This window comes from Rhinatrema bivittatum, chromosome 6 (genome assembly GCF_901001135.1).
Source record: "Rhinatrema bivittatum chromosome 6, aRhiBiv1.1, whole genome shotgun sequence".
Classification (NCBI taxonomy): Eukaryota; Metazoa; Chordata; class Amphibia; order Gymnophiona; family Rhinatrematidae; genus Rhinatrema; species Rhinatrema bivittatum.
In genome coordinates this window covers 117,550,069-117,622,157 of record NC_042620.1, presented here as the reverse complement: position 1 = coordinate 117,622,157, position 72,089 = coordinate 117,550,069, and positions in this window count along the sequence as shown.

The window sequence follows — 72,089 nt, the reverse complement described above, 5'->3', positions numbered from 1 at the left end:
ATCTATGGCTAGGGCCTCAATGGTAATGATTTGAACATGGCATGCGTAGCTATAAGTGACAGGCCTCAGTGATTAGAGTTAGAAAATGGCATGCCATAGGTGGAAGTGTCAGGCCTCATTGGTAATGTTTGGAACATTGCATGTTGTAGATGTAAGTGACAGGCCTCAGTGGTTAGGGTTTGAACATGGCATGCCATAGCTGTGACAGGCCTCATTAGCAAGGGTTGCAACATGGCATGCGTTAGCTGCTGTAAGTGACAGACCTAATTGGTAATGGTTAGAACATAGCATGTTGTAGCTGTAAGTGAGAGGCCTCCTTGGAAATGGTTGGAACATGACATACCATATCTGTAAATGACAGGCCTCATTGGTATTGCTTGGAACATGAAATGCCATAGCTTTAAGTGACTTGCCTCAGTGTTAATGTTTGGATCATGACATGCCATAGCTGTAAATGACAAGCCTCATTGTTAATTGTTGGAACATGGCATGCTGTAGCTGTAAATGACAGGCCTCATTGGCAAGAGTTGGTACATGGCATGCCTTAGCTACTGTAAATGAAAGGCCTCATTGGCAAGGATTGGAACATGGCATGCCTTAAATGCTGCAAGTGACAGGTCTCATTGGTAATGGTTGGAATATAGCATGCCATAATAGTATGTGACAGGCCTCATTGGTAATGGTTGGAAGATGGCATGCTGTAGTTTTTAAATGACAGGCCTCATTGGTAAAGTTTGGAACATGGCATGCTGTAGCTGTAAGCGACAGGCCTCAGTGTTAATGTTTGGATCATGGCATGCCATAGCTGTAAATGACAGGCCTTATTGGCAAGTATTAGAACATGGTATGCTGCAGCTGTAAGAAACAGGCCTCAGTGTTAATAGTAAGAAGATGGCATACCTTAGCTGTAAGTGACAGGCCTCAGTGTTAATGTTTGGAACATGGCATGCTATAGCTGAAAATACAGGCCTCATTGGCAAGGGTTGGAACATGGCATGCCTTAGCTGCTATAAATGACAAATCTCATTGGTAATGGTTGAAACATGGCATGCCATAGCTATAAGTTTCAGGCCTCAGTGGTTACATTTGGAGGAAGCCAGGATGATAAAGGATAAGTTATTCTTAAGTGTTGGTTTTTAGTACAAGTGTCAGAGGATCTCAATGGAGTCATGCCCCTGTGGTGTTTGTCAAACACTATGCTGAAGCCTGATTCCTCTGATCTCCCCTGCCTGCTTCGCCTCAACAACTTTTTTAGGGTGAAGCAGGCAGGGAAAGTCAGTGGAGTCATGCCTCAGTTGTGGCATCTGGGGAAAGGGGCAGAGGAGCTCAGCAGAGTCATACCTCGGATATTGATTTTTTAACAGGAGGTAGAGGAACTCAGCAAAGTCATGCCTCTGATGAAGCATTTCATAACAGGAGGCAGAGGAGCTCAGCAGAGTCATGACCTTTAGGTAGTGTTTGTTAACAGGAGGCAGAGGAACTCAGCTGAGTCATGCCTCAGAAGTGGATGCTGGGGAGAACGAGGCAGAGGAACCCAGTGGAGTCATACCTCAGAGGTGGATGCTGGAGAAAAGGAGGCAGAGGAACCCAGTGGAATCATGTCTTGGAGATGGATGTTGGGGAAAAAGAAGCAGAGGAACTCAGTGGAGTCATGCTTCGGAGGTGGGAAGGCATACCAAGGATAGTGTGATGTCTAAGGTTGCTGCTGGATGTGACCCCTGTGCTATTGGTGTAGGGGTACTTTAGTGTAAGGCTGCTTCAGGATCTGCTGCTAGATTCCTGTATTGTTCATGTTGGGGTATGGAAGTCCTGTCAGACTCCTATAGTGTCATGTCCCAGTGTTTTTCTTGGGAACATGTCAGGAGGAAGAAAGCTGAGTCAGACCCAATTTGTGGATGGCAACAAGTCAGGAGGCAGCAGGGTGTGACAGGCCCCAGTTTGGTGGATGGGGACACATCTTCATGCAGATGGAGAGAGTCAGTGCATGTTGGCCCCTGTGATGATTTTGTTGACACATCAGGAGTCAGCATTGTTGTGTTATGGCCCTTGGATTGGCTTTTCAGACCACGGAGGCAGCAGCAGTGTAGTCTACCCCAACTGGCTGTGTTGGGGACACAGCAGGACTCAAGAATTGTAGGGGGTGTGCATTCGGTCCCTACGTCTTGGCAATCCGCAACGGATGTGGCCATATTCATTGTATTTGTGGGGAAGCGAAATGTATCGCGATTCCCCACGAATACATGAATCTTCGCCGAATTATTCGGCAGCCTAAAGAAACTAATTTAAACAAACCCCCCACCCTCCTGACCCCCCCCCCCAAGACTTAGTAAAACTCCCTGGTGGTCCAGTGGGGGGTCCGGGAGCCATCCCCTGCACTCACACCCACGGTACCGGTTTCAAAATGGCCCCGATAGCCTTTTACCTACTATGTCACAGGGGCTACCGGTGCCATTGGTCAGCCCCTGTCACATGGCCATCGGCGCCAACTTGTGCTCCTACAATGTGACAGGGGCTGACCAATGGCACCGGTAGCCCCTGTGACATAGTGAGGGCAAAGGCGATTGGCACCATTTTGAGTACTGGCATCCGACGGCCGGAGTGCAGGAGGTTGCTCCCGGATCCCTGCTGGACTTTTGGCAATTTATTTTCATTGTGGGCTGTCAATTCTTAGCTGGGAAATGCTGCTGCCAGCCTGCCAAAGGAGCCAAAGTCTTGGAAAGAGCTTGAGGAACCCTTTTCAAAGACTAGAGTCCTCTGTCTTGCAGAAGGGGCCCCCTGACTACTACTACTACTACTACTACTACTACTACTACTACTACTACCATCCCAGTTGCTTCCCTCGGATGATGTCCTTTGCACAATAGTTACAATGCGCAAAGCGTAGGTCCTCCCTCATTTGAAAATGGCTCCAGATCACAGATTTCTTTTCTGATCTGGATGACGCTGCTTGCAGTGAAGTGACAGTGAAGTGAGGATGGTCACAAATGGAGCCTGAGGAACTGCAGCAGGGGATTCGCTCATCCTCTGTTCCTGCATAGTCAGTGTGGCCTGCTCTCCCTCACTATCATGTCCTCCTGCCTCTCTCTCCTCTGTCAGTGAAGTGGAAGCTACCTCAGTACTGACTAAACCTCCTAATATAGGGTTTTCAGCTAATGCTTCTCACATCTCTACTTAAGGAAATCCCTTGAAGAGAGATTCATCATGCTCTGAATCAGAAGAGGATGATAAAAGTGATCTTAAAGTCTCTGCTGCACTAAGGGTTTGCGGTGCTGGTTTCAGTTTCACCACTTGTACTTGTACTTCTATAGGCACTGGGGGTTGTACTCTGCTGCTACGGTACTGTTGATATAGAAGACTTTAGTAATACAAAATTCTAAGACAACAGCAAAGCTTGATGAATCCTCCACGAATGAGAACTAGAATCCAACTGCAAGCTGAAACGCTCAGGGATTACAATACATTTTTAAGATGGCACCAGCCATCCATTGCTCCTACCATGTGACAGGGGCCGGCCAATGGCACCAATAGCCCCTGTCACATGGTAAGGGCAAAGGGCCATCTGTCCCATTTTGTTTACTGGCAGCTGATGGCCCGAGAGTGGGAGATCACTCCCGGGACCCCCGCTGGACCACCAGGTACTTTAGGAAAGTTTTTGGGGTGTTGGGAGGGTGGGGGATTCTAAATAATTAGATTTAATGGGTCGGAGTGGGGGGTTTTTTTTCGGCTCGGGACAGCCGAAAAAAAAAAGCGGTCAGGACCGCGGGAAACAAAGATTTCCCGCGGTTCTATGAACCCAATACCGGAAACGATTTCGGAACCAATTCACATCTCTACTGTTGATACAGAAGACTTTAGTAATACAAAATTCTAAGACAACAGCAAAGCTTGATATATCCTCCACGAATGAGAGATAGAATCCAACTGCAAGCTGAAACACTCAGGGATTACAATACAAAGGATGAAAAGTTCAGTAATTTGCTGATTTAGAAAAATACTTCCCTCTGATATGCTCCCTTGCTTTGTCAATCTGGTTTCCTTCCATATACATGCCAACCCCCTTATATTTCTTAACATCCCAGGGTACAAAACGTCTGTGCAAAAAAAGGTTTAACGTTTTTTCACAGATGATTGTTAGACCGTTTTTTGCACAGAAGTTTTGTACCCCGGGATATTAAGAAATGTAAGGGGGTTGGCATGTATATGGTTGGTTATGCTAGAGGTTAACACCCATAGTGGAGAATTATAGTATAGTCTGGTTTCCTTGACAGCAGATCCCAGTTCTCCTCTGACCTCACACATGAGTCATAGGCATGAGGGCTGGTAGTGATGGAAACTCCCACATGATCTGCCCAGCCTCTATTGTTTTAATGCAGCCAATGCTTTTTAATGGGGAAACATAAAAGAATGAAGCGAATGACATATGTTTCATTCGTGGGACTTGCTCATATGTTTTCAGGGGCAAACGAATCAAATGAATATGGTATATCCTTTGTAGGCAGGCCATTCATTTTAAACACATGCACATTCCTATTCTAGTAAGGGAGGATTATTATATTGTAATTGTAATTCAGTTTATTCATGCTTTCTGAGGACAAAGCACACAGCCAACATGCGTTACAGTAAGCCTAATACCATATGAGTTCAGTCTCTTTTTTTACCTTTTTGCAGAGTTTTCTGGTGGGTATGATGGCAGAGAATTATAATATACATCTTGTTATAAGTGATATTATTACCTCAGAAGACTGTACCTTGAATGTCCTTTTTCATGTAAAATCTGTTATTGTAAATGCATCATTTTTAAATTTGTATTGAGAAGGCTGGGGGTGGGAGGAGAATAAGACTATAAGGTTTGCCTAGGGTGCCTGTGTGTGACTGGGTATACATATAGGTATTTGTATACAGTCTATGCACATCTTCCCAAGATGGTGCAGTGCTAAGAAGTAAACCAGAAAACTGTCCTGGATAGGGAGTGATTTATAAGTAGACACGTTCTATGATTGGCAGTTGGGAAATATCCTTAACAGTGTAGACAGAGATAACTGAGCAGAATGGATGGGCAGATTGGTCTTTTTCTGCTGTCATGTTACGATGAAGCATTATGCTGAAAGCCTTCTGCTTTAAGAAAACCTCCATCCTAGAATTGCTTTTTCCCCTCAAGATTGGTTAGATGATATTATAAATGTTTTTGGAGGTTAACTGTTGCATTGGAAATGTGCCATGCTATTTGTGCATTCAATAGGGTGATGACCTGCACTGGAGGAAAAAATATCATTGGGTTCAATTTTTAAGAGTACATCACATACTTGTGTAATTGAGTGATATTCATACTTACCTTGGGTATTTGTGCAGTTAGTTATTTAATAAGCATGAAAATGTTTAATTCTAATTGGTATCTGTATAAATCAAAATTGAAAGTTTAGTAAAATGTAGCTCTGATAACTACAGAATACAGGCATTTGTTTTGCTGATTTTAGAGACTAGAGATCCTTCTTTTTTTATTTAATATTTTTATAGACCGACATTCGTTGGAAACATCATATCAGTTTACACTGAACGAGAATGAGGCATAACAACAGCTTTACAGGGAACTGCGATTAAACCATATACTAGATTGTAAGAGCAATACTAGGTAACATTGCATAGGAATATTTAAGGTAATGGAGTAACAATAATATTAGTTGATAACAATAATATTATGAACATTGTCTAGGTTCTAAGGTAACGAGGTAACAAAGGCTTTAAATTTACAGAATTTACATATTATTATATATTATATGAAGTTTCATTGAAGATGTTGAGGATTTTAATAATTTACGAAATGAATATTTTTTAATTAACTTAATTAGGAATTAACTTAATTAGGATTCTTTTCTGATGTATTCCCTTTTCTGTTCTCCTGCATGTAAATAATTTCAAACACAGAAAAAAAACTTTCCATTCTTGGATACTTACCCTATTCAACAATGCAAATAGCAATTCTGCGCTGGGGAGGAATTCTGCGCAAATTCTGCAATCCGCAGTAGCGCAGAATTTCCCCAGGACTAAGTTATCAGATAATAGGTCAGTTTGTCAAGGATGAGCGTGACAGCCTTCCAGGAAACTAATGTAAAAGCTATGATTTCAAGCAGTGAAGATATGAGCAATTGATTTGTTGTTTTTGTTGATTTTGTTTCTGGATTATATGAATGTTTTATCGTATGCCATCTTGAGCAATGGATTATGTGCTTGTTACAAATTTTTTTAATAAATAAATAAAAACCATAGGATTCTTCCCTTTCTTGTTCCTTCTGACTTTTAATGGTCTAAATGCATGAATGACTGTGATTGTAAGAGACGGTAATACAATTCTATAGTCCAAAACATTTAAGAATTTTGCCATCAGCAAGGAGCTAAGGGTGTTCTTTATTTCTTCATATAATGAGTGTTGCTGCTTTGGAAGAGTTACAGGAGTAAATGAGCCTCTCAGAGAAAAAAAAACCCCTCCACATTCCTCTGAGCAGATCTGTCCCCTTTCACTTCATCTGCAAAATGTGAAGAATAAACATAAATTGTACTTGCAAAATGACAACAGGTGACGAGTGCCATTTAAATATTTTGTATCTAAAACTCATAAAACAAAGCTATCATTTCAATATTAGTCTATCCTCTCCATTATTCAACTTATTTCTTTTTGTAATTTATTTATAATTTTTGGCCCATCTTTCCAAATAATGTTCAAGGAAGCTTAAAGTATTAATATTTTACAATCTAAGAGGCTCATTCACTAAGTCGTGGTATTTCTCCCAGAAGGGAAAATACAGCTGGAGTCACAAAGCTTCGTTCAATGACTGCCGTTTTCTGATCCCAGTGGTATTATTCCCCATTGGAAAATACTGCGAGGAAAATGACCATAGTGGTGAATGCCTGGAACGAACGCACAATGGCGGCCCTGGGACTGTGGGACTGCCATGACTTAGAGGCCGATTGCCCTGAGTAAACCCCCACCTCAAAAATAATCAAAAAACTCGAGTTTGCATAGACCACTATCCCCTACCACCACTCCCCTCCACCTTTGGAGGTGGCCATTGTTCAAAAATAAAAAAAAATAAAAAGTTTAAAAGTTGGCACCAGGCCATGCCTCTAACCTCTAATCCCTCCCCTTCAATAAAAAAAATCTGGCCCTTGGAGGCCAGGAACCCTATTCCCTTAATCTTCTTCTTACTCATATAGGAGTCCCTGGTGGTCCAGTAGGGCCCAAAGTCCCCCCAGGCTCCGGGTCCAGTGGCCACCATTTTTCTAAATGACGCTAGCTGGTCCTTTACCCCTGTCATGCGATAGAGGGAAAGGATTGGCTATGTCACTATGGGATTTGACCCCTGTTTTGCCTTGTGCTCAGCCCATTGCTTTAACCATTAGGTTACTCTTTCTCTCTAGGCAATGCCTTCTATCCATGCTTTTCCAATGCACATAGATTCAATTGGATAAATGCACTTATTTATTGTATTTAAAATGTCGCTATATTTTTCAGCTGCATGACTCATCTTGTCTATCTGTACTAGTAGCTGTGTTATTATCTGTCTTTTCTCAAAGACTCTCCTGGATTGTAGAGCTCAGTAGATCAACAGCAACAGCCATCAGCAGGGTTCTTAATGTGTCCTTGGCAACCTGATGATTGATATATGGGTGATGGTCTTCCATATGAACTGGAGAAGAAAACAAAATATTTGATTTTGCATGATTACCCAATCAATTACTTTATAAATATCTAGTTGTTGTCTTAGTTTATCCTTTAAGTCAGGGTTTCTCAGCTCAGACCTTGGGACACGCACAGTTATTCAATTTGATTGCTATTTCATTCTGTAAAATATATTAACATTTAAACTTTTGAATGCTTCTCCTTCTTAGTTATTCCCACTATTATGAATCAAAGTGTTTGAGTGTAAGTGTCTTGATCTTTACCTGAACTCCAGGCAAGTCTCATTTTAAGCAACAACAAGCTTGAAAAACTAAAAAGTGAATTTAAGGACCCAACTTTCTAGAAAATGTAACCATAATAAAATGCATAATCCAATAAGATATAATACAAGAGCAAAAGAAAAGAAAAAGCAATGATCCATCAAATTGGCAAATCAATATTTTGAAGAATCTGGCCAGCACTTGTGCTTAAAGCAGGGGTTTTCAACCAAGTCTTTGAGATACACCTAGCTAGTCAGGTTTTCAGGATATCCACAATGATTATGCATGAAATAGATTTGCATACAATGGAGGCAGGACATGCAAATCTATGTCATGCATATTCATTATGGATATCCTGAAAATCTTTCTGACTTCCTTAAGAAAAACCTTTCTCTGCTGGGTTTCCATGAATTTCCATGCAAGTGGTAGGAGGACTGAGTGTACAGCCATATCAAACCAGTACCCATATATTTTGGCTTCCATACCTTGCTGCAGTGTTACCAGATGCCAGTTTTGCTGCAGCTGCCCAGTTTGCTCCTCATACCTTGTCTCTCTTCTGGTTGGCTTCTTGTCACTTTTGTTACTCAGCCTGCTCCTCCTGCCCTATCTCGCATCTGGTTATGATGGAGTATTTTGTCTCCGAAAAGAAAAACATGAAAAAATAAAAGAAAAACCACCTTTTCTCCTGACCCTTTCTGAATGCCTTGAGTTCTTGGAGCTTCTGCTGCCTAGGCTACTTCTCATGTCCTCCCTTTCTTTTGGTTCAATGCCTTATCATGGTAAGGTCACTCCTTTTGCTGCCTCACTCAGTACTTTGCATCTTGGAATGCTGTTTCTGCTCCTCTTGCTATCTTATTCCTCACTATCTTCTCACTGCCTCATTCTGTGCTGGGAGCATTTGTGCCACTCATCTTACTGCCTTACCCCTAACTCAGTTTCTTGGTCTGTTATTGACACTGAGCTTCCTACCTTCACTCTGTTCTGTGGGTTGTTTATACTATTATTTGTGCTGTTTTCCTAAGGTAAAGCCTCTAAATGGGTTTGTTCTGTGCACAAACAACACAGATTCAAAAAAGAAACTCTAACAAATATTCAGATGATAAATAGAAGGAACCCAAAATATAAATATAAATGTAAATGATAGTGGTCAGCAGAAGTATCTATAGTGAAAGGTGTCAGTAAGCCTGACAGTGTGTCCTGCCAAGTTAAAGGCTCAGGATCACCCGGACTGTTCAATCATCCACCTTCAATGTGAATTTTTTAAAGGATTTTTTTAAAGAACATGTAAGATCAATTACAGCAGTCATAAGTGTAGAGAAAAACCCAACATGGCCAGTGTTTCACTAACTATAGATTTTTCAGGGGTACAATATTATTTGTAATCGAAATAATGTGACTATTGTCATGAACTGTTATCTAAAATATATAGAAAAGACAATAGTCGGTCATGATGAATAGCAAATAAAATGCAATAAAAGAATACTTATCTGCATGCCAGAAAAATACAGTGTAAAGTGGGACACAACAACTCTGTAAAGGTGTCTCATCAGACCACTGAAGGAAGACAAGAAATGTATTTTTAAACGTCAAAAGTGATGTCAAAAAGGAATCCATCTGAAAAAATGAAATTAAGAAAGGATGACAATGGTGTGATTAAGCCCGCACACAGATGAGCCAGAAACACACTCGGATCCAAGTCAGTATTCAGTTAGCTTGGAGAAACAGACTGTAGACAATGAATCCATTTTTGTTCTAATCATAAAAGTTCCCGATTGTGATTACCAGCACGCCAATCACACAGTATTGTAGTTCATCAAACTGATGGTGCATCTCATCACAATGAGCAACAAGAAGGGGCATTTAAAAGGTAGAGTTGCCAACTGTCCAGTTTTGGACTGGACAGCAAGGTTTTCAGGCATTCTGTTCAGTGTCTAGTCAGACGTAGCGACATAAGAACATAAGAACATGCCATACTGGGTCAGACCAAGGGTCCATCAAGCCCAGCATCCTGTTTCCAACAATGGCCAATCCATGTCATAAGAACCTGGCAAGTACTCAAAAACTAAGTTGAACCCATGCTACTGTTGCTAGAAATAGCAGTGGCTATTTTCTAAGTCAACTTAATTAATAGCAGGTAATGGACTTCTCCTCCAAGAACTTATCCAATCTTTTTTTAAACCCAGCTACACTAACTGCACTAACCACATCCCATGGCAACAAATTCCAGAGTTTAATTGTGCATTGAATGAAAAAGATCTCCGATTAGTTTTAAATATGCCACATGCTAACTTCATGGAGTGCCCCCTAGACCTTCTATTATCCGAAAGAGTAAATAACTGATTCACATTTACCCATTCTAGATCTCTCATGATTTTAAACACCTCTATCATATCCCCCCTCAGCCGTCTCTTCTCCAAGCTGAAAAGTCCTAACCTCTTTAGTCTTTCCTTATAGGGGAGCTGTTCCATCCCCTTTATCATTTTGGTCGCCCTTCTCTGTATCTTCTCCATCGCACTTATATCTTTTTTGAGATGCGGTGACCAAAATTGTACACAGTATTCAAGGTGCGGTCTCACCATGGAGCGATACAGAGGCATTATGACATTTTTCGTTTTATTGACCATTCCCTCTAATAATTCCCAACATTCTGTTTGCTTTTTTGACTGCCACAGCTCACTGAACTGGCGATTTCAATGTGTTACCCACTATGACGCCTAGATCTCTTTCTTGAGTGGTAGCTCCTAATATGGAACCTAACATTGTGTAACAATAGCATGGGTTATTTTTCCCTATATGCATCACCTTGCACTTGTCGACATTAAATTTCATCTGCCATTTGGATGCCCAATTTTCCAGTTTGACAAGGTTTTCCTGCAATTTATCACAATCTGCTTGTGATTTAACTACTCTGAATAATTTTGTATCATCGTATTCCTTTCCAGAACATTTACAAATATATTGAAAAGCATGGGTCCCAGTACAGTTCCCCGAGGCACTCCACTGCCCACTCCCTTCCACTGAGAAAATTGACCATTTAATCCTATTCTCTGTTTCCTGTCTTTTAGCCAGTTTGTAATTCATGAAAGGACATCGTGTTATGCTTCGACTCCTGAAGAAGGGAGGAGTTAGCAATCTGTTATGCTTTGACTCCTGTGGAGGGAGGAGTTAGCAAACTGTTATGATCTACTCCTCAAGAAGGGAATAGTTAGCAATCTGTAATGAATCTGCTCCTGTGGAAGGAGGAGTTAGCAATCTGATATGTTTAGCTCCTGTAGAGGGAGTAGTAAACAATCTGTTAGGGTTTAGACTGCGGAGTAGCAATCTGTTATGAATCTGTTGCTGGAGACTCCTGATGGAGTAGCAATCTGTTTCCGGCGGAGTGCTTGGAGAGTGCACTCAGCTGTAGAGGAATGTAGATATGTGGATCCTTGGACCAATGGCTGATGACTGCGCCCCCAGGAGGATATCCTGAGAGGGACCACCGACTAGGCTTGAGTACAGACATAGATAATTCTTTTATTAGACAGGTTAGTAGAACCACCAGAGGTGGCAGTAGTGAACTGATATGCCTGGCAGGGCTGAAGTCTCTCAGGTACTGGAACAGCGATCCCAGGGTTGCTGAGCTGTAGAGAAACTATAGATAGTGAGTAGACAGGGTATGCTGTGTTCATAGCCAGAACTAGATGACAAAACTCACATAAGGTCTTTAGGAAGCTCAGTAGCTGGAAAGGGTTAGGCCCTCGAGGAGCGAGTATCTGGTTCCAGGGAAAGCTCTGAGAGAGCGATGGTAACTCACAAATGTCTGTATCTGCGATAGCTTCCAGGCAGTAGAGAATCTTCAGAGTGTTCAGGAACATGGGCCCTTGAGGAGTGAGTACCGGTTCCTATCTGCAATCTGAAATAAAGAAAAGAGAGCGAGGCCCCGAGGAGCGGGTACCCCTGGTAAGTCCAAGGAGGCAGAATAGCTTGGGAGTAAAGCCGAAGCAATCCCCCTTTGCTAACTCAATTCGTTAGCGAATACCGAGACCTTTTATATTGGAAGTGGATGACGTCATCTCAGGGGACGCCTCCGAGGTTCACGCCCTTGCTGGTACATCAATCGGAGCGCGCGCCCTACGTCATCAGGAACATGGTGGATCTGTAGCATTGAGCCGGTCCGGGGTCACCAGAGGGAGACGGCGAGAAGACACCACGGCAGCTAACTGTCATTCAGACCCGGAGGGAGTCGTCACAGAGGTAAAGAGGGCGGAGTGAGGGCATTGAGCAGCGACGGACGCAACACATCGCCACCTATCCCATGATTTTTTACTTTTCCTAGAAGCTTCTCATGAGGAACTTTGTCAAATGCCTTCTGAAAATCCAAATACATGACATCTACCAGTTCACTTTTATCTACATGTTTATTAACTCCTTCAAAAAAGTGAAGCAGATTTGTGAGGCAAGACTTGCCTTGGGTAAAGCCATGCTGACTTTCAGGGGCGGATTGTGGGAAAATAGTGGCCCGGGGGATTTTTCTCCATACTGGCCCATGGGTACCCCATTACACATACAATTTGGTGAGTCACCAAATACAGAATAAAGGGACCATAAAATATACACAGAAATGCATAGACAAACTGAACTGGAAATCACAACAAGTTAGACTGTATGTAATGCAGCAATGGAAAAACAGAAAATACCATCATTCCTCATAAAACATCAAACAATAAAATCAAGAACTATAAAACATCACAATAGGAAAATCATACTAAAAATATATATTTCAAAACTGCTGATGAATAGAACCTCCAGTAATTTAACTCAGGGAAAGTTTTCAAAAATTTGTATATTACACCAATAAAATATTTCAAAAAGAGCAGACATCAAATATTCAATAATTAAAACTAATAAGGATTTTAAAAAGCCCCTGCTGTCCCCTTCTGTGGGAGCTCTTGATTTCCAGTCACCCTGATATTGTCGAGGATTAGGAGGTTATCCTCTCTCTCTCTCTCACACATACTCCGCACAGTCTTACAAGCAACTATTTTGTCAAAAATTGATTACTGCAATGCTCTATTACTGGGTCTACCTAAAGCCACCATTGAACCTTTGCAAATGCTGCAAAATGCAGCTGCCCGCATTATCACTGACACAAGCCGCCATGATCACATCACTCCAGCTCTTCAGTCTTTGCACTGGCTACCCGTGGCTTACAGGATAATTTATAAATCTATGTCGCTGATACACAAAGCCATTCAAAACAGAGAAATGCTCTGGTTCACAGATCAACTGCAATTCAAAATGTCTTCCCGCCCAACGAGATTCCAGAATTTAGCCAAACTTAATATCCCAGCACCCAATCTGACTAAACTCTCTAGTACAAAAGAACGATCTTTCATCATTGCTGGATCAACTATATGGAACACCATGCCCTCTGAATTACGCCAGGAACTCTGCCACAAAAAATTTAAACAAAACCTTAAAACCTGGCTATTTAAAAAAGCCTACTATCAATGATCTGTATCCTCAACTACTCTTCCTATCCGCCACAATCTCTCATATATTGCTTATATTCTTTTAATACATAGTTATATACTGTATTGTATTTGTTCAGTTACCATGTTAAATTGTAAAGCGCAATGCTGTATTACTGTTTGAATGTAAACCGAGGTGATGTTTTTTACGTACCCCGGTATAGAAAAATCTATAAATAAATAATAAATAATACTCACATGTCCATTCTCTCTCACACATACACTGTCACATACATATACATTCATGCTCTTATATCCACCATAACCTCTTGCTCTCACTGACACCTACACACTCTCAGTCTCTAAAACACTCTCTCCCCTCCACACACAAACTCTTTTTCCCTTGGATTTTCTCATACACACTCATGCTCTCACACTCACTGGCTCCCTCACATACACACAAACACACACACACCCAGGCAAGCTCCCAGTCATTCTCACACACACACACTGACCCCCAGGCAGGCTCCCATTCATTTTCACACCACTCCCTCCCCATCCCCCAGGCATGCACACATTCATTCTCACACACATACACCCCCAGGCAGACTCCCATTCATACACATGCACACACTAAAAGCAGACCCCCCTCTCTTTCTTTTCCCAGTAACCTCGGAACCTCACTCATTCTTCTGCTGCCACTGTCACTGCTGCTACATGGCTATTGGGGAGGTGCCGATTGCTGCTACCAACACAGAAGCCCATTCTGCTGCCTCCTCTGTGCAGGCCCCGTGGGCTTCCACTTTCTCCATGCTGATCTCATACATTGTGAGATCTGCATAGAGAAAGTGCTATTCTTGCACATTCCCAAAGATTACATGTGCCAATCACTAAAATGTAATTTATTTTTTTTACCTTTGCTGTCTGATCTTAGTTTTCTAATTGGTTGGTCACAGGCTTTTTTTTTCCACCTTCCCTTTATTTATTTTTTTGCCAATTCCTTTTATATTGTCTTTTTTTCTGTTTCTTTTCTATCCATCTTCTTCCCTCAAACACACAGTCAGGTTCTCATTTTCGCATGCATTTCTCTCTCTCACACACACACAGGCTCTCATTGTCACATGCTCTCTCTCATACAATCATTCGTACACACAGGCTCTCACTGTCACATGCTCTCTCTCATACAATCATTCATACACACAGGCTCTCACTGGCACTTGCTGTCTCTCATACAATCATTCATACACACAGTCTCTCACTGGCACATGCTGTCTGACTCTCACACACCCAGGCTCTCTCTCACTCCCACATGCTGTCTTGCTCAAGCACAGGCTCTCACTGTCACATGCTGTCTCTCTCACACACACAGAGGCTCTCACATGCTGTCTCTGCAGACATTCAAGTCCTCACTCTCACACACAATCTCTCACACACAATCTCTCAACTCATCTCATACACGCACACAATCTCTCAACTCATCTCATACACACACTGTACGGGCCCTCAGCCTCTCTCTTACCTCTGGGCCTCCTCTTCATGGGTCGCCGCAGGATGGGCTCTGCAGCGGCTCTGATCTTCTCGGGCCACAGCGGCCCTGCTACCGGGCCTCTTCCTCTTCTCGGGCCGCTGCGACTTGGGATTCGCGGTGGCCCGTAAGCGCTGCTCCTCTTCTGCATGCTCTAATGCTCCTCCTCCTTCCTGCCCGTGCGGCTCCGGCAATGTTTACTTCCGGGGCCGCGGAGGCAGGAAGGAGGAGGACCATCAGCGCGTTTAAACGCAATCTTTTTCTTCAGGCTGTGGTGACGTGAGCCTCACCACGGCCCTGTCGATCTGCCTGTCGCAGCGCCGCAAGAGCCTCCCTGCGCCCGGGGGCATTGGCTCCCCTCGGAATACCACTGCTCACAGCACCCCAGACCCAGGCCTAGTGCTTCCATGGCCCTGCCTGCAGGTTTCTCTTCAGGCTGCAGCGCCAGCAGACCCTCTTCTTGTCTTTGGCCGGGAAGTTTTTTTGGCCGGGAAGTTTTAAAAAAAAAATAAAAAATCACGTGATGGGAGCAACCGGCCCACCGGGGGAAGCCTGATCCCCCGATAGGCCAATCTGCCCCTGCTGACTTTGTTCCATTAAACCATGTCTTTCTATATGTTCTGTGATTTTGACATTTAGAACACTTTCCACTATTTTTCCTGGCACTGAAGTCAGGCTAACTGGTCTGTAGCTTCCCATATCGCCCTTGGAGCCCTTTTTAAATATTGGGTTACATTAGCCACCCTTCAGTCATTAGGTACAATGGATGATTTTAATGATAGGTTACAAATTTTTACTAATAGATCTGAAATTTCATTTTTGAGTTCCTTCAGAACTCTGAGGTGTATATCATCCAGGTTTACAGGTGGATAATTCTTTTTCCCACAGCCTCTTAGTTGGAGGAAGAGAAAGGCAGGACAGAGCCTATCGGAGGAGAGCTGTGCTATATCATTGCCTCCTTTCCCATGCTGTGATTGGACAGCATAGGGAGAGGAGATGGTGCACAGCACAGCCTTCAGCTCCCAGTGGTTCTGCAGATACATAGACACACTGTTTAGGCAGTTCACTGGCAGATTCTAAAATTTATGCAAATGAGGGAGTACCATTCACCCACCCCAGCCCCCGATCCTCAAGTGTCCAGTCCTGGTCTATGGAAAAGTTGGCAACCTTGTGTGATGTTCTATTAGATGAGTTCTAATCATGCATTTAGTCTCGCCCACATAGATCTTGTCACAAGGGCACTTGATCAAATAAATTATTGTAGTGTGTTTATCATCAGTAATTTATTTATCACACTCCATGTTTACCTACATCAGTAATTTGCTATTTTCTTACAAATCAAGGAATCAGAACCAGGAGCTCACATTCATCCTCTGCTACACTGTCCATATCAGGGTTGTGGTTAATATTTTAAAATCTCAATGGCATGTGTTGACACTACATCAGGTCTTCAATGATTTTCCACGGTTATTGTTTTCACATGGTCCTAACATCAGAGACATAGTAGTACATTCTAATTTTATTCATAATAGTGATGAATGTGAGCTCCTATTGGTCCAATGACATCAGGTGTGTGGCCATTGTTATGTGCAGTTCTACCTTGTTTGGTACAGGGTGAGTACATCCCCAATCAGATTGGATTGTAAGATTAAAATCTACCACAGATTGTTCATCACAAAGGGTCATATATTTGATTCAATGCCCCTGTAAATTGATTTACACATAGGCTGCATAAAAAGGAGTATTAGAGTCAGACTCACTGAGCATAAGAGCTGCATCAATACCTCTAAGATGACTGCCTCATGGTATTCCACTGTTTACAACAGTTGCACTTCTTTCAGGATTTGAAATGGAAAAGCTTCTTCCTTTGTGATGGGGTGACGATTTGCAGAAACTAATAAACATGAACAATTTTGGATTTTTACATTGCATTCAGTAGTCCCTAATTGACTCAACAAACTTGTGGATTGGTATTCTTTAACAGGAATGTGCAGGGAAAAAAATGTGTTTTTGTTTTTGGGTTCAATTTCGGGAAGTTTTTTCCCCACAAATTTCACTTCATGGAATGTTTGATTTGTTTCATTTGTGTGAAAAAAAATTAATCAGACATTTAAATGACCAAAAAAACAAAAACGAGCCTCCTGGAGCCTCTCACCCACCCCAAAAAATGCAGGGGCCAGGATCCCCCCTGGCACCCAATTACCCAGTCTGGTGGGGATCTACTGGTGAGGCCTAGGTCCAGGCCCAGGCCAAAGCCTCGGCTTTGCATAGGCAGACACTGTGAAAGGTCTCCGCAACCTTGACCTCAGCCTACTCAAGGCCTCAGCTGGACCCAGGCCTGATGTCGCAGCCCAGCTCAGAGGCTGGGTCCCAATGCCTGGGCCTCAGCCTAGGCTGGAGCCCAGACCGAGGCCCGATGCCATGGCCTAGCCCAGACCCAGGCCTGACACTACAACCCTGTCCGGAGGCTGGGTCCTGATACTGGGGCCTTGTCCCAGATCCAGGCTTAACTCCGGGGTTTGACCTGAAGGCTGGATCCAACACTTGGGCCTCAGCCTAGGCCTGATACTGTGGCCTGGCCCAAGGGCCTCAACCTCATGTCAGGCACAGGTCCAGAACCAAGGCCTCAAAGAACAGACGTCATTCTCTTCTTTCTTCTTCAACTGACGCCATCCACTGGGGTGAATGCCCTGGAGTTAATTAACTCTGATGTGACTCAAGCAGATGGTGTCATTTGAAGAACAAAGAAGAGGATGACTGATTTGCTTCAAGGCCCGGGCTCCTGGCCTAGGCCTGACCCAAGGCCGAGGCCTAGGCATCAGGACTCAGCTTGGCTGCTTCCACAGATACCTGATGGATCAGGTAAGTTTGTTTGGAGGGGCTCGACTGAGACCCCAGCATTGGACTGAGGCAAAGACCACGGCCCCTGCTTTGGGCCTCAGCCTTTTTCCTAGGCGAGGCCCCAGAATCAGGCCTCGGCCTAGGCCTAGGCCCAATGCATTAATCTAAAATGAATGCAACAAATAAGATTTGTTTTATTCGGAGGCCACCTATTCATATCAAGGCCCCAAATGAAATGAAACAACATAATGTACAAAATGCAAGAAATAGTTTTAAAGAAATGTACATCCCAGTTCTTTAATTTGAAAACTTATTTATGGGAAACATCATTTAACATATTTGGGGCCCTATTTATAAAAGTTTTCTCTCATTCTGTGTCTATGGGGAAAATGCTTAGTAAATGACCTTTTGGGTTGCTCTGGATTTGGATGACATGATGATATCAACTGACTTCATTTCCTGTTCACTTTTAAACTTAGCATATTTCCTCCATTTATTTTAGAGACTTTTAAATAGACAAGGCTGATGGACTGTCCTTGAGTGAGCTTTCACAAGGAAGGAAGGAAGATCCCTCTGAAGCAGCCTTTAATGAAACATGGCTCAATGTCTGGGAACTTGACAGCAAATTTGTAAACACATGCTAAATACTTTGTTGGACATTGACATACTTTTATTGGCTCACTACATTTTCTTTTGGACTATGATATCATAAGTGAAGGGGTTGAATGTTATGACCCCAGTGATTATTTTTAAATGTATTGAAAAATGAAAATAAAAAAATCAGAAAAATGGACCAACCATATTCAGCCCGTGTTTGATGAATAGATTGATAAAGTGTCAATCCTACAAACAAACATAGAAAAAAGTCTTATTGTTTTAGCAATTAACAATTGATTCTATTCCAGTCACTACCCTTAAAACAATTGCAGATACAATTGCGCCTGCTATCACTGAAATTGTTAATCTATCTTTGTATGAAGGTTTTTTTTCCAGATATTTAAAAAAATGCAATTATCAAACTTATTTTTTAAAAAAACCTAATCTAGGTCCTACCCAACTGAATAATTTTAGACTGATATCAAATTTGTCTTTTATAGCAAAAAGTTTAGAAAAAAGTAATCCAAAAACAACGTGACAATTTTTTAGAGTCTAATAATGTTTTATTCACAAATCAGTTTGGTTTTAGAAAAAAATTTAGTACTGAGACACTTTTAATTGCATTAACTGATACGGTTTTAAGGGGTTTTGACACAGGGCAAAGTTATTTTTTAATACTTTTAGATTTGTCTGCCGCATTCGATACTGTTGACCATGAAATTTTAATCAATCATTTAAAAAAAAAAAAAAAGGAATCTCAGGCTTAACCCTAAAGTGATTTGTTTCGTTTCTTAATAACCGATCCTTTCAAGTCAAAGTTAATAACTCTCTGTCAGACAAAATTCCAATTCAGACAGGAGTACCTCAGGGATCTACATTGTCAGCGACACTTTTTAATATTTATGTTTTACCTATTTGTCATTATTTACTGGCCGGTTTGGGTTTAAAATTTTATATGTATGCTGATGACATACAATTTTTGGTGCCTATTGAAGAGTTCTTCAAACATACTTTTAAGATTATTAATGTTTACATCACTGCCATAAAGCAATTATTACAGCATTTGAAGCTGATTTTAAACATGGAAAAAACTGTAGTAATTCTACTAGAGAGCAAATGTAGTTACAACTCCATGCCTTAATTGATTCTTGATAAAGATGTTAAAATAACTCCCTCCTTTTTTGCTCGTGACCTTGGATTAATTATAGATACGGAATTGAATATGAGAAAACATATTGGGGTAGATTTTATAAAAGTATGCCCGCGCACACTTTTGTTCGCACACCAGGCACAAACAAAAGTACGCCAGATTTTAATAGATACGCGCATAGCCGCACGTATCCTTTAAAATCCGGGGTCGGCGCACGCAAGGCTGCCCAAAATCGGCAGCCTGCACGCGCCAAGCCGTGCAGCCTGCCTCCGTTCCTTCCACCCCCCGCACCTTCCCTCTCCCTTCCCCTATCGCGCGCTGGCCACCTGGCTGGCGGGCGATTCCCCGGCCCGGGAGCTGTTTTGGAGGCCTCAGCCATGCCCCTGAAACGCTCCTGGGCCGGAACCACGCCCGCAGCCCCCACCCCGAATGATGCGCCACCGCAACACGTCCCCCGGCACGCCCCCCAGGAAAGCCCCGGGACTTATGCGCGTCCCGGGGCTTGCGTGCGCCACCGAGCCTATTCAACATAGGCTCGGTGCGTGCAGGGGAAACTTGGGGCAGGTTTTCGGGGGGTACGTGCGTATCTTACTCGTGTACCTCTTTGAAAATCTGCCTCATTGCCTCTAACTGAAAGTCAGATATTTTAAATTATTAACTTTGAGAAGGCTAAAGCCACTTTTAGAACATTATGATTATAGAACTGTTCTCCAATAGCTTATATTTAAAAACCTAGACTATTGCAATACTTTATTTCTAGGGTTACCGTCATCCACAATTAGGCCGCTTCAGGTCTTGCAGAATTCCGCTGCTAGAATTCTTACGGGCAAAAAGAGATCCATTCACATTACTCCAGTTCTGGTCTCTTTACATTGGCCTCCAATATATTATCGAATACAATATAAAACTGCATGTATTATTCACAATATAATCTATGGAGACAGACCCGAATGGTTGAATTTTTCTTTAAGGTTGCATGTTCCGCAGAAAAACTTGAGATCTGCAAACAAAGCCTTTTAACAATTCCAACGATCAGATCGGCTCGATTGAGTCAAGTGAGAGAACGTGCAATGTCAATAGCTGGGTCAAAATTATGGATACATTACAACCACATTTAAGATTAATGGTAGATAAGAAGAAATTTAAGGCAGAACTAAAAACCTGGCTTTTTAAGTGCGCATATACAGAAAATGGGCAGCAGGCGGCTGTTTAGGTCAAATTCCTATCTTTTGATTGTCATCGAGTTTTCTATTGATATGGTATTGTAGGTTTTAGATATTTTTAGTAACTACTTTTTAGAAATACTAAAGTAATAATTTCTCTTTAGTCTTAACCTAATTTTAACAGCTAAACTTTTTGTGGTTGTTTCTTTTTTAAATATTTTAGCTGTTATTACTATTTATTGAATTTTTTATTGTATTTTCTTATTTATTGAATGTTTTATTGTATTCTGATTGTAAACCATTGTGAAGGCTATGCCGATGTGATGGTATATAAAAAACAATAAACTCTAAACTCTCTAAACTCTAAAACACTTAAGACACATAAATGAGATTTTTGCATAGCAATTTCATTGCATTGTCCCATGGTTTGAATTGATAATTTGGGGGCTTCTGAGTGAGATTGTAAGAAGTACCCATTACATATATGCCTTCAGCTGATGATTCATCAAATGATTTGCTCCAATCTAAAAATTACTCTATATTTATTAATGTGAAAAATGGAGGTACAAAGCTGGTAACATTTATGCACAGGAATAATAACTGGTGGAAGAATTTGCTGCATTCCCCACAGTCTCTTAACTCAAATTAGTGCAGGATCAGAACTAAAATATTTTAAAACAAATTAATATTTATGATCACTGATTTATGCAATTTCTGACAGCTTCTCAGTTTCATCATTATTTTAGTACAACGTGATCTTTTGTTTTTACTTAAGAACATAAGAATATAAGAAATTGCCATACTGGGTCAGACCAAGGATCCATCAAGCCCAGCATCCTGTTTCCAACAGTGGCCAATCCAGGCTACAAGTATCCAAACACTAAGTACATCCCATGCTACTGATAACAGTAATAGCAGTGGCTATTCTCTAAGACAACTTGATTAATAGCAGTTAATGGACTTCTCCTCCGAGAATTTATCCAAACCTTTTTTAAACCCAGCTACACTAACTGCACTAACCACATCATCTGGCAACAATGTCCAGAGCTTAATTGTGCGTTGAGTGAAAAATAATTTTCTCCGATTAGTTTTAAATGTGCTATTTGCTAACTTCATGGAGTGCCCCCTAGTCCTTCTATTATCCAAAAGAGCAAATAACCAATTCACATTTACCCATTCTGGACCTCTCATGATTTTAAAGACCTCTATCATATCCCCCTCTCAGCCATCTCTTCTCCTAACCTCTTTAGATTTTCCTCACAGGGGAGTTGTTCCATCCCCTTTATCATTTTGGACGCCTTCCTCTGTATCTTCTCCATAGCAACTATATCGTTTTTGAGATGCGGCGACCAGGATTGTACACAGTACTCAAGGTGTGGTCTCACCATGGAGTGATACAGAGGCATTATGACATTTTCCATTTTATTCACCATTCCCATCCTATTAATTCCTAACATTCTATATACTTTTTTGACTGCTATAGCACACTGAGCCAATGATTTTAATGTGTTATCCACTATGACGCCTAAATCTTTTTCCTGGGTGGTAGCTCCTAATATGGAACCTAATATCGTGTAACTACATCATGGATTATTTTCCCCTATATGTAACACCTTGCAGTTGTCCACATTAAATTTCATCTGCCATTTGGATGCACAATCTTCCAGTCTCGCAAGGTCCTCCTGTGATTTATCACAATCTGCTTGTGATTGAACTACTCTCTCATAATTTGAATTTCTTTTTGGTCTGTGTGAAATGAATTGGTGTTTTTGGTCTATTTCTCAGTGAACTGGTATTCACATTGCATCCACAATTTGGCACTAATTGGCACCATCATTGGCAGTCTCAGCAGAGAAGTCAAAGATTCCCCAGACATGGAGACAAAATTACTGCCAAACCCTTAAGGGCAGGGTTTCCCAAACAAGTTAAGAAAACCCTCAGCTAGGGTCACAAGTGCCTCAAATGGTAATGCTCTTCAGATACCTGCAGTAGCAGCATTAGTAGTGGAAGTCAGTGTGGAACTTGTGAGCAAGTACAGACTCATAGGCCCTGCAGTTTCTGTGGTAACTGAAAGTCCTGTGCAAGGAGGGATGTGGGCCATTGCAAGTCCTGTGAGCTTGCAATGGTTCTGAGGTTCCATGCTGACTTACTAATACTACTGCTGCTTGCAGATCACCGTCGGGTTCAGAGCAAACCATTAGGGGAGAGGAGGACTCAGAGCACGTAAGATTGCCATTGCTCCTCCTCATGCACCACTGAATCTACCCAGGAGAAACATTTTGTCCCTGTAATCATCTTACCTTTTCTTGTTACCAGTTCTCATCCATCTTTGGCCTGGACCCAAAGGAACTGACTCTGTTACCATTGACAAACAAACAACAGGATAGGAGACAATAATAACTAGAAAAGCGCAGTCATTAAATTGTGTTCAATATATCTCTCCAGTGACACCCCCACTGGAGTGATATATTGAACACAATTTAATGACTGCGCTTTTCTAGTTATTATTGTCTCCTATCCTGTTGTTTGTTTGTTTTGGCTGGAGTACAGGATTATAGGGATTTCTGTTTCTTAGTTGTGGTCTGTTACCATTGACCCAGGCCAGGGGGATTTTTGAGGGGCTATTTGAAGAGAAAAATCAGATGTAGAGTTGGTTTGAGGACTGGATCACGTGGAGAAGGATTGACTGTTGATAGTGAGATGGATAATGACAGAAGATCAACTGAGGTAATGCAAGAGGGGAGCTGGTGGGAATGAGAGGGAATCAGCTGGGGGTATGTGAAAAATGGTTGAGGGAAAGAGCTGAAGCTGGGAGGGTGAGAGGGAAGGGATAACAAAGGATCAGTTGTTCCCACACTGAAGAGCTTGGGGATGAGAATGGATTAGCTGTGGGATGCACATTTGTGAAAAGGACTAAAGGTGGTGGGAGAGATGATAGTTTGGGGAGAAGAAAGGAGCTAGGGGAAGAAGGGATTCACTGGAGAGGAGGAGGTTTAGCAAGGAGGTCCTCTAGAGAGGATCAACTGGAGCATGGGAAGGGTCAGAGTAGAGTGATGGTTGGAGGGGAATTGCTCCCTCTCCCCTACTAATTATTTTGGTAGACATCTGGGGTCATGTGAATTTCCAAGTACTAAAAAGAAGTCACCTTGGCTAAACGTTTGGGAAGCTTTGCTTAAAGGTGTTCTCTCTAGGACAGATAGATGCAGAGTAGCAGGGCATTGTAAGGTAACTTGAACTTGTTGTATAACTGGCTGGTGGATAAATAATTGGCATTGTTTCCAGGACTATCAGTCCAGCACCTCTCACAACACTAAATTCGTCAGCAAAAACAAAGTTAATACCTATGAAAAACATTGCCAGATAATTTTCAGTTTTTACTCCCCAGCCTTCTTTCTTCAACAATAAATGTTTTTTAACCAATTGGTCAATAAAATAGATCCTTTAATTTTTCTTTCCTTTTTTAATATGTCAACTTCATTTTTGACTATATCTTCTTTCTTTTCTGACTCATAGCTACTATGTAAGTACTAGCGAAAAAGTGCCCAGCATTGCTCAGGTTGTCTGGTCCGTATTAACAGCTATAAATTTTACAATCGAAAAAAAGTGAAAATGATAAATATTATTTTATTTTGTTAAGTAATTAACAGAAAGCATACAGAAACTTAGGGAACGTTTCTATAAACTATATTAATAGTATATTAGATCTCTCATTGCCCAACTCTAGAGAGTGGTGACTATCTATTGTTATAGAAGTTTAAAAAGCAATGGTTCCAGTACAGATCCTTGGGACATTACCATCCTCCATTAAGAGATCTGACCAATTAGTCTTATTTTTTTATTTCTTGTCTTGTAACCAGTTCACAATCCATAACAATGGCATAGACAGAGGGCCTGTGTGGGCTATGGCCCACTCACAAGAAGAGGCCTGAAGGATGGCCACATTGTTCCTGTCCTGTGCAGCCAAAGAAGGATAGGGCCGCTGCAGACCCCATCCCGCAGTGGCTAAAGAATGGGTCTGGCAGTTCCTGAAGAAGATGCCTTGTATGTGTGTGTGAGTGGGAGCCTGTGTGTATACATGTGTGGCAGCCTGTGGTTGGATATGTGCGTGTGTGCATTTGGATGTGCCTGTGTGTTTGTCTCTGTCTGTGTGTGACTATGTGTATGCCTGTGCCTGTCTGTGTGTGTGCCCCCACCTCTGCATGTTTGTGGGAGCCTGCGAGAGAGGGCTTTGCAGACAGAGCATATTAGCAAAAAGTATCTGGCTTTGCTCGGGTAATCTAGTTCACATCTGATGTAAATTTTCAAAATCAAACAAAAGTGAAAACGATGCATATTCTTTTAATGTATTAGCAAATTATGGGGGTCATTTATCAAAATGCGATAAGGCGTTTTCGCATGCGTTAAGGGCTTATCGCATGCAAAAAGCCCCGTTAACGCATGCGAAAACGTGTTTAACGCATGAGAGAGAGAGAGAGAGAGAGAGAGAGAGATGGACTCTCTACCTGGGTAACATCAAGCTAGGTGGAGAGAACATTGCCCAAATCTCATCTTGGAGTGAGTTTCTTCACTCCGAAGGCCATCAAATCTTCACAAGAGACCACTGTTCTGTTTGTATGTGTCACATACAATGTCAAAGTGGCCCCTAACCCCCTACAATCATACCTAAACCCCACCTCAAGTTACTAGGTGAGCCTACCATAGGGATACAAATACCTACCCCATAGGTAGGTATTTGTATCTCTATCTCTCTCTCTCTCTCTCTCTCTCTCTCTCTCTCTCTCTCTCTCTCTCCCATAGGTAATTAGTGCAAATTGTGATAATTACCAAGGTGCATAAACTATGCCCCTTTTGCAATTGCATGCAGTACTTACTGCATTTTGATAAATACAGGCCTAAGAGAAGAGCCTGTATGTGTGTGTGTGTGTGAGAGAGGTCTGTGTGCTTGTATGTTGTTTATGGGGGTGGGTGCCTGAGAGACAGGGCTGTGCTGGGATAGGGTTTGGAGACAGAGCATATTGCCTTTGCACAGTTCATCATCATCATCCACTATTCAGGGTACCAGCTGGTGGCTACAGACACAAACGTGTAATCAATACAAGCCTTTTATATAGCTAGATGTGAAGCAGGACTTGCACAAATCAGCTGCCACTTAATATCTAAATTATGAAAAAAAAGAGATTTTCCTGCCCTGTGGACACTTTTACTTTAGTAGCCAGACCAAGGTGTCTTATTGATAAAAGAGGATTTCTGAGAATTAATTTCTGTGAGTGACATTTGCTTTTGATTTATGTAGGAGAATGAATCCACTTTACTAAGTTTCTGAAACTTTCTCACATTTGGACAAATGGTTAAAATTTATATCATTGAAAATATCGAGATTGACGTAAAGCATGTTTCTGTTATAAATGCATCCACTGGAATCTTGGGAGGGTTAGAAACAGAAGTGTTGATACATAAATGGATCTTACTACAGTTTTTGGTTTTTTTTTTCAGAAATTGTTTTCCTATGGAGATCCTATAACTTGAGATAGTTGTTTGACTTCTACAAAAAAGGCTTTCAAAGCTCATTTTTTGATTCAAAAGTGAGCTTGTCAGTCTCATTACATACCAATTTTATTGAAGTTACCATTACATTTTGAATGCCTGTCTTAGCATCATTCATGCTAAATTTTAGAAACAAATTTTGTCAGTGTTACATCTCTTAACATGTTATGCAGACTACTAGATCCCTTCTACAGTGAATTTTTTAATGCGTTGGTTTCAAATATTTCAGTTAATTATCAGTGGAATAGCTTACTTTAGACGGTGCACACAACATGTTATGTAAGCACTTCTGAGTCACTTGGGGCTTGGTTCACTCAAGATTGTGACTTAGAAACATTTCCTGCAGAAAATTATTCACTGACTTAGTGAATAAAATTAATCACCTCTTAGGCTTAAAAAAAAAACTGTGGCTGCAAGGCTCTGCATATTTTGGGATAAACCAAACAAACCCTTTTTATACAGATTTTAGGACTGGGCTCCACTTTGAACTGAACAATATATTATTTTCATTACAAAATGCATGTCCTTGTCCTTCATTATCCCTTTCCTAAAATTCAAAGTCACTCACTTGACGGTACCATCTGAAACTGGGCTCTGGAATTGACCATTTGAACATGCTACCAACAGGATGTCTACTTGGACTAAAGGCAAGATGTAAACATTTGCCCACATTGCAGTCACTGCATTCCCTCAATATAATGGTCAAACCCAGCTCTGTAGCTCAACTCTATAAGGAGCAATAGAAAAGGTATAACATTGTCAAGTTGCTATTATATAAGCAGCAAACATTTATTAACATAAAAATCAAAACGGTTATAGCTGCAGACCTAGAACAGAACTAGAAACCTAATTAGATAAAAGCAAGAAAATCAGAAAGGGGCCATCTTGTGCCAAGACCCTTGGAAACCATTTAAGTATCTGTCAATGACTGATCAATGAGGGCACTACTAAGAAAAGATTAGTAGCATGAAGATCATATACAAAGATCCTCAACACAGGCTTCATTTTGAAATCAACTAGATTTTGTCAAGCCAGTGACACTTTCATTGACTTAACTAGAAGCCAACTAAATATGAGATGTTTGCGCATACACAACACTTTTACCTCCTCTAAAATGAATGCACCAGATAACAGAGCTGATGCAGTCAGGACCCCACTTTCAGGGAGACAGAGCAACTTGTGGAGACCTTTTGCTTCTCAAAAGTGGCCTGTAATTTCCAGTACCTAGGACCTTGGCCATCCCTCAGATGGTAAGTACAGGAGTGATACAGAAGCTCCTCTGGCTAGTAAGAAATGATGGACAAAGTACAAAAAGGATAGGAAGCCCCACAAGATCAACTTTTATCACAGACCATATATCAAGTGACAGCACAATATGCAAGTGCAAATGGGTAAACTGGGTAGACAACGTGGTCCTTAACTGCCAAAATATTCTTTGTTTCTATGTTTCACTCCAAGGATACATGCAGACATGCAAGGTTATAGGTAAAAAAAGAAGGTATAACATGCAATTTTGTTTGGATTATTAGAGATGTCATGGTCTACAGTCAGTTTTGATACAAAATAATTGTGCTGTAACATATATGATATATGTTAAGAGTTGTCTAATCAATGCTAATGAAACAACAGCTTACTGTGTCTTTTTTCTATGTCATCATCTGCTGACAGGGCCATCACTCCATGTTGGAACCAATCCACCATATCTGACCTTTCCCCGCTGTAAGACTCTGAACTCTCTCCAGTATACAACAGGACAGATTGCAGGAGTCCTGGAGGTAACATTCCAGACAGGAGTGGATACATTTAAATGATACAGATGAAGCAGGATGAAGGTACACTGTATTTAAATAAAATACTGCAATTGTAAAGTAGTAGAGAATATCTCATGGAACACTGTTGTACATTATCATGTATGTCTGAAAATTTACATCATGTCAAGTTTGTATCATTACTTTCTAGATCACACTAATATGATGCCATTGCAAATAGTGTAGTTGATGATTCCTATGACTTTTCAATCACATCCTTATTTCCTAGTATGCCCTCATCTTCTATGCAACAGCAACCAGAATTGGTGGGTCATCTCCTGCACTTCAGCTGGGATAGCCATATGCAAGAGGCTGAAATGTGTTAAATCTCAAGCGTGGCTGATGCAGCATTTGCTGCACACAGCTAATTGAACATAGCTTAATATGTGCTGGTCTGGCACTCCAATCAGGCCAGATGCTTGTCCTCTTCTCTAGGCAGCTTGGCCATCACAATCATAGATGAAGCAGCCTCACTGCTTGCAGGAGTTGTGCTTACATGCATTATGAAGCTATTTGCCTTTTGCTGCTGGCTTGCACCACCATCACCTTGAAAGGATAAATGGCAGAGCAGGAGAAAGTCCTGGAAGACAGGCAGCCTGTTGGAGACGTTGATCCTTGGATAAGATGGAGTTAGCACAACCTGCAGGAAGGAACCCTGCAGAGCCCCACTGTTGGCAGGTTGAGTCGGATGAGGCAGAGGCCCAGCTGGAACTTCGCCTATACTAGTCCATGCTCCCCTCGGGTTGAGCCTTTGAATGCTGGGGTCAAAAGGTCTTAGGTTGGGGATTCTGCTGATCATCGGAAGTTTCGTTGAGGTCGCTGGGTAGTACAGGCAAATCCAGACACAGGCTAGGATCAGAAGCAAGCAATGTTCAAGGATGTCCAGAAGTCAGGTGGTGGTCAGTGGTAGCTGGTGTTCAAGGATGTTCAGAAGTCAGGCCAAGGTCAATACCAGGAATCCATCTATAGGGAAGGAGGAACGGAGAGTCAGGACAGGTGGGCGACAAGCAACACAGAAGGCAAGGCAAACTGAAGAACTGAAAAACTGAAGAGATGACCATGGGATTGATGGACAAGACAAGGACCACTGGAATGGGAGACGAAGACACTGGAACTGAAGAACTCAGGAACTGGAGACGAAGACTCAGGAGCTAAAGAACACAGAGCCAGGAATGTGGAGGCAACACACGCTACTCAGGCAGTAGGGATACCTGTTGCTGAGGTGAGGACTGAAGGGAGGAAATGGCCTTTTATAGGCCAGAGGCCTATAAAATCTAGGCACATCGGCCTCGCATGCACCCAATAGGGAGGCCAGGAAGTATGTTGGCGGCATCCTGCCACATGTCACATCGGGGGCCTGAAGGAACACGGCAGGCTGCCACATGGCTTCACAGCTGTCCCTTGGTGGCATCACGCCTGAAGGTAAGCATGGCGGTTTGTGAGGTGACCCATGGACCACCAAACACAACACAGGCCTTAAGTTTACTCATGTAAAAGCTGACTTACTGGGTGGGGGGCGTTAAAGCATCAAATTAATGCAATAAAAATGTACACACATATCCTTATAAATTGGAAGTATAAATATGTGGGTATATGAATTGCACACACATATCCAGCTAATTTCAAACTTATTCAGCTATGTAGTGCCTTTCTGGTGACTTAGACAGACAAATTGGAATTTATTCATATAAGCAGAGGCACTTATTCAGCTATAATCTGATATACCTAGTTAAGTAGCAGCAGGTCTACATACCTACTAAGTCTGAAAAGCACTACTTGTCCGTCTAAGTAGCACTTTTTTGGACTTATCTGGCCATGTGCAACTATTTAACCAAGTAAATTGGCATTTATCCAGATAAGTCTGAACTTGCATGGCTCGTGGTTTTTGACATATGTAAGCATTGTGAATACATATATACTCGTATTTTATAACCTTTCAACGTGGTTATAAAATACAGTAGCAACTTTGCACGCTCCCACATACACGTGTAAATGGCTGGACACAAGCAATTTTGAAAGTTATCCTCATTATGTGTGCTGTGCAAGAAAACTTAAAGGTGAATTCAAAAAACCCGGCGCATGCCCAAAGCAGATATGCGCACAAGTTGATTCGGCACACGCCAAGCGGATTTTAAAAACCACCTCAGTTTGCGTATACTTGCTTCTATGAGCACAAATGAAAAGTCCCAAAATATGGGTGGAGTGTGGGCATGATCTGAGTGGAGCATGGGCGTTCCTGGATTTCACATCGAAAATCATACGTTATTACTTACACTCACAGGTGCACACTAGGGTCTTCTGCCACGTAACTTTACTTCTGCAAGTTATAAAATAAAGACAAATAGATTGGTGGGGTTTTAAGGGTAGGGGCTAACAGGAGAGTTAGGAGGCTATTAAAATAGGAGAGTTTGGAAGTCCTATTTCTTACCTGGGGAAACTGGGAACGAACTGGTAAAACAAGTAATGGCATCGGCATGCGTGTCTTTTAAAATAACCCCGCTTGTGTGGTAGAAATGGCATTTGCGCGCATAGGCACGTATCCACTTAAAATTGCATGCCCATGTGTGCGTGTTCAGGCTATTTTATAACATGTGCACATATACTTGCGTATGTTATAAAATGGTCGCTTCCCTGGGAGCGGGCCGACGAATACGCGCATGTGCACCTGCACGCCTGTTGAAATGTTTCCATCTTAGCATGCAAGTTACAGCTATTTCACATGTGTCATATATAATATGCTAAACAATAGGGATGTGCAGCAGGGACGGATATGTTCGATTTGGTATTCGTATTTGTCGGGACCCAAATCCGTTACATCCGTTTTCAGGGGACCCCGATTCATCCATTAGTTACATATGGGATTCGTTTCCCATTAAAGTTAAAAAAAAAACCCCATCCCAACCCTTTAAATTTAATTAACTACAACAACAACTACAACCCACCCTCCTGACCCCCCCCCCCCCCAAAGACTTACCAAAAGTCCCTGAGGGTCCTGGAGCGATCTCAGTATTCAAAATGGTGCCGATAGCCTTTGCCCTTACTATGTCACAGGGGCTACCGGTGCCATTGGTCGGCCCCTGTCACATGGTAGGAGCAATATTTGTGCTCCTCCCTTGTGGAGGAGGAGGGCTCAGAAGAGTAAACCCGGACACTTCCTTTCCTTTTAGGGCCCATTGAAGAAAATCAAAAAAGAAATGAGAGCAGCAAGTGAGTGTGTGTCTATTCTTGTGGCCATCTTAACTCCCATTCTTCCCCCTTCCAATCACCATCCTATCCTCACCATCAGTGCCATCCTACTCTTCCCACCCCTTAAGCCATCATATATCCACTTCTTCATCCTTCCTATTGGGGGGCTTCATGTTGGGGGGCTCCTGAAAGAGGCTTGGGAAAATCAATTTTCTTTTGAAGGATGAAGAAGTGGATATATGATGGCTTAAGGGGTGGGAAGAGTAGGATGGCGCTGATGGTGAGGATAGGATGGTGATTGGAAGGGGGAGGAATGGGAGTTAAGATGGCCACAAGAATAGACACACATTCACTTGCTGCTCTCATTTCTTTTTTGATTTTCTTCAATGGGCCCTAAGAGGAAAGGAAGTGTCCGGGTTTACTCTTCTGAGCCCTCCTCCTCCACAAGACAGCTTACTATCATTGAATGTATGTCCTCTAAACCAGCAGTGAAGCTGGACTTGAGCCTCTTTGTTTGCACGGGTGAAGGAGACTCCATCGCAATGAGAACAAGGCATCTTTAAGTCCACTTGACAGCCACCTTCCTCTGAATGAATGTGATCAAGACCCGGCTGATACAGTTGGGACTCTAAGAGATGATGCCATCTAATGCACCTCGATGGAAGGTGCAACCAGCGCGGTTTCTTCGCTACAGGGAGAAGCCTGCTGCGGATATGAGTTCGGTGTTCCAGGTCTGCAGAAGGGAGAGTTTCTTACCCCTCATTTACCATCAGAGCTGCAATTGGATGATTTGGAGTGGTGTTTATCTGGTTCCTCTGATGTGGGTGAGTCCTGCACAGAGAGGTGCTTCTCTATTCTATCTAAACCAGCTGAAGCAATTTTTGATGCGTTATGGGACTTAGTTGCCAGTATTTCAGCCTCCATTTTGGATTACTATAATTGAGTTGATACTCTTTCCTCTCAAGTCAATACTTTAGCCCAGGATTATCAGAGAGTACTATCTGAACACAGGCTAGGCAGATTCAAATGCTCGATACTGAGGTTAAAATGTTGGAATATGTGTATGCTACTATTATACAAGAATGAGATTTTCTCTGTCAGAGACTTGAGCTTGTGGAGAATCGTCTTATTTACTTATTTAAAATGATTTATCAATTGCCTAACTGATAAAATCTTTCTAGGTAATATATAAGATTAGAAATAGCCTGTACAATAAAATAGTCCAAAGAATATTCATCAATTAAAATGGCAGATCATAAAATCTAAAGATGTTAAATTAGACATTACTAACCAAGTACATTTCCCATTAACCAAGTTTTTAACAATTTATGGAACTTTAAAAGATCCATTTCTTCTCTTATATTTAATGGGACATTATTCCATAATTTTGGAACAGGTAAGGAAAATGTTCTGTTCCACAAATGTACATGGTGAAAGGTCTTAATTACGGTAATTTGCAACAGATCTCAGCATCTTCATTCTACAATACACATTTTTTGTTACCTGTAAAATATGTTTCTCCATACTCGATGTAAAATCAAGTACTACTCCCAATGACCTTAGTTCTTTCTCTGGCATTACCTCAGTCTCTCTCCATTTCAACGGCCTCTCAATTTCCTTAAGATGCAAAAACAATATCTCTGTTTTTGAAGAATTTAGCACTAATCCATTAACTCTCAGCTAAGGCTCTACAGAGGTAAAGCATAGTGCCAAGTTCTCATAACATTTCTCAAAAGTTTTCCTAAAAGGCAAGTATCTGCACATCATCAGCATAGATGTATGGAATAAAACCTGATCGCCAAATAATCATCCCCATTGTACTTAAAAAGATGTTAAAAAGAATAGGCAAAAGAGATGAACCCTGAGAAACCCCATATTTAATCACTTGGAGATCAATATTCAGTAGGCCGATTAGTGGACATGTTATCTGGCTAAGATTAGCCAGATATACCTGATATTCGGCTAAGTTAGTCAGATAACAGGACCCCTCCCCAGAACACCCCTAAAATGCCCCTTTTATATCCAGCTAAATAACAACATATCCAGCTATAATTTAGCCGGATAGGAGGCTCAATATGCCAAAATAATCCATTTAGATGGATAACTTGTGAGTTATCCGTCTAACTGGCTTTTGAACCTCTACCCCATACTGTTCTGATAATGTCCCCTGAAATGAAACAAACTGTTTTCTCTTTCGTAAAAAAACTTTCTAACCATTTTAAAACCATTCCCTTCAATCCTAAATCCTCAAATCTCTTCAGGATCAAATTGTGCTGTACAAGGTCAAATGCACTAGATAAACCTTCGTTTCACTAATTTTCCTAAAATTATGGATGAATTACCTCATTTAACTTTGAGAAAATATTTCATGGAAGTTTTACATCTCTCACAAGAGAAGATTCCACCAATTAATAAATTGTGCTTTCTTTCATTTAGATCTACTACTGTTCAATTAGCTAGTTTTCAAATTTTTCCTGAAACTGCTAATTTGATTCTTTTTTTTTGGAATCTTCTTCAGATGAGATTATTGAGAAGAGTATGCCGGCCAGAGCAACCCACTGTGCAAGCTGTGTACTTGCAGAAGGCGGCAGCCTGGAAAGGGCAGCGGCCTGAGGGCCACCACCGAGTGGAGTGAGCTGCTGGCGCCGCTGCAGGGAGGAGGATCCGCAAGGCCCTGCAATGAAGAGGTGGGAGTTGCAGGGCTGCAAGGTGGATCCCAAACCACCTCATGATGAAGAGGAAGAGCTGCAGGGCTGCGAGGCAAAGAAGAGGAGGAGCCGTAAGGCTGCGTGGCTGTTCGCAACCCACCGTGCAGCAAAGATGAGAGAGTTGCAGGGCCGCATGGCAGTTTGCAACCTGCTGCACAGCAAAGAAGAGGAGGAGGAGATGTAGGGCCATGTGGCCATTTGCAATCTGCTGTGCAGCAAAGATAAGAGCTGCAGGGTTGCTGGCCATGCCATGGTTCTCAACATGTCACCCGGCGAAAATGAGGAGAAGCTGCAGGGTCGAGCAGCCAGATGATATGGAGAGCCACGCGACCAAGATGAGGAGCTACAGCCTGCAGGACCACATGTTTCCCAGGTGACCAGAAGGCAAAAAAACCACAAAGCAGTTCCCAACCTACTTTGTAGCAGAAGTGGAGGGCCAGGGCTACCGGGAAAGCCCTTGGTGTAAGCATGTGTGTGTATGAGCATGCATGTGTGTGGGTGTCTGAGCATGTATGTGTGTCTGAGAAGAAGCAGAGCAGAGCATGTGTGTGTGAGAGGAGGCATGTGTGTGGGTGTCTGCGCAGGCGTGTGTGTGAGGGAGCACTGAGACAGATGCAAGCTCTAGGGATGATGGTTCAGGGCGACCAGAAGGAAAAAAAGCCACAAGGCAGTTCCCAACCTGCTCCGCAGCAGAGGTGGAGAACCAGGGCTGCTGGGAGAGGTCTTGGTGTAAGCATTTGTGTGTCTGAGCATGTATGTGTGTGTGTGTGTGTGTGTGTGTGTGTGGATGTCTGAGCATATATATGTATGTTTGTGTGTGTGTGTGTGTGAGCAGAAGCAGTGCGTGTGTGGGTGTCTGAGCATGTGTGTGAAAGGGAGCGTGTGTGTGTGTGTGTGTGAGTGTGAGGGAGCACTGAGACAGATGCAAGCTCTAGGGATGATGGAATAAGAGGTTTAATTAGTAGTAAGTTTTTTATGAGTAGCAAATTCTTCAGGTTATATTAGGAAAGGTTAAGGTATTGAAGCATAGGGTGTTCTCTTCGTGTGTGTGCCTGAACATATGTGTATGTCTGAGCATGTATATATGACAAAGAGAGGGATCTTGTGGTGTGTGTGTGTGTGAGTATGTGTATGTAAGAAGGAAGATGTAGATGAACATGTATCTCTAGAAGGAAGCATAGCTGTGTTTAAAAAAGGATTGGATAAGTTCTTGGTGGAGAAGTCCATTACCTGCTATTAAGTTCACTAAGGGGTAGATTTTCAAAGGGGTACGCGTAAGATACGTGCGTACCCCCCCCCCCCCCGAAAACCTACCCCAAACCCCCCCTGCGCGCGCCGAGTCTATTTTGCATAGGAGCTAGAGGCCAGTCCAGTCATCAACTTTTCCTAGTGCTGTAGCTAGCCTATGGCCTATATGGCCATGGTCATAGGCGCCATTGCCCGAAAGGTGCCACCGCCACCGATGGTCACGCTAGGGAGACTTCCACAGCAAAACAAGGCCTTTAATGCAGTGTTCTGGCTGCCACAGTTTCCCTCCCTCCCAAGACTGGCAATTAGGGCATACTGAAACACTTAGAGCAGGCGCAGCCACACAAGCGCAGTGCCTGCTGTACTAAGCGCAATCGCGAACAGCTGAGCATGTGCAGACTGAAAAAAGAGGGCACAAAGTGAGGCAGGCATGCTGCCTGCACAAGAAGGGCCCTGGCTGATCCAGTCTGCACTGGCCCGCTGCTGCAGTCCTGCTGAGAAAAGGGAGCAAGAGAAAGCATGGGGAAAAAGAGGGTTCACTGTGGACTGTGGCTGTCACAGAAGGAAGCTTTGGACTAGAGACAGAGGGCAGTGCAGCAGGGACCACCTCCTGGGAAATGCTTGAGAGATGATATTTAACATGAGAGGGATGCTGCTGGTTTCTTGGGGAGGGGGCAGAGAGGGAAGCTAGTGTTCTCCTGTCCCTGAATGGAGGAGGAGAGATGAGGATGCTGGTGGCTATTGTCAGGGAAAGGGAGATGGAAACACTGGTATTGACTGGAGGTGAGACAGGAATAGAGAGGAGGACACTGGGGGTGGGAAGCAAGGGAAGAATAATGTGCTGGCCTGGAAGAGAAAGGGACCACAGAGAAGGGGATACTGATGTTGGCCTGAGGGGGAGGCTGGAACTGAGAGGGAGACATTGATGGGTTAGGAGGGAGAGAGGGAATGTTGGTGGAGGCCTGGAGGAGACAAAGTGGGGTCACAGAGGAGGATACTGGTGCTGGCCTGGGCAGGGTCAGTGGAAGCACTAGGAGGAAGCCTAAAGTACCATGGTCCCAGGGGTGGCAGAAAGACTGGGCTGGATCTAAATGGGCTGGCCGCTGTCTCACTGGCCTCTGTGGCAGGCCAGAGAGGAAGACTTACAGCAGGACACAGGTAGCAATACGACTGCTTAGGCACATAACCCTGCCCATCCCTTGCTGATGAGCCAATGTCATATTTAAGAACCAGATGTAGAGGGGAAGTGTGTGCTACCTGCTTCATTCGCATCCAGGTATGACAGGAGCAAGAGCAGAGCAGCATGGGAAGGAGATGGAGAGCACAAGCGTCTTGCTGTCAGTGCAGCAGCTTCTCTCCTTGTAGTGTCTAGGGCCATTGGTGTGAGGCTGGACTGCAGCTGCTAGTGTGAGAGCCTGTGTATGTAAGAGAGAGCATATATGTGAATGTGAGAAAGAGCATGTGGGGGAGGAGAGTGGGAGATTTGTGTGTGTGTGTGTGTGGTGTGTGTGTTTGTGAGAAAGAGATAAAGAGAGCAAAAGAAACCACCCATATGTGTGAGAGTATATAGGGGGAAAAAGAGAGAGCACACGTGTGGGTTAGTGTGATAGAGACCACGTGTTTTGTGAGAGCATGTTAGTGAGAGAGAGGAAAACATTTGTGCACACACACACATACTCCGTTATACACATACACAAATACTGTACACATACACAACAACCTCAGGGTGACTGGAAACAAAATTTCCCAGATATGGAAAGCAGGTGATTAAAAAAAAATCTATATTAGTTTAATTATTGGCAGTACTATGTTTGCTGGCTTGCAGGCTGCCTACGCGAGCCAGCTCACTCACGCCTCGCTGCCTGGCCAGGGAACACCACCGGCAACACTGCTAACAGGATTCTTTGTGGCCAGTCACTGCCGCCTCAACTCCTCTCCAGCACGTCTCTAGGCCTGTGCGCACAGAACTCATCCCTTCTTAAAGGGCCCATAGCAGAAAAACTTCACCAACGCCTACTGATGTGGTCAGACCCTTTGCCCTATAAAAGACCTCCTGCAACACTCTCACTTTGCCTCAGCAATGGGTCGACTCCTCCAGGTAGTGTGAGTTGCTGATTCTGATCTTCGTCTTCAGCCTTGTCTTGCCTCTTCGTCTTCAGCCTTACCTTATCTCTTTGTATTCAGCCTTCTTCATCTCCAGCTTTGCCTTGCCTTGCCTTCCTTGTCTGTCTCTCGATACTGACCTTAGCCAATTACCTGACCATCCTTGTCTGCTGCCTTTCTTGACCATAGCCTGTGACCTGACCATCCTTGTCTGCAACCCTTCTTGACTATAGCCTCTGCCCTCACTCTCCTTGCTTGCCACCTGCCTTGACCACAGCCTGACTATGGAATCTCTCTTAGCTTTCACCGAGACAATCACCTGAGACCTGCCAGCTCCTGGAACCCAAAGGCTCAACCCTTGGGGAAACAGGCTGGAATAGGTGAATTTCCAATTAAGTCTCTGCCTCGTTTTCTGGCAGTTGGCAGTGAGGACCTAATGGGCCTTCTATTATGATATCAAAGTGTTTGGTGGATTCTTAGGGGCAACAGTGATAATGACTCCCACAGGGAGGAGCCCCGTATGGAATTGTAGCACTAGGCTAGACTCAGATGCACAAACACAGAGAATATATCTTTATTATGCAGCTTGATGGTTCACCAGAGGTGGCAGTAGAGAGTGGATTAGATAGCAACAGTCCGTGATCCTCAGCGGAGGAGACCCATCCCACAATGGTGGTGTAAGGTCCCAATGCAGGTATCCGGTGAGGTGCTGTAGGAGAGACAGACTGGCAGATGTTATTACACACTCCCTTGTAGCTGAGTAGATAGAGTTCCCAATAAGCAGTAGAGCGAGGATAGGTAGCAACAGTCTGTGATCCTTGGCAGAGGAGTCCCGTTCCACAATTGTGGTGTCGGGCCCGATGCAGATAGACAACGAGCAGCTGTAGATGAACAGACTGGGAGAAGTAGTATTCACTCTCTGTAACTGATAGGTAGTGTTCCAGCAGGTAGAAGAATTGGTAGCAGGCACCAGGATAGACACACAGGTCCTTGAAGAGCAAGTACCTGGATTCAGGATAGGCACCTGGAAATAAGCAAAGGGCCCCCGAGGAGCGGGTACCCAAGTTAATAGAACCCCGGTGGGTGAGGATAGCTTCCAGCAGCAGCAGAAGCGGTAGAGCAACTTCAGACAGGAACAAATCCAATCTGTTGCTAACTTGGCGAGAGTCAGCAAATGGGCAATCTTATGTAGTCGGAAGCAGTGATGTCACTCGAGGGGGACGCCCCCGAGGTTCCCGCCAACACTGCTACAAGATGTGAGGCATGCGCGCGCATGTGCCCTAGGAGACCTCAGGTCAACATGGCGGGACGCCACGCCAAAGCCCCTCCGGGGATGCTGGGGGGTGCGGCAAGGAGACGCTACGGAAGCCATTCTCCTGAGGCTGGTGGAGAAGGCTGAAATAGAGGTGAGGCATGTTGGGCGAAGCCGTCTGAGACCAACGGACCCAACACCTTCCCAGTAGGTGGCGTAAACCTCACTCTAACACAAGTTTCCAACACAGCAGTTTGCTGATGCCATGAACCTCGTGGTCCAAGCTTTGCTCCAAGCAATTGTGGGCTTGGCACAGTGCCTACAAGAGCAGCAACAAGTACTCAACCAAGTCTCCATGGCCCTGGAGAAATTGTCTGTCATGGTGGATGCCCTGCACCAAGAATGACGACTCCACCTTCTCAGGCATCGCTTGCCTCTGCTCAACCTGTACCTCTGCTACCATCATCCCCAGAATTCTTGGGGGATACCAGACAATGCTGTGACTTTATAAGCCAGTATCAGATGCATTTCCAGCTGTAAGTCGCGATGTTCTCTGATGACTGGACAAAGATCACGTATGTTCTCTCTCTTGGGCGGTACTTCCCTCCTTGGGAGTGCAAGGATCCCTTACTCCAAAACTTGGCTAGCTTTCTCAGGGAGTTCTGCCTCATTTTTGACGAGCCATGAAGGGACTTCGCTTGACCCACTGACATGGTACAGATCTGTCAGGGCTCCCGGGCCCTCTAGGAGTATGCCATTAAGTTCAGGACACTCACCTCTGAACTGAACTGGGGTGAAGACAGTATCATGGCCATCTTTCTGCAAACCCTGGCAGGCTGCATAAAAGATGAGTTCGCAGCCCAAAAACTTCCCACTTCACTAGAAGATCTCATCGTCCTGGCCAGGCGTATAGATTGCAGACTCTAGGAGGACATGCAAGCCTAAGACTCAATGTGCCGTTCCCTTGGTCCCCTTTTTCCAGCTACTTCTATGGTTTATTGTTATTGTTATGGTTATGTTTATTGTTATTGTTCCATGTTCTATGTAAAAAAACCCAGGTCTAACTTCCCAGACCAGGGCAACCTCTTTCGTTACTTGTAAACCGGACTGATTTGTATTGCATACAGGAATTCCGGTATATAAAAAAAAAAAAAAAAAAAAAATTAAAATAAATAAATTCTATCTCCACCATGGCCCAATCCTCAGAGTCCAAAGCTCAGGATGAGCCCATGCAATTGGGTCATGGCTGGCTGACGACCCAAGAGAAAACATACTCTATACAACAGGGCCTGTGTATGTACTGTACCACTTCTGGACATCAGGTGGCCCACTATCCAGAGAAACTGGGAAACTTCCATAATCAGGCTTAACTGGGTTAACCCTAGGCCAGACTTCCTTTGCTCCCCAATTCCTGATCCACATAGCAATCATCCAAAGCTGATCGCTCAGATATTCCTGGACTCCAGTGCCTTGGGAAACTTCATAGATCAGGACTTAGTGAAACACTATCATATACTTACAATTTCTTAGAGCAACTGTTTATTGTTTCATCCATCTACGGTGACCCCTTCCCAGGGAGGATCACTCAATGCACCATTCCGCTCACTCTCCACACCAGCGTACTCCATTCTGAATTGATCTCTCTCTCTATGTCCTACCTTGAGCGGTCAATCCAATTGTCCTGGGCCTTCCTTGGCTGCAAAAGCACCATCCCATCATCTATTGGTCCACACTCAAATTGGCCCACTGGGGCCCATCCTGCTCTTCCTCCTGCTTTCCTCTGTCACTCCTCCAGTTCCCATTACTATTACCATTATCCAGACCGCGCTACCACCACAATATGAGGAATATTTGGATGTATTTTCCAAACAGCAAGTCGAGACATTGCCGCCTCACCATTCCTATGATTGCGAGATCGAGCTTCTCCCAGGCAAGGATCCTTTGCGAGGCAGGGGGTATCTGCTTTTGGGACCAGAAACCAAGGCTATGAGTGACTACATCCAAGAAAATCTAGCCAGTCTTTATCCATCCATCATCCTCACCTGCTGAAGCAGGTTTCTTCTTTGTAGTGAAAAAGGATGTAACACTGCAACCCTGCATACATTACAGAGGCCTGAACGCTATCACCAAAAAAGATTGCTTCCCCTTACCATTGATATCCAAGCTGTTTGATCAACTACAGGGAGCTTGAGTGTTTACTAAATTGGATCTCCGGGACATGTACATCCTCATCCAAATTAAGCATGGAGAAGAATGGAAGAACGCCTTTAATACAAGGGATGGACACAATGAATATTTAGTTATGTCCTTTGGTCTGTGCAATGCCCTAGTAGTATCATGGTGAATGATATTTTCCAGGACCTCCTCTACTCTTCTGTATATCTCAATGAGATTCTCATCTTTTCCCACTCTCTGCCTACTCACAGCTCCCAAGAAAAAGAGGCAGGGTAGCTTTTTTGCTACCCTGTGCGAATAATTTCTGTACTGCCCCTCACCCTTCAATTCATTCAGTCTGTGTCCCAAGCCTATGAAATAAAGCCCAGTTCCCTCCAGCAATCTATCAGGTCTATCCTGTAAAGTGCGGCCGCGTTTACCCTGCTCCTAAGCCACGTTTTACTCACTTTCCGGCCGCGTTATCCCTTCCTGCGATCCCGAATCCACTTTAACCTACTCCTACCGCGTCCTAAAATCCCCGGCCAACCCCTTCCACACGCGGCATGGATATTGCATGCAAACGAGCGAATTAGCTATTCCCTAGCATCCCGTAACCCGGGCCCCGACTATCGCTATCTTTCCCTGCTGTTTTGTCGCGCGTTTAACCTGCTAACTTACCGCCTACCCTGACCCTGCGGTAGAGGCAGGGGTAAGGGTAGGTGGCAAGCTTTCCCCCAGCCCCCGCTCACCTGCCCCGGCCGCGATCATGGGTGCCGGTCTCCGGGGCAGCCCCAGTCCTCTCCCTCCTCCCGAAGCAAAAAAAAGCGAAAAAACCAAAAGCAAAAAGTAAGTCAAGTCACTTCGCCGCTGTCACTTCTCCCCTCCTCCCGGAGCAGGGCGCGAAAAGCAGCCTTGCTCCGGGAGGAGGGGAGAACTGACAGCGGCGAAGCACAAAAAAAAAGCGAAAAAAACCAAAACCAAAAGCAAAAAGTAAGTCGCTTCGCCGCTGTCAGTTCTCCCCTCCTCCCGGAGCAGGGCGCGAAAAGCAGCCTTGCTCCGGGAGGAGGGGAGAACTGACAGCGGCAAAGCACAAAAAAAAAAGCGAAAAAAACCAAAAGCAAAAGCAAAAAGTAAGTCGCTTCGCCGTGAAGTGGCGAAGTGACTTACTTTTGCATCCCCGATCGGACTTCTCCTGCCTAAACTTACTTTTTTTGCAGCCGTCCGGTCCATCTGAAGAAGGTATCTTCCCCTCCCCGGGGAAGATGGATGCCAGCACGGGGGAAAGCGGCCCCTGTGCATTCAATTGGCTGCTGAAGACTTGACGTCATGACGTTTGGCGTCACTGCATGTGACGTCACGTCTTGAGCAGCCAATTGAATGCACAGGGGCCGCTTTCCCCCGTGCTGGCATCCATCTTCCCCCGGGAGGCAGGGGAGCCACGATACCTTCTTCAGATGGCCGGACGGCTGCAAAAAAAGTAAGTCCGATCGGGGATGCAAAAGTAAGTTGCTTCGCCGCTTCTCCCCTCCTCCTGGAGCAGGGCACGAAAAGCAGCCTTGCTCCGGGAGGAGGGAAGAAGCGAAGCGACTTACTTTTTGCTTTTGGTTTTGGTTTTTCGCTTTTTTTTTTTTTTTTACTTCGCCGCTGTCAGGTTCTCCCCTCCTCCCGGAGCAAGGCTGCTTTTCGCGCCCTGCTTCGGGAGGAGGGGAGGGGGGATTGACAGTCCTGACTTCCTGGTATCTGTCATTTCAAATGACATTTGAAATGACAGATACCAGCGTGGCGTGAAGCGTTAGGCCCGCGCACCCAGGATACTGTATAGGCGCTCTATCCAGTAAAATGGGTTGCGCGGGCCTAAGGCTTCACGGGCCCTTCTTAGACGCAGTTTACATTTACATAAAATTAGTGTTCAGGATCGAGCGGTAGGTGTGCTGCACTGTGCGTGCGGCAACCGCGGGTGCCGCAGGCACTAACGCAGCTGTTCCTACCGCTCGGTACTGGATAGACCTGTATGTAAGATCCTGCACACAGAACAAAACTGAGCATGCTCGACCCTGGGGGCTGTTACAGCCGTTGCCAGCCCCCAGGGAATCCTGCCCAACTGCGCACAGAATAAAACTGACTGTGCCCTTCTCTGGAGACTGATACAGCAGTTGCCAGCCCCCAGGAAATCCTAGACACACATATCCATGACCGTGATGAACCTCCCCCCTCACACAGTGCCACAGTGATATGGGTAATCGTGGACATGTTCTCCAAGATGGCTCACTTTGTGCCTCTCGCCAGGCTCCCTTCAGCCCCTGAATTAGCCCGCCTCTTTGTACAAAGTGTTTTTTGGCTACATGAAGTATAATCTCACATTCTCTCTGACAAAGGCGTTTAATTTACTGTCCATTATTGGAAGGCCCTTTGTCACAATTTCGTCATATCTTTGTACTTCACTATGGCCTATCACCCCCAAGGAAATGGGCAGACCGAAAGAACTAATCAGAGCCTCAAAACCTTTCTCAGATCATACGTTAACAAAAGACAGAATGATTGGGTGTCTCTTCTGCCCTGGGCAGAATTCTACCACAACAATCACATCAACAGTTCCACCAGTTCTCACCCTTCCAAATCAAATATGGGAAACACCTGTGGGTGCCATTGCCACTGCTTTTCACTGTCGATTGCCTGGCAGCCCATCTCATGGCTAATTAACTCCATACTCTCTAAACTCAGACCACCAAACTAATTTCGCAAGCTGCTGCACGAGCAAAAAAATACACTGACTCCAAACACCAGCCAGCACCACAACTCAAGGACAGCAATCTGATGTGGCTGAGCACCCAACACCTATGTCTCAGGGTTTCTTCCCTTCACTTGGCACCACGTTTCATTGGACCATACCCCATTCAATGACAGAAGGGTCCTGTCACGTTTCAATTAAAGCTTCCCAGAACACTAAGGATTCATGACGTGTTCCATGTGTCTTTGTTGAAACCATTCATCCTCTTCTGACCCTCCAGGAAGCTTCCCACTGCCACGGACACACAGTTTGAGATGGAAGAAATTTTGGATTCCTACCGATGGCATGGCAAACTCGAGTACCTCATTGCCTGGAAGCATTTTAGCCCAGATGAAAACTCTTGGGAACTTGCCACCAACCTTCAAGCACTGCTTCTGATAAGGAACTTCCATAGACAGTTCCCCTCTAAACCAAAGCCTCAGACCCTGAGCAGGGGGTCAAGAGGGGGGAGTACTGTTACATTTGCCGGCATGCGGGCTACCCCTGCGAGCCAGCTCACTCACCCCATGCTGCTGGACCAGAGATCACTGCCCCAGATGGGCCATGTGGTAAGAAACTGCTAAAGGGATTCTTTGTGGCCAGATGCCGCTGCCTCAACTCCTCTCCAGCGTGTCTATAGGAACACACGGGCAGCACTCAGCCCTTCTTAAAGGGACCATGGCAGAAAAACACCAGCACCTACTGCTGACATCAGGTCCTTTGCCTTTTGCCCTATAAAGGGCCTCCCTTGACACTCTCACTTTGCCTCAGCAATGGGTTGACCACCTCCAGTTAGTGTGAATTGCTGCTCTGGATCTTTGTCTTCAGCCTTGCCCAGCCTTGCCTCTTCATCTCAGCTTTGTCCAGCCTTTCCTTACCTCTTTGTCTTCAGCCTTCCTCATCTCCAGCCTTAGCTTGCCTTCCTTGGACTGTCTCTTGGTATGAACCAAAGCCTGTGACCTGACCATTCTTGTCTGGCTCCTGCTGCCCACCTTAACTATAGCCTGTGCCCTGACTCTACTTGCCTGCCACCTGCCTCTACTACAGCCTGATTACGGAATCTCTCTTAGCCTTCACTGGAGACAATCACCTAAGACCTGCCGGCCCCCAGCACCCAAAGACTCAAACTGTGGGGAAAGGGTCTAGTATAGGCGAAGTCCAGTAAGTCTCTGCCTCGTTTTCCTCCAGTTGGCCTTAACAGTAGGTGACGTGAACCTCACTCCAACACAAGAGTCCTAACAGGCAGTGTTTCTGCTGTTTTGAAATATTTTATTGGGCTTGGGGAAATTTTGAAAAATTTACATATGAGTCTTTAATTATTGGAATTTATTCTATTAGTTAGCTGTTCTGAAATATTTTTAGATCTCATGTAACAAGGATTAAGAGTCAGTTCTTGTAGTGGTTAAGGATCACACCCTTACAGACCTGAGGGTCATATTTTGGGACCAAGGTCACACTTGTACCTACTTATAGATTATAATAATAATAATAGTGTTGTTTTAAATAAAGAAAATGTAACAGAGTCTTCCAGCTCATGGAGGCATGTTGTGCACAGGATGAAGGCACCTTTTTTTAAACTTGGCCATAGGTGCCAAATTGCCTGACTACGGCTCTGACTTCTATTGTAGAGATGTCCTGGCTATTCATTCCAGCCGCTGCCTTGTTGGCTTCAGCTTTATCCTGACTCAGCCCCCTCCTGCGACGTCATCATGGATCGACTTGAAAAGGCAGCCTGTAGTGGGGGGAGAAAGGAGGGGCAAGGGTTATTCCTTGAGAAGTACCTTGGGAAGAATCTGGGAGATGCTGGGAGCTGTTGATAGAGAGGGCTGTTGGAATTGTTGCCACCTGCTGGAGCTACAGGTGGGAGGGAGGCTTTTCCCCTCAGTTCCCCCTATAGCAGATATTTTGTATATTTAGGATGTTCAAGGCCTGTTGGAGTTGATACTTTGGTAGATGGGTTGGGTTGGGATTTTGTGGTGGTTGTTTTGAGAAGCTTTTCTTAATTTTTTCTTAATTATTTATTTATTTTTTATTTAAAATCTTTTCTATACCGTCGTTCAGTATATTACCGTCACAAAGGTTTACGTAGGGGCACATATGGAAAATTGTACATGTATCTGTTGCTATTGTTGTTAATGGATGTGCCTGATAAGCTCGGTTACATAGTTTCATAATAATGGCTATATGTTCAGTGATGTCTAATCTGACCTGTGATTACAATATAGACTAATAGATTATATATTCAATTAAGAGGTGTAGTAAACAAAACCATGACATGGTTATTCTTATAATTGATATTATTGTATTGTTGTTAATTGATAATGAATTGTAGGTTTTATAATGTTAGATAAATTTGCTCTACACCTAGTAAGATTGGGGTATCAGGTGCTGAAAACCATTCTGAGTCATATCTTCTCAGATAAGGTGATCTATAAAAGTAAAAATGAAATTTAAATGGAAGGTTACTGACTCAAAAATTTTTAAATACATTTACAAGGTACTCTAGTTGCACCGGGATAGTGTAGTGCCCTGATTGAAGACTGGATATAAATTCAGCAGATTCAAGGACCCTTTCCTGTTACAATTACAAATAGTATCCCAGGAGTTGCTTCTGAAACTTTGCCTGTTTCTCAGTATTTTTGTTTCTGAATCCTCAGTTTGCTTTTCTCATTTAGTATGCTCCTTGACCTCAGTTTGCTTTGGACCCTGGCCTGTGATTTTGTATCTGTTGATTGCATTTTTTTGAGCTGGGAGTCTTCTGGATCGCTAGCTATTGCATGGACTGTGCATTCTTCTCAGGTTTTATTCTGGATCACCAGGCCTCCCTCTGCTGAAAACTCCTAGAAGATTGCCTGGATCCTGGACTCTGCACTTGGGTACCTGTTTTTTACTTACTTAGTCATCCAACAAATTGGTTTTGTAGGTCATTTTGATACTGCAATTACAAAATGAAATTTGAAATACAAAAAAAATTATATACCCATTAATGCTTTAACATGGTAAATGAACAACAGTGGAATGACCCTAAAGAAATAAGTTTAAATATTTTGTGGTGCTTGTTTGTGATGATATGAAAATAACTGTAGATAGTTCAGTGATCACAACTCTTTAAACCTTGATAAACTGAATGTCCCTTTTCCTTGTTATATGTAACTGCTTTTCTGCACTATTGTTCAAATTGTAAAGTTTGTTATATGCACCCCTGTTTCTTGTGAACCAGCATGATGGGACTACCGTCTTGAATGTTGGTATATAAAAAAAACCTTAAATAAAAAAAAAATAAAAAATAAATTTTCACTGTACTTTACGTTGAACTGAAGTCTGGATAAAGTCCTCGCTTCTAAACTGTCCCTATTATATACATGACATTTTTGCATTTTAGAACTCCAGACTTCTATTGAAAAGATCAATTAGAAAATGAGCTATTTAAAACAGATAATTATATACCATTTCACATTATTTGTAGCAATTGATTCAATGGGATAACTAAGCTGGGGAAGGTAGCTCAGTGACTAGTCTGCCACCTACTGGTAACGTATATTTCTACTTGGTTTCTCAAGCAATTAAAACAAAGCTTTTGTCAAAAAGCGGGGATTATAGCATATGCTGGTGATTGTGCAGGTTTTTAAAAATACATACCACTAATTAAAAAAAACCCCACAATCATTTCTTTTAGGACTGTCAATATTTTATGTATGTAGAGGATTAGGATGTATTTTGTATTTCAGGGTTTCCCAAAACTGTCTTGTGATTCCACAGTCAGTCAGGCTTTCAGGATATCCACAATGAATAGACATGAGTTAAATGTATATGCTTTGGAGACCCAACATATGCAAATGTAACTCATGCATATTCATTGTGGATATCCTGAAAACTTGACTGGTTGTGGATTCATCAGGACAGGTTAGAGATTCCCTGTGGTATTTCATTTCTATTTACAAACATCCAAATGTCAAAAAAAGGTATGAATTATGCTTGAAAATGAGTGCGAAGTTAACAGTTGTTGAAAAGAAAATGTTTGATAATAGAATTTCAAGTGTTGATTATCATTGCACAAATAATAACCAGTCTTAGTTTTCTGTTCTGATCTATCGCTAACCAATGAATTTGTACAATGCAGTTTGAAATAATTTTCTGTATATAGAAAAAGAATTATAAACATGCAGTATAATACAAAATATGCATTTCTGCATGCAGCTTATTCCTGTATCTGCCCATCCAAAATTTCACAAGGTCCTATGTGTTATATGCGTTTTATAAAATTGTTATTGATGTCACTGTGTGTGTCTTTTCTTTAGTATATAGGATCTCAATACTGTTAATTCTTTATAGCCTTAAAAAGAGAAAATATCACAGAGAGAAAAGTGTTGATATTGTTTTACAGCAAGTGAGGTGAAATGTGTTTGTTTAGAATAATTTTTGGGAACCTTCAAAGACAATAGACAGTGCACTGCAATAGAATATATTAGAAATAAACTACAAATTTACATTTGCATATGACTAGGACATGGAAGATATCTTAGCAATCATAGCATTTTGAAAAAAATTAATTTACATCACCTACTAATAAATCTTCTGTTGACTCTTTGTGTTCTCTCCAGTAGGGTGATGGGAGCTACTGTACTTATCCAAAGCTACAATGGAGCTGACCTTTGATTCATGTCTGTTTATTGATTTAAATACACCTTTTTTTTTCTTTTTTTTAGTTATATTGAAGAGGTCAGTTGGTATACAAGCATCTATATCAGGAGCTAGAAGAATTTTTTTATTTCCTAGTGTGTCATTGCTGAAAGATTGAAGCAAGCTTCACCTAAGTGTAGCGAAGCAAAAAAATAATAGTATACCATTTTGATTGTGCAAAAGCAGAGGAAAAACAAGAGCTTCATATTAAAGTGCCTTCTAGGTAGCTGACATGACGCATCTAGTCAGACGTAAATAATGACAGACGGAAACTATCATGAGGTCTGTGAAGCATCAACATGCTGCCATCATTTTCTTTCTAACCTTGCATGGCTAGCAGCTCTCAGACTTACAGGCTGAGAGATCATTTAAAAAGCAAACCCTAATGATGCTGCCCACTGTAACAACAGCCAGCTGGATTGGCATCAATTTAGATCAGAATAGAAGCTAGGGATAGCAACCAATGTTGATTTTGGATGCCCTAAAGATTGTTTTCCCCACTGTGATTTATGTCTTAGTGAAAAGTGGATGAAATTCTTTAGTCTTTGTTATTCTTCTTGCATTTTTGTGTGCAATATCTGAGTATTTTGACTTTTGCTGAATCAATTGAATTTGGGCACAGAACTCTTGTAAGATAGTTTCATTTGTGTATTCCACTCTTCTTATATACTGTATGCAATAGGATCGCATCAAGTAGATATCATCCTGGATTCTTTGTAGCTGAGGTGCGAGTGATTATGGTTTGGATAAATACAGATGTAGGCGGCTGCCATAATCAATGTGGAATAGCAGAACAATTCTGCAGATGCAGCTCAGGAAGAAAAAAAAACAGCTGACTTGTCTGGATTCACTAGAATCTATTCAGTAACAATACCTTCTGTAAGGCAGTAATACGGTTTATTTGTTATGCTGGTGACTTCCTTGTGAACCACTGGGCTAGAGCTGATGTGCAATAAGGTAATAGCATTATCACTCTGCAAATCAGCATGTGGCTTTCTTAGGGTTCCATTAGGGCACCAGGCTCTTAGACAGACAGCTAGCAAAATGAAAAGCTAGCATACCAGACTCATTCCTTCTGATTCCAACCCTTCTGTCTTTATCAAATATTCTGGTCACACTGCTTGGTCTAACTGGTTCTCTACCATCATTCTTCATTGTTTGTTTTACATCTCAACTTGAATGAAGTTTATTTATCATGTTTACATATTTACCTAACTTAATTATAAATTGAACATCTTATGTCAGGAAGGCTACCCTTAAATGTAAGCAAAATGTAACTTTTTAAATAGGTTTATACTGATGCAGTGTATTAATGCATAACATGAGAATGCCTAAGAAAATAAAGTCACTTAATTTAGGTACTGTATAGGTTGATTTCCCCAGACGTAAGTGAAAAATGTACTATTTGGTCTTAAATTTAGACTTAACAAATAGCTAATTTAGAATCTTGCTCTGTATGCAAGGAAATAATCACAAGGCATTCGTTTTAAAAGCTTTCATTTATTCTTGTGAGCTTAATTATTGCAAGGAAACCATGAGCAATTTGTTTTTTAACAGTGTCTGATTTCTGAGAATGGTTATTAAATATTAAATGGATGCATAATTCAGGCAATTAAGAAAGTAATCACACAAAGTAATGTAATGGAAGTTAATTATTACTGCATAAGCAAATAGTTCATTAATGCTAGTAGTTGCTATGGCTGCATTCTTAATACATGCAGAGCTGAAGCATAAATCCTCTGAGTATTGCAAGAGGTACTGTACTAGGAAGTGTGGTACTGCAGAGTGCTACACTGTACTCAGGAAAAGCACAAACAACCGCTGGCTTTACTATATAAGGTTTGATCATTATATGAGAAGGAATTGCACATTATGGTTTTCTCAAACACCCATAGTTTTTTCTGTTCATAGAGGAAGCTAAAAATTAAATCAAGTAAGAATATATGGAATTTAGCTTGATAAAACAAAATCAGTAATCCAACTTCCCTTATAAAATCTTACCCAATAGCCTTGTTTTAAAAAGTTATGAAATCATTACATGTAATTTGAAAGGAATGCAGATTTTTCAAGTGCCATGCGAATCATTGGTGCAAATCTTTTTTTGTTAATGCTCTTATGTGTTAAGGGCTTGATTTACCCAAATCCTTTTTAACCTCTGGAGGGCAGATAGAGCCAAAAACTCAAATGAGAACTGTCATAAAAGCAGATATTTGTCAGCAAAGGAAGATATTTGTCATGACCCCCCCAAAAAAAAGATAATTGGAGTGCTCAGAAGTCACTATAGATATTCCATTAATGTCCCCCATGCTGCCTACATACAAGTCCACAAACAACAGTTTATTCCGATTTATATGTTCCTTTTACTTGCCTCCCAGAGCTTTTAAAGCAGGAGTAAGCCCAGGTTTGAGCACAGTCAATAATGCATCTCATATTACTTCCTATAGAACTGCACTGATGGATTTCGAATTTTGCCTCCTTTAGGCACTGTTGGTGTTGTCATCCCTCCTCCAGACTCCATAAAGTCAGACCACAGGGAGCAGAAGTCTAAGGCACAAAGTTTCCTGCAGCAGCTCAGGGGTAGATTATGTGGCAAAAAAATAAATAAATAAAAAGTTCTGAAGTGTTATGGATTAACGGTTTAGTGGACCCTTGGGCCGGCCTGCAGGAGACTGGGGAGAGGTGGACTATAGTCTCAGTGTACAAGCAGGCCGGGAGGCGGATATCAGACAGGATGCGAACGATGATCTTCACCCGGGAGGAGCCCATAGGAGCCCAGCCGCTGGGACTTAGGTGATCGGTGGTGAGACTTCACCCTGGAAGCCGGAACTCCCCCGGGAGGAGCCCGTAGGAGCCCAGCCGCTGGGACTTAGGCGAGTACTGTAGCAGGATCAGGAACAAGCAAGCTTGGGAACAAGGACCAGGCAGAGAACTGGAGCAAGACTCGGGTACTGGAACCAGGCAGGAACTGAAGCAAGACAAGGTTACTGGAACCAGGCAGGAACTGAAGCAATGCACGGGTACTGGAACCAGGCAGGAACTGAAGCAAGGCACGGGTACTGGAACCAGGCAGGAGCTGAAGCAAGACACGGGTACTGGAACCAGGCAGGAACTGAAGCAAGACACGGGTACTGGAACCAGGCAGGAGCTGAAGCAAGACACGGGTACTGGAATCAGGCAGGAACTGAAGCAAGTCTGAAGCAGGAACCAAGCTGGAACAGAGCAACTACCGGCAAGTAGTAACACACTCCGGGGCACGGAGCAACTGAGAACTGCAAGGTAACCCCGTTGCAAGGCAAAGACTGAGGGTCCGCGGCCGGCCTACATAGGCTGCGGTGTCTGACATCAGGAAGTGGGCGGAGCTTTGAATGGCGGGAACAGGCCTACAAAGGCGTCCTTCTTGCGCGCGCGCGTGCAGGGACAGGGCGTCCACCGAAGATCTCCCACCAGCGTCACCCCCGCAGGGACGCCGCCACACAGGCCGCAAACTCCACCAGCTGAACCAGGAGTGGGACCAGGAACATGGAGGTAAGGGCCTGGTCGCGGCACACGTGACCGGGACCGTAACACTGAAGCTCATTAACACAAATTTCCATCTTTTATTTTACATTATAAAAATAAAGTAGTCTTCCTTAAGTTTGTATAATTTATTTTCTTTTTATTGGATGAGGACAAGTGATCAGTACAAGGAGAAGATATCAGGGATGGGGTGAAAAAAGGAAAGTGTGAGAGGACCAGAAGAATCGAAAATGGGGTGAGGAGAAGGAAAGAGGACTGGGGATGGGGAGAGCAAACTGGAGATGGGGAGGATGGGAGATAGGGAAGGGAAAAGATCTGGAATCTGAGATGAGGGAGAGAGAGGGAAAGAGAGGGAGATTCTAGGATTGAGGAAGGGGAGAAAGGAGTAGGAGAGGTTGGGGGTATAGGTTCCAGGATCTGGGGAGAAGAGCGAGGTGAAGAGAAATGAGATTCCAGGATCCAGGGGATAGAATTTGAGATCAAGAGAGAGAGAGAGGAACTGAATTGCAGGTGGGGGAAGAAGAGTCAGGTATCCCTACCATGCTGTGATCCTGTTCTCCCTTACATACATTCTCTAATCTCCCTCCCAATCTGGCAAAAACACACTCAACCAATCCATTTTCTCACACCCACAAACAATGGCCCCTCCCTTGGTCTCCTCTCTCACACACAGACACATAACCCTAGCTGATCCCTTCTCATTCCTCAGTGTGGGATAAACCAAGCAAAACTTCAGTTTGGAGACACACCTCATACTGACTCCAGCCTCTTTCATAAAAGATTCCACTAGAGATGTGAATCGTGTGCCAGATCATCTTAACGATCAGGTTCGGCTGGGGGGGGGGGGGGGGAATCTGATCGATAAGATATGTGAATTGGAATCGTTTCCGATTCCAATTCACATCGCTAATTTTTTTTTAGGGAGGCCCGTGCCGCTAAAAAAAAAACCCACCCGACCCTTTAAATCGACCTCCCTTAGCCTCCCCCACCCTTCCGACCCCCCCAAAACCTTTTAAAATTACCTGGTGGTCCAGGGGGGCCTCGGGGAGCGATTTCCCTTTCCCAGGCATCAGCTGCGCTAAAAAAAAAATGGCGCCGATGCCCCTTTGCCCTTACCATGTGACAGGGTATCCGTGCCATTGGCCGGCCCCTGTCACATGGTAGGAGCACTGGATGGCCGGCGCCATCTTTAAAGATGGCGCCGGCCATCTTTACTCATCAGCCCCTATTATAGAGTATAGTATAATGGCCATCCAGTGCTCCTACCATTGGCCATTGGCGCCATTTTAATTAGTGGCAGCCAAAATGGCGCCGATGGCCCGAGAGCAGGAGATCATGCCGGGACCCCCCCCCCCCCATTGGACCACCAGGTAATTTAACATTTTGGGGGGGTTCGGGAGGGTGGGGGAGGGTAAGGAATTGGTTTTAAGGGGTCGGGGTGGGTTTAGGGGTTGTTTTGGTGTGCCGGTTTTCCCGCCCTCCCCCAAATAATTCCCGTGCCCTATTTAACAATTTAGGACGATTTATGACGATAAATCAGGGGCATTTGTATTGTATCGTGCACTCTGACCATTTAGGACGATTTTAAAATTATCTGACGATAATTTTAATCGTTCAAAAATGATTCACATCCCTAGATTCCACTTTATAATAGCATTCAATCAGCATACCACATGTATAGCTTATCTCCAGCAGTGTTCTGACAGCGTCACCTTAGGTCAGATATATTACAAGAGCTGCCTTCTCCTGGAAACACGGGGCATGTCTGATCCTGGCAGGGCTCACATTCTTATCCTGTCCCTGCCCTGCAGGCTCCCGCCCACAGATCTCTCTATCTATATAGTTTTTAATATGGACCAGGCATCTAGCATGGTCCCACACAGGTTAAAGAGGGAAAGAGTGGCCACTCCTTGCCATCCCTCCCCTGAGCTCAACCCCTTTAGGGCAAGCATTTCTACCCATCCTGGATTCCATCCAGGGAAGTGTCTCCTCTCCACAATATACTTCTTCTGGCCTCCCGCCTGCTAAACTCTGGGTAAAGGCTATAGGGTCATGCTCTCCCTCTCTCTTTAGGGTTAGCCTTAACCACTCCCCAAATACCACAACCACCCACTATGCCTTTTGCCCACTATCTACCCACAGTCATTCAAATGAGTCCAGTTTCTGCTCTGGGTTCCAATCCTCCTTATGCAGGATTCTCTTGACTTCTGGGCGTTACTGTTGTAGTTTCTTTTCTACTCGCACTATATTCAGCTTCATTTCATTTCTCTCTCAATTGTTCTCCTGGTGTCTTCTGATTCCTCTTTGACATCACCCACTGCAGTGCCTCTCTCTGGCCACTCTGCCTCACCTCTATCTGAGCTCTCCCGTATATAAGCTCTAATCACTGCAGGTTCCTTCACTTTTCATTCCGCTGTACCTGCTCTCACCCCTCTGGCTCTATTTCTGGCAGGCTGGTAGCTTTTTGCAGTTCCTCTTTTAACATAGTGTTTTCTCTGGAAAATTGCCTCAGCTTGCTCTTCACTTGGATCATCTCTGTCGCAATCTCATTTATTTAAGCCACCAGCTGTAGCCATTTACTCTTTTGCCTGGTCTGGATTACTTGAAGTGGGTTATCTGGCTCCACTACCTTGGCTGGCTTTTCTTGCTGTATTATCTCTTCACTTACTTTGAGCAGCCTCTGGTTCTCCCTCTAGTCCTGCTCTCTAGTAAGGTAAACTGCTACCACACAAAAGTACATGGCTGCTCACTTCTTCCAAGGACTCTGGCTTCTCTTCTGCCACTTGTACCAGCAGTTTATTCACTGGCTTTACTCCAGGTTTTCCTGTAACACTGCTCACAGCTGCACTTCTCTTCAGGGCCATGCCCTGTTCAAAACTCACTGCAACAAACTATTCTCTTTTTTTCTATCTCTGAGGGAAAGGTAAAAAGAAAAAAAAAACCTGCTTGTCCAGCAAATAACTCACTTTGTTCCCTCACTAAGCAACCAGAGCTTCTCTCTTTACTTTTAATCAAACTTGTATAGCTAACCTTTTCCTTCAGGCCGAAAGATACAACTCTCTGCATTAAGCAAAACAAAAAAATTTCTGTGCTTTTCCCTGAGCCACAGTCTTTAAAACTTTTCAGTACTCAATGTACCGCTAGCAGCACTTATTCTGCTCTAAACTGCTTCTTTGCGCAGGTCACACATAACAAAACTTTTTATTTCTTCACTACTTTATTTTTCGTCCCTTGAAAACTTGGGTTCTGTCTGTGCACAGCGTAAAGCAGAAATCCCCAAACTTACATCATACATGGTATAACCAAGCAAAACTTCAGGTTGGAGACGCACCTCTTTCATAAAAGATTCCATTTTATTATAGCATTCAATCAGCATACAATATGCACTGCTTACCTCCAGTAGTGTCCTTACAGCTTCACCTTAGATCAGATATATTAAAGGAGCTGCTTTCTCTTGGAGATGTGGGGCTTGTTTGATCCTGGCTAGGCTCATATTCTTATCCCTGCCCAGCAGGGTCTCACCACTAAGCTCTGTCTATATATATATAGGTTTTAAGATGGACCAGGCATCTAGCCTGGTCCCGCACAGGTTAAAGAGGGATAGTAGGGCTACTCCTTTACATCCAGTTTCTCTCCTCAGCCCCAAAGAATCATCCACAGCGTAATCTTCTCAAAATGATCCTCCTTTTGCCTATGTGCCCCAGGTTTATCCCCTTTCCTCTTAACCCTGAATGATAGGAGAGGCTGGATTAGGGAGCATAGTAGCTCTTCTTTGTTCTGCTGTCTGTTTCAGTTTCACAGCCTCCCCTTTTGTTCCATACGTGCTGCTTATGAGGGGTGGGGCTGACTAAGAGGCCGATTCAGTAAAAGTCGCGGGAGAGCGGGCGAGCGCCTGCTCTCCCGGCGCGCGCACAGATTCAGTATTTAAATGAGGGCCCACAGAAAAAGAGGTGTTAGGGACACTAGCGCGTCCCTAGTGCCTCTTTTTTGACAAGAGCGGCGGCTGTCAGCAAGTTTGACAGCCGACTCTCAATTTTGCCGGCGTCGGTTCTCAAACTCGCTGACAGCCATGGGTTCAGAAATCGGACGCCCGCAAAATTGAGCCACGGGCCAATTTTCAATTTTTTATTTTTTCAATTATTTTTTACTTTTGGGACCTCTGACTTAATATCGCCATGATATTAAGTCGGAGGGTGTACAGAAAAGCAGTTTTTTCTGCTTTTCTGTACACTTTCCCGGTGCCGAGAGAAATTAACAACTACCTTTGGGTAGGCGCTAATTTCTGAAAGTAAAATGTGCGGCTAACCCCCCTAAGCCCTCTCAATTCTTTTCCCCCTACCCTTCTTGGTTTATATACCCTCCACCTTCCTCTATTTGTAAATATCAATTTAAGACATTACATATTTATGATCAATTTTTACTTTTCCGTTTGTATACTTTTAGTGCAAATCCATGCATTAACTCATTTATACATAATATCAAATATTAAGTTATACTTTATCAAAATTCGTTCTAATGTAATCCCCTTCGTTTCATGTAACGGTTGCGCCAGTTCCCATGGCCTTCCGCATGTTCGTTGTAAACCGGTACGATGTGCAAACAGTTATCGGTATATAAAAAAATGTTAAATAAATAAATAGACATTTTACTTACTGAATCGCGCGGGAATAACTAATAGGGCCATCAACATGCATTTGCATGTTACGGGCGCTATTAGTTTCAGGGGAGTTGGATGCACGTTTTCGACCCCTTACTGAATAAGGGGTAAAGCTAGCGCGTCGAAAACATGCGTCCAAACGCGGGCTAACAGTGCGCTCCACCGATACAGTACAGTGTGCTCTACTGGAGCACACTGTACTGTATCAGCCTGTTTGGAAGCAGAGGGATCTTCTGTACTAAGTGGGACTCAGCACAGTTGGAAGGCCGCTGATTCTTTGCTACATTCAGATTTTTTGCTGGCCTAGTGTTCCTATTGATAAATCCAGACATGTAGAAGTGCTTTTGTCACTTTAGAAAATGTTTAATCTTTAGTTAAATAGGAAATCTAATTGAAACTAACACTCATAGTTTACTGCCTAAAAATCTGATCAGCCTCTATTTTAAAAGACTGGCAAAAATTTGCAAAAACTGCTTTAAATGAACTAGTGATATTTTTCTTTTTCAAGATTGTTGCAGTTGCCTTTGAAAAACCACTTGGCCTTCCCTAATGCTCAGAATCCCCTTTGCAGCATACATACAATCTCTTTTATCCTAATTTAAGACTAATTGACCTTGCATTCACAACTTTATTCCCTTTCTCACATCCTCATTCAGTCATATCTCGTATTCTCTCACAGTTCCACTAGACTTCCTATATTCATGCAAATCCTTTTCTCAGATAATTACCTCTCATGTACTCATACTCAGCATTTGTCTTGTGATGGCCTTTCAATCCATGGGACAATGTATCTTCGGGACTACAAGGATATCACAAGACAAATATAGTACTATGCTATTTTGTTCTTATATATTGACTATTTTCCCCCCTAACAGGGAATCCAAACCAGTTTGCATCCTAAAATTCAGCAGTGTAGCATAATATGTCATATACAGTAATGAATAAAGAGACCAACTCTTGCTACACTACTATGAATGCTATACATCTACATTAGTGAACATGATTCATTTACACTCTTATTCATTGCACTAGATAACACTAATATAGCTATTTTCCTGCACAAATATGGAGGGATCACCAACCATGCTTCTGTCCACGAAAGTTGTGTAAGGAGATTTGGATGGGGGAGACCTCTAGATGTCCTAATTTGGGGGTATTATGGAAAAAAAAAACTTGTTGTCTGGTGCTATTTCTAAGTGACCAATGGATGACATTTTGGGTACTGTGGAAATATATGTTACACTGTGTTTTATTCAGGTGTGTTTTAAATTGACTGTTCATTAAGAGGTTTATGATGATTTCCCTTTAATGATGAGAAGTGATGAAAAGTAGGGCGTGGACAACGAGGATGTAAATTCTGGATCAATCAGGTGGAAATTGCCTTTTCTGGAGTATGGAATGGAGGAGTAAAGGGACTGCCAAGAACCTTGGTGTGACCAACCTGCTGTTAAGCTTGGCAGCATGCAAGACTGTCCTGCAAGCTGCCTCACTCACCCCTGTTGCCGTAAGAGCCATCACAAGTGGTCTCCCTCCCTGGATGCCAATCAGTGTGACCAGCGACGTCGTCAGCCACCACTCTCCTTAAGCCTCCCCAGGCATGCACATGCCTGATGGTCCACCTATTGAAGAGCCTCAGGGGGAACTCAGCTGTGGTTCCCTTGGATGACATCAGAGTGCCCCTCTACAAAATGCTCCTTCTTAGGAGCTGGAAAAGTCTTGGAAACAGATGTCCTGATGGATTTCCTCAGTGCTGGTTGCTAGCTTTGTTTGTTTTCCTCTGTTCTTGTGTGTCAATGTCCTCTGCCCTTGCCTTCTATTGTGCCTCTGTTCCCTGGTCCTTCACTGTTGCCTGGTCCTGCTCCTTGTATCCTGGTCTACCTTACCCTGCTCTGTCTTCCCTGGCTTAAATTCCTGGTTCCAATCCCAGCTTGTTCTCTGACTTTTCTGATTGTTTCTTGTCTTTGACCCTTTCTTTGGACCTGATCCTCGATTGTCTGCTGCCTTGCCCGACCTCTGGCCTGTGTCCTTGAATTTCACTGTCTGTTACCTGTCCCGACCTCTGGCATGTCTCTTGGAATTCACAATCTGCTGCCTGCCCTGACCTCTGGCATGTCTTCTGGATCTCCGCTACCATCAGCCTGCCCTGACCTTGGCCTGGACTCTGATGCCCATGCCTGCAACAACCCCCAGGACCCTCCTAAGATCTGCTGGCTGTCAGAACCCAAGGGTTGAAACTGCAGAGGAGACGATTGGTATAGGTGAATTTCCTATTTGTCCCACTTAGGGTGCACCTTCCTGCTGTCAGTTTGGAACAGACACTTGCTCATCTGGTAGCTCCAACCACACCACAGCACAAGGGTCCACATACCTAATACCTGTGGGCTTGTGGGCCCAGGGTCTCCGCTCCTTCCCCCCAATATGGAGTTGGGCCTCACAGGGGTGTTCCTATTAAGAGAAGAGGCCTGAGGCCAAAATTGCTAGAGAAGAGGGGATTCCTCTCTAAGAGGAAATGGCCAGGAGGACAGGGTTGTTCCAAAAAGAGGAGTGCCCCAAGGAGGATCAGAATGTGGAGGAAACCAGACAGACCTGTATACTGCTGGAAGAGTGAAATGGGAATACCAAATAGAGGACTGAGTGGCAAGGGAGGCGTGAATAAAAGTTAGGGGAAATGGAATTAGTGGCCCTAGGATTTAGGGATGTGAACCCAATGTCCCACATTGGAGTTTGGTATTTAAAAGGAAGATGAATCTGAAGAATGTGATTTACCTGACCCTTGGGTGATGGAGTAGGTTTGAACAGAGAAAAAAGGTGTACCTGTAAGGCAGGGAACTTATGGGTACTGGAGTATTAAGAGATATACGCCTTACATTCTGGTAAATAGTGTGAAGCAATTTATAAGAGTTGTGGAGGGAAGAAAACACACTTTAAGATGGGAGTTAGGATTTCAAGCTGTATGATACAATGTATTACATTTGGTTATCAAATGTTTAACTTGATGGAGTATCTCATAACCACTCAGTATTTCAGTATGATCTATATACCCTCCATAAGTTCTGCACATAGTTGCTGGCTGGCCATTCCAGAAAATAGAGTGTTTGATCAGATTTATTTATTTATTTATTTAACATTTTTATATACCGAAATTACATATCACTTTTGTGGGATCTAAAGGGTAGCCAGCACCTATTGGAGGGAAGGTAATTGGATGCCTCCTTGGCCTGTCCAAGAGACAAAACCTAACCCATTGTCTCTAGCTAGATACACCTGTTGTCGTTCAAGGACTGTGGTAGTCAGATAGTGGACCCTTGGGCCGGGCTGCCAGGGGTGACAGTATGGCAGACCGGGAGGCAGAGTCAGATGCCTGGGAGGACTTCACCCGGGACCCGGAATCCCCCCGGGAGGAGCCCGTAGGGATCCAGGCCCTTGGGGCTTAGGCTGTGCAGGGGACGTTCAGAGGCTGATCAGGGGGAGTCAGTCAGGTAGCCAGAAGGGAGCAGGCCCCGGATCGGGTCAAGGCGGAGAAAGAGCAACAGAGTCCAGAAGCGATCCGAGGCTGGGCCAACGCTCCGTGGACAAGGTCAGGGCAACCATGGAATGGAAAGAGTTCAGTAGCACGGCGGGGTCTGGACTGGCAGCAGGCAGGCAGGCGAGGTGCTGAAGCAAAACGGGATCGAGGCAGGTAGCTAACAAGCAGGCTGAGTACTGAGGCCGACCGGTCTTGAGGCAGGCAGCGGACAGGCAGAGTACTGAAGCAGGCCGGGGTCGAGGCAGGCGGCAAACAGGCAGGCAGTGTACTGAAGCAGGCCGGGGTCGAGGCAGGCGGCAGACAGGTAGGCAGAGTACTGAAGCAAACCGGGGTCGAGGCAGGCAGCAGACAGGCAGGCAGTGTACTGAAGCAAACTGGAGTCAAGACGGGCAGCAGACAGGCAGACAGTGTACTGAAGCAAACCAGGGTCGAGGCAGGTGGCAGACAGGCAGGCGGTGTACTGAAGCAAACTGGAGACGAGGCGGGCAGCAGACAGGCAGACAGCGTACTGAAACAAACCGGAGTCGAGAAACAGGAAGTTAAACGAGAATGTCACTGAAGCAGGTACTGGAACGGGAGGAAACTAGTATTCAGAGAACCTCGTTGCAAGGCGTCTAGTAGGAGACTGGACGCCGGTTAAATGCGGTCCGGGGAGTGACGTCAGCAGAAGGGGCCGTCCCGAACTTCCGGGAGCTGGGCGCACATAAGGGCCTTCCTCGCGCATGTGCAAGGCAAACGAGAGGGGCGGAGCTTCTGGCGGCCTGGACGGCGTTCTCCACGTGGCAAGACCGTGGCCTGGCGGCCTACTGGACCGGAGGCCCGGCGCGGTCCTCCGCGGACCGAGATGAAGGTAAGCGGACCCGACCCCGAACATGGGGGGGGGGGGGGGGGGGCGGTCGGGACCGCAACAACACCAGCATCTACCCGATTCCTTTTTTTGAATCCAGCAAATAAATTAGAGAGACTGACTGCTAATGAGAAGGGTTAGATCCTATTATTCTATGTGCCCAGAACTGGGGTTACACAAACATATATCACTGACATCCCTTCTTCATACCATACATGTAACACCACAATTTACAGTTTAACACTCATATTTTTTCTGACATATATCACTGAAGAACATATACATAGTAACATAGTAGCATAGTATTGACGGCAGAAAAAGACCAAATGGTCCATCTAGTCTGCCCAGCTAGTTTCCTATGGTAGCAACTACTGCTCCATGCAGGTTACCTCCATGTTTCTGTTAAGGATAGTAACTGCCTCTCTGTGCAGCTTAGTCCTAAGCCTTACACATTAACAAAGCAAAATTTTTACTGGGTGAGAAGCCGTTTGACAATGGCTTGATGTACTTTGCTTTTGAACTTGGCCATAGAAGCAGTCCTGTTCTTTATCCCTTATGGCTGTGTATCAGTACCCTAGACCATAAAAGTCAGGACCCATGTTGGTTGTCCTCCGAATCCAATTCTTTTCCCACCATGCCATCAAAATGGAGAGTGATGTTCAAGTGGACAGCAGTTGCATCAAAAGTATCAAGGCTTATTGGTTAAGGATTCTTATCCCCTTTCATATTGCTAAGGGTAGTAACCACTACCAAACAGGTAACCCCCATGCACCCTTTTCTTCATTCCCATCCTTCAGCCTTTAGGGAACCACAGTGTTTATCCCATGCCCCTTTGAATTCTTTGACTGTTTTTGTGTTCACCACCTCCTCCGGAAGGGCATTGCAGGCATCCATGACCCTTTCCATGAAGAAATATTTCCTGACAATGGTTCTGAGTTGTCCCCCCTGGAGTTTCATTTCGTGACCCCTAGTTCTACGGTTTCCTTTCAAACAGAAAAGGTTAAAATTCCGTGCATCATTAAAACATTGCAGGTATCTGAAGGCCTGTATCATGTCTGCTCTGCACCTCCTCTCTCCATGGTGTACATATGCAGATCATTCAACCTCTCCTCATAAGTCCTCTGATACAGAACCCATACCATTTTGGCCGCTCTTCTTTGAACTGCCTCCATCCTGTCTCTATCCTTTTTGAGATATGGGCTCCAGTACTGAACACAGTACTTCAGGTGAGGCCTCACCAAGGACCTGTACAAGGATTACCACCTCCTTTTTCTTACTGGTTATTTCTCTCTATGCAGCCAAGCATTCTTCTAGCTTTAGTTATCACCTTATGGCATTGCTTTGCCACCTTCAGAATGCCAGACATTATGACCCCAAGGTCCCTCTCCCAGTCCGTTCACATTAGTCTTTTACTGCCCATTACATACAGCTCTTTCGGATTACCGCATCCCAGATGCAGGACTCTGCACTTCATGGTATTGAATCCCAGCTGCCAAATCCTCAACCAGTCTTCAAGCTTTCTTAAATCACTTTTCATTTTCTCTGTTCCTTCAGGCGTGTCCACTCTGTTGCAGATTTTAGTATCATCCTCAAATAGACAAACTTTACCTTCTATCCCTTCCACAATGTTGCTCGCAAAGATATTCAACAGAACCGGTCTCAAAACTGATCCCTGTGGAACTCCACTTAACACGATTCTCTCTTCAGAATGGGTTTCATTTACCATTACACGTTGTCTCCTGTAAGTCAACCAGTTTACAATCCATGCCAGTACCTTGCCACCCTGTCCCAAGCTTCTCATTTTGTTTGCGAGTCTCCTGTGTGGGACCGTTTCAAAAGCTTTACTAAAATCCAATTAAATTACATTGAGCATTCTTCCCTGATCCAATTCTCTAGTCACCCAATATAAAACTATAACAGCCTGAGGCAATAGATAAGCTGGTGCTTCAGAACATCTAGAAAATCTGAGTTTGAAAGAGTGTTAGTATAAGAGAGAATATAAGAACTGACTTTCTGTAAAAGTTCTCTACTCATCACATGTGTGGGTGGTGATATAATGAAAGGTTCAATGTAATAAATGATCTTAAAACAAACTGGATCTCTTTCTGTATGTAGTAAAAACTTATGGGTACTGCATGGTTTTGGAGCTACTAAATGATTGTTTTTCTCACATTATCTGAACCTTATTATATATTACCAGCAGTTAAATCAAATATTTATGCTTACTGTTAGTGAGTTAGTGGCCCTTTAAAAGTTCAGACGCTGCATCAGGAAGAGATGGGAACTACAGCTCATAGTGCAGCTGATTGGGACTCATGCAGAGTGAAGGTGGGGAAGAAATGAAAAGAGATAAAAGTTGTTTGGTCAGAGATCCTTACAGCAAGAGAACCCACAAATGTGTATGTTCTCTGAAAATCTTGCTCTTGATCTGCTATAACTGTTCCTTGTTAAGGTTGCATTTGGTGACAGCCTGATTGTGGGGTGTGTGTGTGTGTTTGTGTGTGTGTGTGTGTGTGTGTGTGTGTGCGTGTGTGTGCGCGCGCACCTCCACATGCATGGAATAAATAGGACCCATGGGGAAAGGACCCCAGTGACTGCTCCTGCTAGCACCAAAGTGAGAGGCAGCATTCATTATGCAGGAGCCTGCATATGTTTTCTAGTCAGTGATAATCAACCTGAAGAAGAAGTTTGTTTAAAAGAGGCAGAGCAGACTGCCAGGGGCTATTCTGATCAGAGAGCATTGGTGCATATGTGTCACAGCTCCATGCATGCACATGGAAGCACCCTCCCCTAAGAGGACAACAGTGGCCATACAAGAAGCAGTTTAAAAAGATTAAAAAATTATGTTTACAATCATTGTCTCTGCTTAACTGAGAGAGTTCAGAGACTACTGAAAGATTTTGGTGAGGGGCATTCTAATAATATTTTTGAGCCACTAAAATGCTTTACTTTCCTGTTGGGTCTCCTATTTAGAAAAGGGAACCCATTGAAACTGATGGGCAGAAGTTCTGAAAGGCTTACACTGTTGAAACTTGGGATCTTTAAACTGTATTTTGAGGGGAATAGGATTTCATTAGTTTTATTTTAAATACTGAAGTTGTATTGGATTTATTTCATTTAGAATACTGAGGTTCTAAGAAGATGGGTCCAGCTCGGGTACTATTTCTAGAATGAAACAGATTGGCCGGTAAGGTATAATTGACCAAGGAACATTTTTTCCCATTCACTTCTGAATCCCCTGATGGGGGGGGGGGGGGGGGGGGTGCTGTTACTTACCTCACTATTAAGGTGTCTCAGCTGATTTTGAGGAAAGAGAAGTTGTCATTTCTGTAAGAGAAGCAGCGTGGACTTAAGGCCTACGTCAGCATCAAAGTAGCATTGTGCAAGGCTTCTTCTGAGCAAGTAACAGTGTTTTGAAAGTAAAGGATTCTGGTAAGGTTTACTCATAAGTGTCATAGAAAAACTGTAAGAAACAAGAACTATCTTATTAGAATGTAAACGTTTACTTTTATTTTCAGTTTAGATTCACGGATTCAGAAAAGTCACTAATGCATAGTAAGCACACTTGCAAAGAATGGATAACTGGATGATCTGCATGGTCGGGTTTAAAAATACTTTTTTTTTTATTAGAGCATAAGTTAAAGCGTAGGTGCTATGAGGCAGGGGCGGCTCAAGGCAATCTGCTGCCTGAGGCGAGGGATGAGATGGTACTCATATAACCAGAAATGAACTGCAAACTTCAAGAAGCCAGATTATATGCAGAACAATAATGGAAAAATAGAAATGCCATTCCTCAAAACAATAAAATCAAGGAATATAAAACATCAATCATAATAGTACAAATATAAGAATATTTCAAAACAGCTGATGAATAGAATAATATCCAATTATTAGAAACTCATACAAATTATAACATTTCCCAAATATCAATATTATTTCAAAATAGCAGACATCAAATAACAGCCAATAATTAAAACTAATAAGGGTTTTAAAAATCCCCGCTTTCCATACCTGGGAACTTTTGATTTCCAGTCCCCCTGAAATTTCCTTGTATTTGCACAGGGGTGGGGGAAATTTCTCTTCTTATATATACACACAAACATTCATGCTCTCTCTTTCACATACACACACACAGTCACTCTCTCACAGACCCAGAGACAAACACACACTCTCAGAGAGAAACACACACAGTCACTCAAAGGTCACTCTCAAGACACAAAGACAGACACATACACATACACATTCTGCTGTTGTGCTGCTGCTCATGTGCTTACTCAATGAGTGCTCCCCCCAGCCCAAGTAAACATACACATACACATACACATGCAGGCTTTCACACACACACACACACAGGCTTGCTCTCTCTATGCAGTGCAACAGTGGAAAAACAGAACCTTTACCATTCCTCAAATATCAAAAAATAAAATCAAGAAGTATATAAAATACATAATCATAATAGTAAAACATACCAATAAAAAGAATATTTAAAAAACAGCTGACAAATAGAAGATCCAATAATTAAAATCTCATATACAATTTTTTAAAAATTTACCAAATACCAATAAAATATTTCAAAAAAGCAAAGACATCAAACAACACCCCAAAAATAAAACTAATAAGGATTTAAAAAATTCATGCTCTTCATACCTGGGAATTTTTGATTTTCAATCACCCTGAGATTGTCATAGATTAGTGGCAGTAGAATGTACAAATATTGTCTGCCACTCATTCACACATGCTCCCTTTTTCACACATTCATGCACACACACACATACACTTACGCTCCCCCTCTCATACAAATGCTCACATACACACACACACACACACACATACATTCCCTCTCTCACACATGCTGGCACACACATACACTCCCTCACACACTTATTCTCACATGCTCCTTCCCTCACACAATGTTTATTTATTTTATTTTATTTATTTATTACTTTTATATACCGACATTCCTGTATAAAATACAAATCACATCTGTTTACAATGAAATTAAAAATCGCATGGGAGCGTTACAAGGAACAAGAAGGAATACAAATAACTGGGATACAGGAACTTCAATATGTAGATTGAGATACTACCTGGGAGAATATATAAAATATAATATATAAATACATAATAAACACAATTAATAAATTTCAGAACCAGAAAAATATCAGAACAAAATTGGAAACTGGGTGGGAGATACTTCCCGTTACCAATGCAAATCTGAAAGCGTTCTTAAACTGAAGTCCAGATCTGAGGGAACTAAAAAATCTAGTGGGAATTACTCTTGTAAGGGAGAGCTCGATTGATTTAAACTCTAGGTAGGAACATTGAAGCCCTAGTAGAATGAAACATAATAAAGGCCTAATGAGATGAATGGATCAGACAATTGGGAACATGAGCAGGTGTCATATTTCGGGAAATGTTTGCACACTCCCTCTCTGATACATTTGCTCCCTTGCTCAAACAAATACTCTCTCTCACACACACACACACACACACAAACACACACACAGTGACTCTCTTTCACACACACAGACTCAAGCACTCACACATACATACACGCACAGACACACAACCTCTCTCACTCACTCCTTCCCTCTCCCAAGCACAAATAGTAGTAGAAAAGGGTTCCTTCTTCAGTCTGGACCACAGAGAGGACTCTTTCTTGGGTGGGTGCACTGACCTCTTGCTCCAGCTCCTGATAGGTGTGGGGGCCCTGCAATTGCAGCCTACTCTTACTCAGGACATGCAGCCTGCTGCTTCAGCTTTTGAAGGATGCATGACCAGTGGCCCTGCTCCACTCCAGTCACTTGAGCCACCATAATATACCGTGCTGCTGCAGTTTAGGTGCTGGCATATTGGAATCCGCCAGCCGCCCCATGCGCCCCATTCAATCTTCAGCCGCTGGCGGAATGGGAGCCGCCAGTGGTCATATGCCCTCTTCTGATTTTCAGGCACCAGAAGCCTCTTCCAATCTTGAGCCGTCAGCAGCCCTGTGGCCTTAGTCAATCTTCAGCCACCGGTGGAATGGGAGCTGCTGGTGGCCCTGTGGCCTCTTTCGATTTTCAGCTGTCAGTGGCCCTATGGCCTCTTTTGATTTTCAGCCACCTGTGGCTTCTTCTAATCTTCAGCCGCCGGTGGAATGGGAGCCACTGGTAGCCCTGTGGCCTCTTCTTCCACTAGATTTATTTTAGCGCCCTCTTGGCAGCAAGGTGAGGTGGCCACTGGGCATTTTGGGGGGCACTTTTTGCCACTCCAAATATTTGTCACCTGAGGCGGCCACCTCACCCTGCTCCGAGGGACATGGAACCTTTGAAGAATCTTCTACAACTCTAGCTCTCCAGCAGATGTCTCATCTCACTGAAATTTGAGGGATTACTTTGCATCTGGTACCGACTGATTGATGTGAGCTGTAAAAGACAATGCTACACATTCTAGCAGAATTAGGAACATATCCACTTGAGTATTAAATACTCACCATGGTACGTCCAACAGTAGAAGAGTGACCTAGAAAAGAAAATAAATAAAATGATTAAGTTGTTTAACAATCTTCTCTGAGATTAAAGAGAAATAAAGTTAATTAAGAAGTGGTGTATCTCATCTATATATGATATACCAGTTAGAGTTGATCTTATGCTTAATCTGAATGCTATTCTCTGAAAGAAGTGTTCTGTGAAAAAAGATAAGCAATTCTTGAAAATTAAAAAAAAAAAATATTGTTATGATATGGAAATGTTAAATTTCTGTTATAAGCCCACCTGTATACCTTTATAGCTTGAATCTATGATGAGTTACTGAAAAATAAGATATGTTTATTTGGTGTATTATCTTGCATCCTAAGTATATGACGTATTTTGTGAGATTTGAAACCCATCATGTGTGCCTAAACAAGCTGAACTTACCTGAGTTTGTTCAATCTTTCATTTACTCCATCCTAGCCCCTCCTTCCAACCTCCAGGTGACTCATTGGCTAGGTGAGCATGCCAATTACTTTTATGTTAACTGGATGAGAGGTGGGATTGTGGGGGAGTTATCCCTCCCTCTTTTGCGTTGACTCCCTTAGAGAGTGAAGTACCACTTTCCTTCTCTAACCCCTAACATCCTTGAAACTCCAGCTACTGGGAGTGGGAGGTACTTATTCTTTTATGGATGGTTCATATCCACATACAGATTTGTGTGTATGATAATTATATTGCAAAAATGGATAAACTTGTCGAAACAAATAGCTCAATTCTGATTACTTGGTGGGGAAAAGATCAGCTAATCAACCCCCTACACAAGACCACATAAGCCTCTCCCTGGTTGGCTCAGCTCTGCTAGATTAGATGGGGCGAAGATGTTTGTTCAGAAAAAATGCTAATAAACAAGTTTGTGTTTAAAGATGGAGAGTTTACAATTGTTTTTCTTAACTTTAAAAGCCAAGTCTTGTTTTTTTTTGTTTTTTTTTTTTAATGAACCTTTTAATGAAATCTTGTAATAGCAATATTTTCCTGAGAAACAGTCTCCTGTCAGCAGTAAGTGGGAAGGAGGATTTTGGGAATCTTTGGTTTTGTCTCAGTATCTGTGGCCTTTCCACCAATAACTAATTGCCCAATAGATGGTTGTTTCTATCTTCTGGCAAATGAGCACTGAGCAGTGGGATCTTAACCGGGGTCTTCAGGTATTACTCTTCCGTACTATAACTACCAGGCACCATTCAATAAATGTATGACATATTGTTGTGGGAGTCTCAGTTTAGTGGACCCTTGGGCCGACCTACTGGAGACTAGGAAGGGATGGACAATGTCTCTGATGAACAGCAGGCTGGGAGGCAGATGTTCAGGTGGGACGTAGAGGTGCTCTTCACCCTGGAAGCTGGTGCTACCCCGGGAGGAGCCCGTAGGAGCCCAACCGCTGGGACTTAGGTGACTTCACCCTTGGAAGCCGAAGCCCCCCCGGGAGGAGCTCGTAGGGGCCCGGCCGCTGGGACTTAGGCGGGTTGTGGATCAGGATGGGTAACTGGAACCAGACTACAACAGTAGTGATACTGTAACTGGGTACGGGTTCTGGAACCAGGCAGGAACTGTAGCAGGACTTGGGTACTGGAACCAGGCAGGAACCAAGCAGGTACTATAGCAAGCAGGCAGGGACCAAGCAGGTACTGAAGCAGGAACGGAGTGATGTAGCCAAACGGGTCACTCTGAGGCACAACGCAACAGGAAACCAGAATGCTAACCCGTTGCAAGGCAAAGGCTGGATGGCCGCGGCCGGCTTATCAAGGTCGCGACGTCTGACATCAGGTATTGGGCGGAGTCGGCACTGGCGAGAAACGGGCTACAAAGGCACCCAAGTGGCACGCGCCTAGGAGCAGGGCGTCCACCGGCAGCTTCACAGCGGCGCTGCCCCAGCGGGGATGCCGCCAAACAGGCCGCAAGCCGGGACTCCGGAGGCGGGAGCAGGTCCGGGAATCAAGAGGTAAGAGCCTGGCCGCGGTACTCGCAGCCAGGACCGCAACACATATAACAGAATAAAGCTTATCCTTACTCTAGTAAACTATAACAAGGATTAATAAAAGAAAGAGGGACCAGAGATGAAAGAATCTTAAATCATGTTTGGAACACTTCAGCCCACATTTTCAAAGCGCTGTACGCACAAAATTGGCAGCTTATGCGCATTTGTAATGCTGACACGCGCACATGTAATTTTGCGTAGCCGGTAGTTATACATGTATGTCTACTCATGCACATAAACATGAGTGCATCAAAAAAGGGCGTGTTGTGGGGGACACTAGACCTACGCGCGTTTGACATATTTTATAAGGGCCGTGCGCTTATAAGATGGCGCGTTCAGCCAAACTCACGTACATATATTTTCTACGGCATGTATACACGAGCGAGTGCTAACTTTCTGTTTTGCTTGGGTGTTTTCTGTTGGTTTGGCTCCTTGCTCTGGGTCACTGGATGCAGGAGCAAAGCAGAAGGTGGGAGGGAGAGTTTCTGGGACTTACTGGTACAAACTGGGAAAGTGTCAGCTAATAGCACAGGCTAGCAGGTTTACAATGTTGGTTTGAAAGGACTGAGGCCTGGAAAAAATGTTCATGTATGCACTGGTGATTTTAGTATAACATAGGGAAGCGATAGGAACAGGAGGTGAGAAATAAGTGTTGTACCAACAGCTATTGAGGGGGATATTCCTAATTTGTGTTTCTTTTCAACATAATGATTACAGTAGCTGCATGGGTACTCAGATCTATATGGCTCAGAAGAGGAAGAGAGAGGAGAAGAAGAATACAGAGGAGGAGCTACCCCTTACACAGAGTTTACAAGACTCGGATACAGTTTCTGGATCTGTCTGAGGAGGAAGTAATGCACAGGTTCAGATTTAACAAGGAAACCATACTGTACCTATGCCACCTGTTAGTGCCTGAACTGCAACCAACACCCAAAGAGGCCATGCATTGCCAGTACACAACAAGGACCCTACCGCCCTGGCCTTTTTTGCTACCGTCACCTTCCAAACCCCTCTAGGGATCAAATCTGGAATTACTCAGTCTGCCACCTCAAGCTGTCTAGAGCAGGTCCTGGCTGCCTTGCTCAGGGAAACACAACACTTTATCTCCTTTCCCTCCAGAAGATAGGAACACCATAAAATAATGACTGATTTCTCTCAAATTGCACACTTCCCCTCGGTCTTGGGAGCTATTGATTGCACTCTCCTGCCCATAAGGGCACCAGGAGGAGACGAGGCCATGTACCACTACTGCAAGGAATTCTACTCCCTAAACATGCAAGTGGTCTGCAATGCCAAGGGCATCATCATGAATGTGGTGCCCCGCTTTCCAGGATCCACTCATGATGCCTACATTCTCTCACAATCAAGAGTTCGTGACCACTTCCTGCAAGGACACATCACTGGGGGATGGCTTCTAGGTAGGAAGACACCCAGCACTTCTAATACATACCAATTTCCCTGCTTTCTTTTCTCACCCTTATATTTATGGTGCCACTGCAGGGCTCCTCTAAACTAGCCTTGTGAGCTGTGCCACTATGAATCCCAGAAGGTATATGTAACCCTGATTTTCTGTGTCTTATCCTCCTACAGGTGACAGAGGCTATCCACTGAAAACCTAGCTCATGATTTCCATTACTACCCCAGCAACTGCAGCTGAGTGTCGCTACAACAGGGCACACAGTAAAACCAGGGCTGTCATAGAGAGAACCTTTGACTTGCTTAAAACACGCTTCCGCTGTCTGGACAGATTGGAGAATGCCTTCTTTACAGCTCACTTAAAGTGTGTGAGATTTTTCTAGCCTGCTGCATGCTATATAACCTTGCACTAAACAGACCCATGAAAGCTCTGGAATTTGTTGCCAGAGGATGTAGTTAGTGCAGTTAGTGTAGTTGGGTTCAAAAAAGGTTTGGATAAGTTCTTGGAGGAGAAGTCCATTAACGTCTATTAATCAAATTTACTTAGGGAATAGCCACTGCTATTAATTGCATCAATAGCATGGGATCTTCTTAGTGTTTGGGTATTTGCCAGGTTCTTGTGGCCTGGTTTGGCCTCTGTTGGAAACAGGATGCTGGGCTTGATGGACCCTTGGTCTGACCGAGCATGGCAATTTCTTATGTTCTTATGTTCTCTTGAGGAGGGCCATCAAGAGAATGAGGAGGAGAAGGAAGAGGAGGAGGAGGAAGAGCATCTAACTCAGGATGAATTGCAGGAAATACATCTCTTGAGTCAATGGCAAGCTATACAACAAAGGAGCACTCTCATTGAAAGACATTTCAGAAGGTGTTAGTGCATTTATTTACAAAAAAGTGCAGCAAAATAAAGGATAACAAAGTAAAGCATCACTTCCTTGGCCAGCCTCTTTTTCTGGCTTCAGGAAGCTTAGGTTGCCCAACCTGTAGCTCCTGCATTGTGGACTCTTGCCACTGCTCACACTGCCCTCAGAGGGCAAAGGAGCTTGTGGCAGTTCAATTTCATAGCTGCAGGAAGGTACAGCCGGAGGCAGCAGTGGCTGTGGTGCTGGTGGCGGAAGCATGACAGGTGGTGCAGGTGAGGGTGGTGCTTGCTGAGGTGCCATCCAGGGATATCCTGGTACAGGCTGAGGTGCAAGTGGCTGGGGACAAGTGTGATCTTCAGCACGGGCAGGTGCATTCCATGGGAATGGTAGGCCATAAGGTGGAGGGTACTGCATCCAGGGCACCATGAAAGGCCATGGAGCCATTGGTGGCTGTGACTGCAAGGGGGGCATCCAGTACAGCATCTCCCTCCACACTGCAGTTTGTTTATCTGGAGCCCGGCGGAGGTCCCGTATCACCTGCTGAATCCCCTGCCCTTCCTCCCTGATGGTATCACAGAGGCCTTGTGCTTCCTCCCTGATGGTATCATGGAGGGCCTCTGCTTCCTGCCTCACCACATCATGCAGGCCAGAGATCACCTCCAAGAGACT